The 72,089-nt window shown below is 39.1% G+C and overlaps 1 protein-coding gene across 6 annotated transcripts; it reads left to right on the top strand.

Moving 5' to 3' along the window:
• Positions 1-35,658: 35,658 nt before the first annotated feature.
• Positions 35,659-51,973, top strand: LOC107781748 (uncharacterized). 6 transcript variants are annotated; one of them, XR_001647075.2, is made up of 10 exons: positions 35,659-35,816; positions 37,828-38,035; positions 38,354-38,545; positions 39,565-39,654; positions 39,738-39,899; positions 42,884-43,051; positions 44,327-44,443; positions 44,528-44,689; positions 50,130-50,199; positions 51,318-51,973. XR_001647075.2 is itself a non-coding variant. In XM_075239784.1 (10 exons), the coding sequence occupies exons 3-10, from the start codon at positions 37,940-37,942 to the stop codon at positions 51,729-51,731; spliced, it is 1,401 nt and encodes a 466-aa protein (XP_075095885.1). In that variant the 5' UTR covers positions 35,668-35,816; positions 36,758-37,021; positions 37,828-37,939; the 3' UTR covers positions 51,732-51,973. The 6 variants fall into 6 exon arrangements, 4 of the variants coding, with proteins under 4 accessions (XP_016457981.2, XP_075095885.1, XP_075095887.1 ...); XR_012703236.1 differs by lacking the exon at positions 51,318-51,973 and adding an exon at positions 50,447-51,291; XM_075239784.1 differs by lacking the exon at positions 50,130-50,199 and adding an exon at positions 36,758-37,021 and having other exon boundaries at positions 35,668-35,816.
• Positions 51,974-72,089: the final 20,116 nt, after the last annotated feature.

The raw sequence follows: 72,089 nt of genomic DNA, 5'->3' as shown, positions 1-72,089 counted from the left end.
CTCGAGGAGCGCGACCGGCGCTCAACCGAGAGAACCCGGCCGAGCAAGCCTGTTAGAGTTTCTTCTATCCAAACTCATTCATGAATAATGAGGAGATTTATTCAATTAATCAAACACTGAAAAGTTCATTAACAACTTCCTTTTTCATTCCCATTAGCAGCCTCATTCATAATTTCCAAAATATTACGAGTTTATAGAATTAATAAAAAACATGATTTCCAAATACCAACATTTCTAGTTCAATTCCCAACATTAACCATAACCCATAACCTGTCTACGGAGCATCCAAGTACAATAGAAGAGTAATACGGAAATGCCAGCAACAAGGCCCCGGGTATACCTCAAAACACAGTACATGAGAAACAAAAGATACATGACCCCGAAATGAAGTGGGGCTCACCAAATCAGCTGAAAAGAGTGTACTGATATCACTGATCAATGTCGTCTGTTGTAGAACCACCTGCATCCATTAAAGATGCAGCGCCCCCGGCAAAAGGGACGTTAGTACCGTCAAATAGCACTAGTATGTATAGCTAAAAGTCCTCTTTCAAAATAGAATGCCCATATAAGAAAAGGCAACACATAGAAACAGCAAGTCACAATCAACAATATCCAAATATCCAGTTAAAACATAATAATTTTCAAAATACAAACTTTATATACAATTTTTGTTGGGAGATCATTAGCACCGATATACCACCGTCTTTGTTAGCACGGAGTCCGATCACACCCGATCAGCTAGGCCATCTCCCCACGAACAATGTGGTTTGACATGTGATGCGAAAGAAAGTTGTTACCAAGAGTAGTACCACCATGTGCGCAACATGGCATCCGATCTCCACCCGATCAGCTAGGCCGCCTTCCCACATATGTCGTGTGGATTGACTTTTCCAATCCACAATTGTTACCAGTTTCATCCTAATTAAGGGGAATAATATCACAACTTCTCCAATATTTCAATTTCATCCCAAATAAGGGGAATAATCACAATCCACCCCTACACCGGCACGTGTAGTTTCAGGTGTGGGCCTTATGACCAATCCTTCCTCGATCTTTGCTAATGATGCTCCCAAAAACATTGTTTTGATTAATTTGCACACAGAGGTAACATAAATATAATTGTACTCACCTAAACATCTTTCACATTGTATAAATTCTCATTAGTATTTCCAGTCATTCACAACGACAATATTTTCTTGGCTTATTTGGCCATTCACAAGATTCTTTATTCCTAGCACGATGGCCGTATTTCATAATCCACGCTTTCACCTCTTTCAATTTCAAAGATCACCATCAAATATCAATATATAGAATATTCCGAAAATCACAACTTTAAGTTCATTATAAATGAATAATTTAAGCACAATAGATTTCTTTCCGAGAAATAGAGTAAAATAATTGGCAATTAATGCGCAAGTTAAAATCATTAACAAGTAACACACCATTTATTCTTGAAATACTTTTTCCCAAAAAGGGCAATATACAATTTTCACTCACGAATATGTAAGAACGCAAAATACATTGAAAATACTCACAAAGTATAGTATTTGTTAAAACAACCACATATGACATGACTTGAGTACAAAAGCTTTTAGGCAATTCTATTTTCGAAGTCAATTTAAAACAGTTGAGTCGAGGCTCATTTCATAATCTTTATAACATATTCTCATTTCATTGGCACCACTAGCCACAACTATAACTTAAATTCCTGGCACGTTGGCCACACTCTATATCCTCAATTCACTTATTTCACTTCTAAATATCTTTATAGATTATCAACAATAAGACATTTTCAATCAAAACTTTAGGTACACATATGAGCAATTAAGAGTCTTAAGAATATTGAGATTTTCTCACACAATTTGGCATCATAACCTTCATTTGGAACAAGACTCAAAGACATAGCATTTTAATACACATATCATTCTTGAACACATTCCCAAAGGATAACATAATGTGATAGGAACATTCGGGACAAGTTTTGATTACACAATTCTCATCACTTTGCTTATTCGGGACAATCGAATTTATTGGGAACAACTCGGAACATAGGATAAGGAACTTGAGACAACCATACTTGGAACTTACGGGAACATCACGGAATTCAATTCCAAGAGAGAAAGTTTAGTCAACATACCTCAATTGAGCTTCCTTACACTCTAAAATATTTCGAAAATCTTAGCAACTTCAATCTATTTTGAAAATATAACAAATTGAATCAAAATTAGGAGGATGATCATGGTTCTAGCTCATTTGAGCATTTTATCAAACACTAGGTGTGCATTAAAGTTTCAAGGTTCTTTTATGGTGGGTTCCATCATCCCAAACCCATTATCTACCATTCTTAGCTCAACAATCTTCTTACACCCTTTGATAACACATGCATGCAAGATGGACAACTCTCATGCCCAAATATTATCTTACTAATTGCCCAATTCTAGACAAAATTCGAAATTGAGGGTTAGGGTGTAGAATCTTACCTTTAGGATGAAGACCTTGTGGGTTTTCCTTGTTAATCTTTCAAGATTTCAGCAAGACTTGATGAATAATTAGCCTAGGGTTTCCTCTCTCTCTAAAATACTCTCACTTCTCTCTAAAACATCAGATTTTTGCTCAAAAATGGTCCATTGCGTCTATTTAACGAAGTAGGGTCGGGTTATAAAAACCCAAAAATAAAGCTCCGGAATAGGATATGCGGTCGCATATGCGACAGCAGAATGGATATGCGGTCCACATATCGGCCGCACAATTAGCCTTCGGAAGTGGGAAAAATCTGTCTGGGTTTACGGTCACTATGCGACCCGCAGACCTGTTCTGCGATCGCATAATGAACCGCAGAACAGTTCTGCGGTCGCATAGTTGATCGCAGAATGGCATCCAAACCTGCCCATACCTGCCTCACTTTGCGGCCATTATGCGGCCCGTAGAGTGATTCTGCGGTTGCATAATGGACCTCAGAAATGCATTTCTCTCCCAAAAAATTTCCTTTACTCCTCAGTGCATTGTTCAACCCAAAAAGTCCGGCACACACAAAACCTTGAACCCTCAAACACGTAAGCCTACTCCGGCACCACGAAACCTTGAATTCATTTGCGAAATTTTACGAGGCTTTACACTTAAATACTTCAAAGATTTCCGGGGTGTTATAGATACGCTCCCACTTCCACTCAGGAATTTCTAACTTTTGAAGCAAACCACCAGGTCTATGATGCTCGTACTTGACTTGCTGACAATTTAGACACCGAGCTATATATGCAACTATATCCTTCTTCATTCTCCTCCACCAATAATGTTGCTGCAAATCTTGATACATTTTAGCGGCACCCGGATGAATATAATACTGGGAGTTGTGGGCCTCATCAAGAATTAATTCAGTAAGCCCATCCACATTAGGCACACAAATATGACCCTTCATCGGTAGAACTCTATCTTCCCCCACAGCAACATGCTTGGCACCACCGTGCCGCACTGTGTCCTTAAAGACAAGCAAATGAGGATCATCATATTGTCGCTCTCTGATGCGCTCACAGAAGGAAAACCGAGCGACTGTGTAAGCTAGAACCCGACTGGACTCTAAAACATCTAACCTCACAAACTGATTGGCTAAAGTTTGAACATCTGCAGCTAATGGCCTCTCACCAACCGGAATATACGCAAGGCTACCCATACTCACAACCTTTCTACTCAAAGCATCGGACACCATATTGGCCTTTCCGAAGTGATACAAAATGGTGATATAATAGTCTTTCAAAAGCTCTAACCATCTTCTCTGCCTCAAATTGAGATCTTTTTGTTTGAACATATATTGTAGACTATGATGATCAGTGAATACCTCACACGAAAAACCGTAAAGGTAGTGCCTCCAAATCTTTAGTGCATGAACAATGGCTGCCAATTCTAAGTCATGAACAGGGTAATTCTTCTCATGAACTTTCAATTGCCGCGATGCATAGGCAATCATCCTTCCATCTTGCATTAATACTGCAACAAGACCAATACGAGATGCATCACAATACACCGCATAAGATCCTGAACTTGTGGGCAATACCAACACTGGCGTCGTAGTCAAAGAAGTCTTGAGATTCTAAAAGCTCAACTCACACTCGTCTGACCATCTGAATGGGGCACCCTTCTGGGTCAATTTGGTCAGTGGGGATGCTATGGATGAAAACCCCTCCACAAACTGGCGATAATAACCTGCCAAACCTAGGAAACTCCGAATCTCTGTAGCTGAAGTAGGTATAGGCCATTTCTGAACTGCCTCAATCTTTTTAGGATCCACTTTTATGCCTTCTGCCGATACAACAAGCCCCAAAAAGGCAACTGAGTCTAACCAAAATTCACATTTTGAAAATTTGGCATATAACTGATTATTCTTCAAAGTCTGAAGCACAATCCGAAGATGTTGCTCATGCTCCTCTCGACTGCTGGAGTAAATCAAGATATCATCAATGAATATAACCACAAAAGAATCCAAATAGGGCTTGAATACCCGGTTTATCAAATCCATAAATGCTGCTGGGGCATTTGTCAGCCCAAATAACATCACTAGGAATTCGTAATGCCCATACCGAGTCCGAAAAGCTGCCTTAGGGACATCGCATGCCCTAATCTTCAACTAATGGTAACTAAACCTCAAATCGATCTTTGAAAACACCTTGGTACCCTAAAGCTGATCGAATAAGTCATCAATTCTTGGCAACGAATACTTGTTCTTGATAGTAGCCTTGTTCAACTATCGATAATCTATACACATCCGCATTGAATCATCTTTCTTCTTTAAAAATAACACTGGTGCACCCCAGGGTGAGACGCTAGGTCTAATGAATCCCTGATCAAGCAAATCTTGTAACTGCTCCTTCAATTCCTTTAGCTCCGGCGGGGCCATATGGTATGGTGGAATAGAAATGGGTTGGGTGCCCGGAGCCAAATCAATACAGAAGTCAATATCTCTATCGGGTGGCATCCCCGGCAAATCTGCAGGAAATACATCTAGAAACTCACAGACAACTGGGACTGAATCCATATGAGGAACATCCGCACTGGGATCGCAAATATAAGCCAAATAAGCTAGACACCCCTTCCGGGCCATACGCCGAGCTTTCACATAAGAGATAACCTTGCTGATAGAATGGCCAGGAGTCCCTTTCCACTCTATTCAAGGTAACCCCGGCCTGGCTAAGGTTAGCATCTTGGCGTGACAATCCAATATAGCATGATAAGGTGATAGCCAATCCATTCCCAAGATAACATCAAAATCTACCATATCAAGAATTAGAAGATCCACGCTAGTCTCACGACTCCCAATAGTAACCACACATGAACGATAGACATGATCTACAACAATAGAACCCCCACCGGCATGGACACATGCATAGAAGCACTCAAAGAATCACGAGGCACAACAAAATATGAAGCAAAGTAGGAAGACACATAGGAATAAGTAGATCCTGGATCAAATAGAACTGAAGCATCTCTATGGAAAATTGGAACAATACCTGTGATCACGGCATTGGATGACTCAGCCTCAGGCCTAGCTGGAAAAGCATAAAATCGGGGCTAGGCCCCGCCACTCTGAACTATATCTCTGGGATAGGCTCTAGCTGGCTGGCCTCCACATCTAACAGTCTGACCTCCCCCTCTAATAGTCTGACCTCCACCTCTAGCTACCTGACCCCTGTCCCTACTGGCTAGGCGAGCGGTGGAGCAACCGGTGCCGGTATGATAGCACGAGAATCCTGCTGAGATCTGTTGCTCGACAACCTAGGGCAATGCCTCCTGATGTGACCAATGTTCCCACACTCATAGCACCCATTCTATTGTCGTGGCTGCTAAAGCTGAAGCTGGCCCGAACGGGCTGGATAACCGTTGTAGTGACTCTGAAGTGGTAGTGCACTGATAGGAGCTAAATGTGCACTAAATATTGGCTGCCCAGAGTAGGGAATATAAGGACCATGACTCCATGAAGCACCGTGAGATGCCAGAAGTGCTGAATAAAATGGCCTGAGAGGATGACCCCTACCATATGTACCCCTGACTCCAGATGAAACGCCTCTGAAATTACCGGAATGACGGGGTCTCTTATCTGACACTGGCCCTCTCTCCTGAGCACAAACTAACTCAATCCGCCTAGCAATATTCACGGCTGACTGGAAGGAAATATCACTCCATGTCGCCTTGTCCATCTGAAGCCTAATAGTACAAGTGAGTCCATCAATGAATCTCCTCACTCTCTCTTTTTCGGTAGGAAGCAAGACGATGGCATGATGTCCTAAGTCCACAAACTGGTTCTCATACTGGGTAACAGTCATACTACCCTGCTGGTGATGCTCAAACTGCCTGCGGCAATCCTCTCTCGGTGTGATAGGAATAAACTTCTCCAGAAATAGCTCTAAGAATTGCTCCCAGGTAAGTTAAACTTCTCCAAAAGAATCTCTGAGAATTGCTCCCAGGTAAGTGCAGGCGAATCAACTGGTCTAGTAAATACATAATCTCTCCAACACCTCTTCGCGAAGCCAGTCATCTGAAATACAACAAAATCGACCTCGTTGCTTTCAACTATTCCAATGTTCTACATCACCTCATGGTAGCGGTCAAAATAATCATGTGGGTCCTCAGAAGGTGTACCACTGAAGTGAATTGGAAAGAGGTTAGTAAAGTTTTCCAGTCTCAATAAGACCGCAAAAGACATGGCAGGCCTATCACCGGCCTGTGTCGCGACAACTAGCTGAACTATACCAACTGGTGGGACTACCGGAGCCTGATACTGGGGAGATATCTGCTCTGGAGCGGGAGTAGTGGTAGTTTGTGCTCCTCTCCCCAGTGACGGTAGGCTATAATCTCATGTTTTAGTCGATTATTACATTCCAATTTATTGCACTTTAGTTGAGTTTGAGCTTTAACTACAAGTGTTTTGCACTAATTTTGTGTTTTATGCCTTGTAGGAGTGATTCCGAGCTACGTAGATATTATGGAATAAATTCAAGTGATTTGGAGCTTTGAAGTATGAGTAAAAGCCCAAGGAATTAAGTCGGGATCATGTTCGGGGATCAACGGATGATAGTTAAGAACGAACGAAGAATCGAGCAGTCATACTGTGTAGTGTCCAGTAAAATGCACATAACTTTTTGCTCAGAGATTCGTTTGGGCTCCAAAATATATCATTGGAAAGATATTTAAAAGGGATACAACTTAAATGTTTTAAATTTTCTCAAATTCCCAACAAAACAGGGAGAAAGGTGTGCGGAAAATGCGCGGCCACGCACTGGCCGCGCATATGGGGCAGAACAGTGTGAAAAGTGCGCGGGCACACTTCCAGGTGTGCGGCCACGCACGTCCTGTCCGGAAAAAGTATCCTATTTCGCGTAGGAGAAGGTATATTTATTTAGGCCCGACCCTACTTGGTATATATACATGGGAAAACGGTATTTTGAGGACTTTTGACATAATTTAGACCTAAGGAAGCTAAGGAGAAGAGGGAGAAGCAAGAGCACAAGGATTTCACCGTCCATCCTCACTCAAGACAATGGTTTGGATGTTTTATGTTTTTCTTTGACTTAAACTTAATTGTGATGAATTTCTCCATATCCATGGAGTAATTCTTCCTTTGGGATTGATGGATTTGGTGTTTTGAGAATTATTTGTGGATATTAACTCTAGTTTTATGTATTGAAGCGTTTTGGGTATTTTTATTATTGCATATATATTCACTTGTTTATGTAATCGAAAGAGGCATAATTTCTAATGTTTTACATTATCTTATTGGTTGAATTCATTGATTCTTGTTAGTAATCGAAAGAGGTTAGTTGAATTAATATTTAGACCTAGTTAGGAGGATAATCAAAAGAGGTTCTCCTAAGGATGAATCTATTACGAATTCTTGTATATCTTCACCAAGCTTAACTTAGTTCATATCGTAAGGTTGAGACTTAATCGAGAGAGGAGTTTCTACTGAATGTTTGAACATAATAGAGTGAATTCGAGAGACTCACTTGAACCATAGAAGTGAAGTAACTAGAGTTAATTCCCAAACAAGTATCTTACACCTATCCAATCAACCCTTATTTTATCCCATTGATATCTTCTTGCTTACTCTTCTTGCGATTGTCATTAGCCAATAGTTTAGACTTCTAGTAAATTTTAGTTTTAAATCACACAACTCTAAATTGTTGATCATCTTGGATAGCAATTAAAACTAGAAGCTACGAAAATACTGTTTAAATCCAATCCCTGTGGATATGATATTTTCTATACTATATTTGACTAGCGAGCATAATTTCGTGTTGTGTTTTTAGCTCGTCAAATTTTGGCGCAGTTACCGGGGATTGGCAATCAATAGTGTTGGAAATAGTTTGTAGTGCTAATTCAGGAATTTTTCTTTTTATTTTGTTTTTCTCTTTTTACGTTTGGTGTACCTTGACTGTGCGCATGCTACAGGTTAGATTGGTGCATGACCTGATCTTCTGGGAAGGAATTGCTACCGTACGAGCCAAAAATTGAAAAGCAACTGCGACAGCTGAGGAAAGAAATACATCTCCCCGCGAATACAGAGAAGGTTGGGCAATCCTCAACTAAAGAAATTATGGCAGAAGATGAGGATAATGTTGATTTGGATGCAAGAGAGGCAACCCAGCAAAGAGAAAAAGTTGCACGAGATGCGGAGGAGACAACTCTTCGAAATGCACAACTTGTCTTTAAGGAGGAGAGGGCTCCAAGAATTGCATAGAATCGACCTGTGGGTGCAGACCAATTCAGAAATATAGCTCCCGATGACGGGAGACCACTTGGTGATTATGCTAGACTAGTCTACAACCAAGGCTTATCGAGTGTGAGACCATATCCTGTTGCAGCTAATAATTTTGAGTTAAAGCAGGGGTTACTTCAAACCCTCCAAAATAGTTGTATCTTTAGAGAAAAGATGAACGAAGATCCAAACAATCACCTGATGGACTTCGAGGAGATTATGAACACCTTCCAATATAATGGTGTGTCACAAGATGCAGTCTACTTAAGGGCATTCCCCTTCACTCTCAAGGACGATGCAAAGCACTGGCTTCGAAGCTTGCCTAATGAATCGATTAGAACATGGGATGAGATGACCAGAAAATTTCTTGACAAATATTTCTCATCAGCTAAGATGGGCAAGTTTAGAAAGGAGATTCATAACTTTTGTCAGAACGAGACTGAAACTGTGTTTGAAGCTTGGAAGAGGTTCAAAGAAATGGTGCGTAAGTGTCAGCATAGTGGAATAGAACTCTGGATGCAACACCAGGATTTTTGGAATGGATTGACACTAACTTCACGCAGAACATTGAGCAACGCAGCTGGAGGTCCATTGATGAAAACGACTCCAGAGGAGATAGTCACTGTTCTAGATGAGTTGTATGAGGATGAAAATCAGTGGCCCTATGAAGTTGCTGAAAGAAGAAGAACGGCTGGTGTTCACCAAGTTGACGCTAACACATCTGTACAGGTATATCTTGATGCCATGGCAAAGGAAATAAGGAAGCTAACTTTAGCTTCAATACACAGTGAGCCTCCTGCAGCATGTGACATATGTGGAAGAGGACACCCTACTCATGAGTGTCAAGCCTCGATCGAGAAAGTTAATGATGTTGGTAATTACAAATTCAATGCAATGGGTCAGAAGCACCCTAGTTTTTCATGGAGTTCACCTGGGGGTACAGCAAATGCATGGAAACAAAATAACTCCAGATTTCAAGGAGCTCCTGGTTTTGTGAATCAGTAGAGGCCGCAGTTCCAGCCTTAACAGCCAATTCAGTCTAGGTTAGAAGATCTGATGAAGTCATTCATTGTCAAGATAGATGAGAGATTAGATGCTCATGGTGCAGTTATTAAAGAACTTGGGACAGGTTTGCAAAGTTTGGAGAGACAAGTGGGACAAATTGTAACTATATTATCTGAGATAATCCTAGGTACTCTGCCAACTGATACTGAAAAGAATTCCAAAGAAACGGTAAATATTGTGACCTTGAGAAGCGGACAAGCGTTGAAAGATCCCACTCCAATTCACAAAGAAGTTGCGCCTGAAAAAGAAAGTGGGAAGGAGTTGAAAATTGAAGATGATGATAAACAAACTGAGAAGAAGAAAGGCAAGAAGGGAGCTGAGAAAAAGAAAAAGAAGGAAACTTCAAGAAGGAAGAAATCCAATGAAGAGAGCAAGCACATGCATGCTTTACCTTTTCCCCAAAAGCTCTATAAAGAAAAGCTGGATAAGCAGTTTGAGAGATTTCTAGATATGCTGAGACAGGTTAATATAAATTTTCCATTCACGGAAGTTCTCTCACAAATACCAGCTTACGCAAAGTTCTTGAAGGAGATCCTTACAAATAAGAGGAAGATAGAAGAGACCTCAGTGGTCAAACTTACAGAGCATTGCAGTGCAATATTTCAAAATAAACTCCCACAAAAGTGTGGAGATCCAGGGAGTTTTACGATACCTTGCTCTTTTGGCACTCTTAACTTTGATAAATCTTTATGTGACTCTAGTGCCTCAATTAATCTAATGTCATTGTCTATTTACATGAAACTGGAGAAGGAGGTTGGAGAGATAAGGTCAGTGCCAATATCTTTGCAGCTGGCAGACCAAATGACTATAACACCCGAGGGGATAGCAGAAGATGTTTTGGTGCGGGTGGATAAGTTTGTATTTTCTGTAGATTTCGTAGTGGTGAATATGGAGGAGAACAAGGAGGTCCCCCTCATCCTAGGAAGACTATTTTTAGCAACGGGTAGAGCTATACTGGATATACATGATAGAAAACTCATGCTTAGAGTAGGTAAGGAAATAATGACTTTTGAGATGAATGTAGCAACTGGAGTGAAGCTGCAAGTGTTGAGTGGAAGCTGAAGATTTCAAAAGAGAAGGCTCCAGTGATTGAGAAAGACAAGTGTGGGGTATACCCCCAAGAAGGCTGAGAAGAAGTTGTCTGCGTGGATGTGTGCACTAGTTCGGGTGCTTGGAAGGGAGCCCGACTTCGACTCAGACCCCGACTGAAAATTCAGGAAAGTTTCCTTTACCTTATGATTTTTAATTGTGTGTCATGGGGACATGCCACAACTTAAAGTGTGGGGTAGGGGGATATTTGTATGTTGTATGTATATGTATTTTAGTTTTTGTTAATTTTAGTAGTTAGAGAAAGAAAAAATTTAAAAAAACATAAAACATTTAAATTTTTTGATTTTTCCCGACGATGTATATCATTCGACGGATTTTTTGAGGGAATTAAGTTGAAAGAAAAAGACAAAAAGATTTTCTTTTGTAGTTAGTATAATAATTCCCCCTTGGTTTTCTTTGTGCCAAGGTTCTTTTTTAAGGGTTTTGTTTGAACCGGGTGTAGTTAGATTTTTATTTTAGAAGCAGAAAAACCTTGTGCTATGATTTGAAATGGAAGCAATATCTCTTGACTTGATCATGCCTTGAGAATAGTGAGTGCCTTGGTTGTGACGCTTAGGCTCAGTTTTTAACTCTTGTATGAGTGCCTTAAATTGTATGATCTTAACTTTTCTTAACTACTTTGACTAGGTGTCTTGATGATCCAATCTTGAGTGAGTTATGTGCCATGTGTGTGTGAGGTTTGATGTATTCTGTGCATTGCGTTTGATGTCTAGAACTTTCCTCGTGTGTTTGCAAAGCAAAATAGTAATTTTGTTCAGTCTTGGAAGTGATATAGGCGTTTATTTTTGAGCCAGCTATATAGTTTACCCACCAACTTGTTATGTATCGTAGTTAACCCCGTTGAGCCTGTAATCTTGTTTCTTTGACAATCACATTAAAGCCTTACCAAATTGTTTGAATTGACAATCTATTTGAACCTTGTACCTCTCGTGAGCACTTGAAATTGTTATGAACTTTGTAAAAGTTGAAGTGTGGGGTGATTGGGTTGGCTTTTGAGTGGAACTAATGAAATAAGGAGAAGGTGCACTGAATTGAAAAAGTAAGAGCCACTTGAATTGAAAAAGAAAAAATAAAAATTTATGTAGTTGTATGATTGTGAAAAATGATCTTTGATAAGTGGTAACTCTTGATGTAATTGTGCTTAAAAAGAAGGGAGTTAATGCATATTGATGTTAAGGTGGAGTATTGTTTGATATAAGTGTGGGGTTTTGAATGTTAAATTGTATGTATTAAAGTACTTAGGGAGCTGTAGTCACTCTTATATCTAAATATATCCTACCAATCCCGCAACCTACATTACAACCAGTTAAAAGTCCTACTTGATCCTTGACTGAATGAGCTTAATTAGTAGAGTAGTACACTACGGGCAAGCCTGTGGTTCATATTTTGTGGCATATGAATGTTATTTCTAAGAGTGAGCGAATTCTTTCTATCTTGAGTTCTTAATTGTTATTAAATTCTATGGTGTGAGGAAATTACTCTCTATTGTGTGTGAGGACGCTTGATTCATGAAGGAAAGGTAATGTCGTTGACCTCTATATTAGAGTAAGTGAGCGGGTTGTGAATAATGCATGGTACTTGTGAGTCAAATCTTGAGGTGAAGATGTTACACTATTGTGCTTAATCTATTTTAAATATTCTTGGTGTGATGAGTTAGGAGAATTACTTAGTAAGATTGTGTCTATATAAAGTGTGGTTTGATTGCTCGAGGACGAGCAATGGTTTAAGTATGGGGTGTTGATGGTAGGCTATAATCTCATGTTTTAGTCGATTATTGCATTCCAATTTATTGCACTTTAGTTGAGTTTGAGCTTTAATCGCTAGTGTTTTGCACTAATTGTGTGTTTAATGTCTTGTAGGAGTGATTCCGAGCTACGTAGATGTTATGGAATGAATTCAAGTGATTTGGAGATTTGAAGTCTGAGTAAAAGCCCAAGTAATTAAGCCGGGATCGTGTTCGGGGATCAACGGATGATAGTTAAGAACGAACGAAGAATCGAGTAGGCATATTGCGCAGAGTCCAGTAGAATACACATAACTCTTCGCTCAGAGATCCGTTTGGGATCCACAATATATCATTGGAAATCTATTTAAAAGGGCTACAACTTTCATGTTTTATGTTTTTTACAAATTCCCAACAGAACAGGGTGAAAAGTGCACGGCAAGTGCGTGGCCGCGCACTGGCCGAACATATAGGGCAGAATAGTGTGAAAAGTGCGCGGGCACACTTCCAGGTGCGCGGCTGTGCACGTCCTGTCCGGAAAAAGTGTCCTATTTCGCGTAGGAGAAGGTGTATTTATTTGGTCCTGACCCTACTTGGTATATATAGACCTAAGAAAGCTAATGAGAAAAGGGAGAAGCAAGAGAACGAGGAGTTCACCATTCATCCTCACTCAAGACAAGGGTTTGGATGTTTTATGTTTTCCTTTGACTTAAACTTAATTGTGATGAATTTCTCCATATCCACGGAGTAATTCTTCCTTAGGGATTGATGGATTTAGTGTTTTGAGAATTGTTTGTAGATATTAACTCTAGTTTTATGTATTGAAGCGTTTTGGGTATTTTTATTATTGCATATATATTCACTTGTTTATGTAATCAAAAGAGGCATAATTTGTGATGTTTTGCATTATCTTATTGGTTGAATTCATTGATTCTTGTTAGTAATCGAAAGAAGCTAGTTGAATTAATGTTTAGACCTAGTTAGGAGGATAATCGAAAGAGGTTCTCCTAAGGATCAATCCACTACGAATTCTTGCATATCTTCACCAAGCTTAACTTAGTTCATATCATAAGGTTGAGACTTAATCGAGAGAGGAGTTTCTACTGAATGTTTGAACATAATAGAGTGAATTCAAGAGACTCACTTGAACCATAGAAAAGAAGTAACTAGAGTTAATTCCCAAACAAGTATCTTACACCTATCCAAGCTACCCCTTATTTTCTCCCTTTGATAGCTTCTTGCTTACTCTTGTTGCGATTGTCATTAGCCAATAGTTTAGACTTCTAGTAAATTTTAGTTTTAAATCACACAACTCTAAATTATTGATCATCTTGGATAGCAATTAAAACTAGAAGCTACGAAAATACTGTTTAAATCCAATCCTTGTGGATACGATATTTTCTATACTATATTCGACTAGCGAGCATAATTTTGTGTTGTGTTTTTAGCTCATCACCTGTGAGACGGATGGTGCCACTGGAAATGTACCATTCAGGGTCACACTCTCTATTAGGCTCACCAAACGGACTAGAGCGTCCTGAAGTACTAGAGTAGCTATGAATCCTTCCGGGACCTGAACTGGTCCAACAGGTACAGTTTGAGCTGAAACCTCCGCTTCCAAATCCACCTGAGGTTCTACAACAGTTGCTACTGCTCGAGCTCTAGACTGAGCTCTACCTATGCCTCTACCTCGGCCTCTGGCGCGACCTCGGCCTCTACCCCTGGTCATAGTTGCCACCGGGTGCTCTGGATCCTCTCCGGCGGTGAATGCAGTACGTGTTCTCGCCATCTGCGAGAGAACAAGAACATAAAGGTTCAATCATCGATTATAGAATAAAATTCGCACGACAGAATAACAAGAAGTGATATTGTTCCTAAACTTCATAGCCTCTGGAAGATAAGTACAGATGTCTCTGTACCGATCCTTCAGACTCTACTAAGCTTGCTCATGACTCGTGAGACCTAAGTAACCTAGTGCTCTGATACCAAATTGTCACGACCCGAAATTCTCACCTTCGGGACCGTGATGACACCTAACATTTCACTTGCTAGGTAACCCAACGTTAGAATAATTTTAACCATTTTTAATAATTCATTTTAATCAAATAGTAAAGAAGCCAAACAATTGGAATAATGTCTGAATTTAAAGTGAGCAAACCAAAATAATAACGATGTCGAAATACCATCCCAGAACTGGAGTCACAAGTGCACGAGCTTCTAGAATAATACAAATAAGGGTCTGAATAAAATAAAGTTTTCTGAAAGAAAGCACACAGCTAAGATAAAGTAGAAGGGGACTTCAGAGCTGCCAACGCCGTGCAACTATACCTCAAGCCTCCTCTGATAACTGAATCCGAGCAAATCTACAGTACGCCGTTGGGACCAACTCTGGTATCTGCACAAGAAGTGCAGAGTATAGTATGAGTACAACCGACCCCATGTACTCTGTAAGTGCTGAGCCAAACCTCGACGAAGTAGTGATGAGGCTAAGGCAGGTCGCTTACATTAACTTGCACGCAAAATAATAATAATAACACGAATAGAGGTAAAACAGGCAAAGCATATCCATAATCGAGGTCAATTCGTCAGTCACAATCAATTATTTCTTTTATCATTCTATTGCGGAGTGCAACCCGTTCCCACAATATAATCCTTCAATTAAATTTTGTTGCGGCGTGCAACCCGCTCCAACAATATAAACTTAAAATAAATTCGTTGCGGCGTGCAACCCGATCCAACAATATAATCTTTCAAATAAATCCCGTTGCGGCGTGCAACCCGCTCCAACAATATAAATTAACAACACTTATACGTAAGACTACTTCAATAAATGCCACAATTAATAAGAAATTATTAGGCAACAAAGTATACAATAATTATAAATTATGTAAGAAACAAATATGGACAAGTAACAATTAATGTAGAATCAGGGAGGAGATAGACAATTTAATATATGAAATGCTAATTATCAAGTAGCAATTATGGCACAAAAATCAAATAAGCACGTAGCGATTAAGGCATGAAATCAAGGCATAATAGCAGGCAATGAAAATAAGAGAATCAATTAATTTAACAAATAATTCATGAAATGGGTTAATTAATGAAATATGTAAAGACGTGGAAGCAAGCAATTTGACGACGTATAGACACTCGTCACCTCGTCTATACGTCGCTACACATGAAATTCACATAACATATAGTTAAAGGGTTCTATTCCCTCAAGTCAAGGTTAACCACGATACTTACCTTGCTTCGCAATTCAAGAGATCACTCGACCACGGCTTTTACTTTCGAATTATTCTCCAAACCAATCAAACATGGCAATTTATTTACCAACAATTCAATTTGAGCTTTAGAAATTATTCACAATTCAAAAGAGACTTAATTTAAGTCATTTTCGGAAAAGTCAACCAAAAGTCAACGTGGGGCCCACTTTTTGGAACCCAAAAAATTACGGAATTCAAATATCCATTCCGATACAAATTCAACCATACAAAAATTATCGAATTCCGACATCGTATTGCCTTTCAAATCTTTATTTTACATTTTTGGAAGAGTTTTACAAAAATCTGATTTTTCTCCCACTAAATTCACGGATTCATGATGTAAATAATTATGGAATCATGAAATATAATTAATATAAGATAAGGAACACTTACTCAGTTCGAACTTGTGAAAAACCCCTTTGAAATCGCCCAAATCCGAGACTTAAAACTCAAAAATGAGCAAAAATGGCAAATACCCGATTTTATGTATTCTGTCCAGCATTTTCGCATATGCGGACTAAATTTTTCGCATATGCGAGCTCGCTTTTGTGAGAAAAATCTCGCATCTTCGAACCAAGGCAGCCAGGCAGAGGACCACATCTACGAACCTTCACGTCGCAGATGCAACTGCGCAGAAGCGCAAGGGGAGTCGCAGAAGCGTGAAGGATCGCATCTGCGATCATGGCACCGCAGAAGCGGGCATCGCATCTGCACCCCAAACTTCGAAGTGAAGATTCTCCTTGGCCTCAAAGTCGCATAAGCAACACTGCCTCCACAGAAGCGACCACGCACATGCGGCCAAAATTACACGGGTGCAACGCACCAGAACCAGACTTGTGTTCTTGAACAATAATGGTTTGAAACTCGTCCGAAACTCACTCGAGCCCCTTGGAACCTCGTTCGAATATTCCAACAAGTATCGTAACAAAATACGGGCTTTACTTCGGATCTCATATTACGTCAAACAACGTCGAAACTATAATTCACACCTCGATTCAGACTTATGAGTTTATGAAATTTTCAATTCTATAACTCGTGCCGAAATATGTCAAATCAATCCGGAATAACCTCAAATTTTGCAGGTAAGTCCCAAATGACAAAAAGGAGATATTCTAACTTTGGAAATCTTTAACCTTTAAGTTTCTAGTTGTCGTCAAATGGCGATAATTCGAGCTAGGGATTTCCGATTTTAATTCTAGGCATATGCCCAAGTCCCAAATCACGATACGGACCCACCGGGACCGTTAAAACACTGATCCGTGTCTGTTTGCTCAAAATATTGACCGAAGTCAACTTAAGTGAGTTTTAAAGCACTATTTCACATTTTTATCAATTTTTCACATAAAGGTTTTCCGGAAAAATATACGGACTGCGCACGTAAGTCAATGAGTACTGAATGGTGCTATTCGAGGTCTCAAAGCACAAAATTAAATGTTAAATTTAAAGATGACCTATCGGGTCATCACAATTTTATTTACCTTGTAGCTAGGCTTATAAAAATCTAGACATGTATTTACAAAGCTGATTTGTGATTTATCTATATAGTGTCTATATATATTACTGTTCCGTCCATTTGCGTTGTTGTTACTGGTTTATCTAGGGTTTTAATTAAATTTTGTGGAACTATCCTTTTATTTATTATACACCTTGTACATCCGGAATCTACTAAGGCCAATGTCTCTATTTCGTAATCCTCTATTTTGATTCTGGCAAGTATTTTTATTGTACTTAATTTTTTATCTTCATTACATACCAGTGCATCATAATTTTCTATGCTCATTAATTCTTTATTATGTAGTGTTTCTATTGTATCTTCTTCACTTTTTTCCAATTTTTGTTTTCCTTTTTCTAATTTTTGTATTCTTTTTTCTAATTCATTTATTCTCATTTCTAATGTCATTACTCTTGAATAGAGGGTAGGATCATTTATCTCTTTATATTGTTCTTCTTTATTTATTTTTATTTTAAATTCTTTTTCTATGCATAAAATACATCCTTCTAAATAATATGTTTTACACTTAGCTCTTTTATCTCTACTAGGATACCATTTACATATAAAACAGTGATTGCTATCTAATCCTTTATTTTTCTCAAATTCATGATTACAATCTTCAGATATATTTACTAATGTGTTTGCCTGTATTTCTTCTAAATCTAACTTTTCTATTCCCATCTCATTTATTAGTTCTTCCTCCTCTGAGTCTAATGAGTCTATTTGGATTTTTTCTTCTATATCTACGCTTATTATTGAGCATATACTTTCGTTATCCGATATATATTCGTTTACATTTATTAGAGTCTCTTGAAAATCTTCTATTAGTTGTGAATTTCTTGTTTTGCTATTAATCCTTTTTGGGAAAGTATTTGCTAGATGTTCTATGCTTCCACAAGTGAAACATTCTAATTTATTTTTATATTTTCTTTCTGTTCTATATTTTCTAATATGTATATTTCTATCTAGGTAAGGTTTTTTAGCTGGTGATTTTCTAAGATAGTAATTCTTTCTAGTATATCCTCTATTATATTGAGGCTTATATTTTCTATATTTTTTCTTTTTATATTTATCCTTGTCATAACTTTGGGTTGTGTATACTACATTTTTACGAAAACTAATATTATTTTATTTTAGTTATTTTTGTATTTATATGTGTGTACAGTTTTCTTGCAATATTTCCATTATATGTTGTATTTTGTGTCCTATGGACCATTTTGCATTCGGATTTTGTATTACTCCTTCCCTTTTGTACCATCTTTCTTCTATTTCTCTGTCTAAAACTCCTGATAATTTATTAAATAATATTTTACCAAATTCTTGGTCAAATGCATTTCCACTGATAGTACAATAATAGAAATAATCGTTTAGGTACTTCTTTATGTGAAACCAACTACTTATACTGAGTTGTTCTAATTTTATTAATGCATTTTTCTGTAATAAAATTAATCCACTATTTGGATCTTCTCCTGTTATTAAACTGTGTATTTTATTTGTAAAATTATAAGGACTTGGTCCCATTGTTATTAAGGCTTGAAATTCTTGTGGGAATTCAGACTTATAAGCTTCCCATAGTCCTTTTGTTGATTCTCCTAAGAAAGTTTCCATATATTTATACATTGTTTCTGCATATGTATCGTGATAGATTTTTATATAATCTGCTACTACTATCCCTTACCAAAGGTCTATTACTGAGTTTGTCACGACCCAATTATCCTATAGGCCGTGATGGCGCCCAGCTACGCCGCTAGGAAAGCCAACAGTGAACTAACCACGTGATTACTCCTTTTAATAAGTTTCCAAGTAGTTAAATTCCATTAATCAAAAGGTTACGAAACAACAAATTTAAATAAATAGGACGAAAGCAGCTAAGTGCAATCATAACAATAGTAATAATCCCAAAACCATAAAGTCTACTAGTGTGTGTGCCAAGACCTGGTGTCACAAGTGTATGAGCTACTAGTAGAATATACAAAATACTATGCTATTGTCTGAAATAAAGTAGACAGAAAGCAAAATACAAAAGAAAGTCTTCGGGTGCTACAAAACGGCTCGGAAGGTAGCTCACCGCTCAGTCTCGGAGTATCGGGGGTGTACGTCGTGGTAACTACCAGATGCACCTGGCTCAAAACCTACACAATTAGTGCAGAAGTATAGTATGAGTACATAAATAACATGTACCCAGTAAGTATCAAGTCTAACCTCGAAGAAATAGTGACGAGGAGTCGACATCGACACTTTTTATGGGCTAACAATAAAATGCAGGAATTATAAATAAGCATGGATTATGTAAACAATTAATACAACTCAATAACAAGCAGTGAATAATAATTCTTTCACTAATGATAAATTTTGAGTCAATTCCTTCCATTTAAATAATTATAATCGCTCAGGCCATAAATTAATATCAAGTAAAATTAGGCTCCGACTATTATCACACCCAATTTATGCCGAGGTCGTATGGCCCGATCCAGAAATATACTATGTGCACTGCCGAGGGTCGAACAGCACGAACCATATATATATTTATTAACCTGCCGAGGCAAACGACCCACTCCCATGAGAGTAGAGGAATTTACATCGCTCGCGAAAATACTTGCGACGCGAGTGAACATAGATTTCTCAAAGTTATTATAAAATTGTTCAATTCTTCCAAAACATAAGAAATCCAAATTGGGGATTTTAAATCTAAAAATCCTTAATCTCGGTTCCATGTAAGAAAATTAACAAGCATAACCAACATAACTTAAATATATAATTTTCACTCAAACCCACAACCATTTTCGTGGTTAAATCCCATTTTTATCAAAACCTAAGTTTTCATCTAAACCCATAATTTTCGCAAATTTACATGTTAAAATCTACCCATAATCTATGAATTTTAACTCATATTGGATAGAAATTACTTACCTCCAAATAGCTAGTGAAAACCCCTCTGTAAGAGCTCCAAAAATCGCCTAAGGAATGCAATAAATGAACCCAAAATGTTTAAGTCCCGACTTAAATGAAGGTTCTGCACAACAGGTTTTTCGCTTCTGCGGTTCCTGGGCCATATCTACAGACAACTCATCGCTGATGCGGTCCTCCCTTAGCTGGCCTAAATCTGCATTTGCGGAATGAGGGCTCGCTTCTGCGCTGCCGCTCCTGTGGCAGATGAGTTGCACCTGCGCACGCCCACGCTTATGCGGTCCCTTGGCCGCTTCTGTGGTCGCGCATCTGCGGTCACCTTGCCGCATCTGCGGTTTCTGAGCTGCCTACGCTGGGATGCATTTGGGGCTGCTGGCTCGCTTCTGCGAGCTCGCACCTGCGGCTAACCCTCCGCATGTGCGATTGCACCAGAAGTTGGGTGCTTCAGCTATTCAACCAAGGCCAAATGACTTTCGCACATCGTCTCAATGGCATCCGAGGCCCCGCACAAACATACCAACAAGTTTGAAATCATGATATGGACTTGATCAAACCCTCAGAATACGAAAAACAACACCAAAACTAAGAATCATACACCAAAACCAATAGAATCAACTTATGAACTTCAAGTTCTTCCAACTTACTCCGAACGCGCCGAATTATACTTAAACTACTCAGAATGACTCCAAATTTTGCGTGCAAGTCTTAAATCACCATGCAAAACTATTTCGAGGCTCGGAATGCCAATTGGACCTCGATAACACCAAATCCTACTTCAAACCAAATTTTAAAAACTTTAAAACTTTCAATGTGCCAACTTCCAATATTAAGAGCGGAAACGCTCCCGGGTCATCCAAAACCTGATCCGAACATATTCCCAATTCCAAAATCATCATACAAACCTATTGGAACTGTCACATCCCGGTTCCGAGGTCGTTTACTGAAAATGTTGACCAATGTTAAACTTAGCCTTTTAAGGCCAAACCAAGGAACCAAGTGTTCCGATTTCAACCCGAACCCTTCCAAATCCCGAACTAACCATCCCTGCAAGTCATAAAATAGTAAAAGCACATACGGGTAGTCTAATTTAGGGGAACGGGGATCTAGGAAGCAAAATGACCGGTTGGGTCGTTACATTCTCCACCTCTTAAACAATGTTCGTCCTCGAACGGGTCTAGAATCATACCTAGAGTGTTGAATAGGTGTGGATATCTGTTCCGCATGTCTTCCTCGGCCTCCCAAGTTGCCTCCTCGACTGGTTGGCCCCTCCCCCCTCCGCTGATTTTTTACCGCAAAAATCTTCTTGGACCTCAACTGGCGAACCTGCTTGTCAACAATGGCAACTGGCTCCTCCTCATAACCCAAGCTCTCATCTAAACTGAACCGTGCTGAAGTCTAACACATGCGACCTGTCGGCATGATACTTGCGAAGCATAGACACTTGGAAAATCGGATGAACTCCCGATAGACTGGGTGACAAAGCAAGCTCATAAGCAACCTCCCCAACTCTCCTTAATACCTCAAATTGGCCTATAAACCTTGATCTCAAGTTGCCCTTCTTCCCGAACCTCATGATTCCCTTCATCGGCGAGACCTTCAAGAGAACTTTCTCACCCACCATAAATGATAAATCATGCACCTTCTAATCCGCGTAACTCGTCTACCTGGAATGTGCTGTGCGAAGTCGCTCCTGAATCAACTTTACCTTTTCCAAGGCATCCTTTACCAAATCAGTACCATATAACTTAGCCTTGCCGGGCTCAAACCATCTGATGGGAAAATGACATCGCCGACCATATAAAGCCTCAAATGGAGCTATCTCGATGTTGGACTGATAACTGTTATTGTAAGCAAACTCAGTCAAAGGCAAGAATCGATCCCACTGCCCTCCGAAGTCAATCACACATGCTATGAGCATATCCTCCAAGATCTGAATTGTCCGCTCCGACTGCCCATCGGTCTGCAGATGAAAGGCTATGCTGAGCTCCACCCGGGTCCCCAACTCACTTTGTACTGCCCTCCAAAAATGTGAAGTAAACTGAGGGCCTCTATCTGATATAATGGAGACATGCACACCATGAAATCGAACAATCTCCTGAATGTAAATTTGTGCCAACCTCTCTGAAGAATACGTGGTGACAACCGGAATGAAGTGTGCCGACTTGGTCAACCTGTCGACAATGACCCAAACTGCATCAAACTTCCGCAATGTCCGTGGCAACCCAACTACGAAGTTCATAGTAATGTGCTCCCACTTCCACTCAGGTATAGTCATCTGCTAGAGTAGGCCACCTGGCCTCTGATGCTCATACTTGACATGCTGGCAATTTAGGCACCTCGCTACATGTTCAACTATGTCCTTCTTCATCCGCCGCCACCAATAATTCTTCCTCAGGTCGCGATACATCTTCGTAGCACCTGGATGAATAGAATATCGAGAACTGTGTGCCTCCTCTAGGATCTTCTCCCTTAAGCCATCAACGTTAGGAACACATAGGCGACCCTGGAGTCGCAGAACACCATCCTCATCGATAGTAACCTCCTTGGCACCACCCTGCAGTACTGTATCTCTAAGAACCAACAAGTACGAATCATCAAACTGTCGAGCCTTGATCTGCTCGAATAGTGAAGACTGGGCGACAACGCATGCTAGAACTCGGTTGGGCTCTGAAATATCCAGCCTTACAAGTCTGTTAGCCAAGGACTGAATCTCCCAAGCTAGTGGACTCTCCTCTGCTGGAATGAATGCCAAACTACCCATGCTCTCCGCCTCTCTGCTCAAGGCATCTACAACTATATTAGCCTTGCCCGAATGATAAAGGATGGTAATATCATAATCTTTTAGTAACTCAAGCCACATGCGCTACCTCAAATTGAGATCCCTCTACTTGAACAAATGTTACAAGCTGCGATAATCGGTGTAAACCTCACAGGACACCCCATAAAGATAATGCCTCCAGATCTTAAGAGCATGAACAATTGCGGCCAACTCCAAATCATGTGTAGGGTAATTCTTCTCGTGGGGATTCAGCTGACGTAAAGCATATGCAATAACTCGCCCCTCCTGCATCAATACACAACCCAAACCAACGCGTGAAGCGTCGCAATACACAGTATACATCCCCGAACCAGAAGGCAGCACTAACATATGTGCTGAAGTCAAGGCGCTCTTGAGCTTCTCAAAGCTCGCCTCACAATCATCGGACCATCGGAACGGAGCACCCTTATGGGTCAATCTAGTAAAAGGTGTTGCAATAGATGAGAAGCCCTCCACAAACCGGCGATAATAACCTGCTAACCCCAAGAAGCTCCTGATCTCGGTCGTTGTGGTGGGACGAGGCCAACTCTGAACTGACTCGATCTTCTTAGGATCAACCTTAATACCCTCGCCTGATACAACATGTCCCAAGAATGCCACAAAAGCTAACTAGAACTTACACTTGGAGAACTTAGCATATAGCTTCTGTTCCCGCAAGGTCTGAAGTACCACTCTCAAATGTTGCTCGTGCTCCTCCATTCTACACGAGTAGATAAAAATATCATAATTGAAGACAATGACAAACGAACCAATATATGGCCTGAACACCCGGTTCATCAAATCCATAAATGTTGTCGGGGCGTTAGTCAAACTGAAGTACATCACTAGGAACTCATAATGGCCATATCTAGCTCGGAAAGCCGTCTTCGGAACATCCAAATCCCGAATCTTCAACTGATGGTACCCCGATCTCAAGTCGATCTTAGAGAACACCTTAGCACCCTGCAACTAGTCAAACAAATCATCAATACGTGGCAACGTGTACTTTTTCTTAATGGTAACTTTGTTCAATTGGTGGTAATCAATGCACATCCGCATAGTCCCATCTTTCTTCTTTACAAATAACACCGGTGCACCCCAAGGCGACACACTCGGTCTGACGAACCCCTTTGCTAGAAACTCCTCAAGTTGTTCCTTTAATTCCTTCAACTTTTTCGGAGTCATGCGGTACGGTGGAATAGATATAGGCTGGGTACCTGGAGCCAAATCAATACAGAAATTAATATCACGATCTTGGGGCATGCCTGGAAGATCGGAAGGAAACACATCGGAGAACTCCCCGACCACGGGCACTGAATCAATTGCCAGAGTCTCTGCAGTAGTATCCCAAACATAAGCTAGATAAGCCAAATACCCCTTCTCGACCATGTGTCGAGCCTTCAGAAAGGAGATAACCCGACTAGATGTACTGACAGATGAACCCTTCCACTCCAATCTAGGTAACTCTTACATCGCCAAGGTAACAGTCTTGGCATGGCAATCAAGGATGGCGTGATATGGAGACAACCAATCCATGCCCAGGAATACCTCAAAGTTAGTCATATCGAGAAACAGAAGATCCGCTCGGGTCTCATAACTACAGAAAGTAACAATGCAGGACTGATAGATCCGATCCATAACAACAGAATCGCCCACTGGTATGGACACATAAACAGGAGTACCCAAGGACTCACGAGTAACACCTAGGAAATGAGCAAACCGAGATGAAACATACGAATATGTAGACCCTGGATCAAATAGAACCGAAGCATCCCTATCAAAAAAAGAAATAATACATATGATCACGGCATCTGAGGCCACTGCATCTGGTCTGGCCAAAAAAGCATAGAATCTAGCTGGAGCGCCACCTGCCCGACCTTCACCTATCTGACCTCCACCTCTAGGATGGCCCCTACCCACCTGCCCTCAGCCTCTGGGCAGCCGAACGGCTGGTGCGACAACTGGTGCTGTAATCATAGGCTGATGACTCTACTTACTTCCTTGACCTGAAGTATGGGACAAAACCTCTTCATGTGCCCAGGATCCCCGCACTCGTAACAACCCCTCAAAATGGTGGACAGTTGGCCGGAAGTTTGACCCTTATGGCCTAAATACCCACTGGAGGAACTCTGAATAGCTGGTGGCCGGTAGGAATTCTCTGGCATGGCGCTGAAATAGGGCCACACTAGGGCACCCCGAGGAGGCGGCAGTGCTGGATATGTGGGCCTGCTACACTGACCCCTCACGAACTAACCCCTGCCCCTAGCCGGGGCACCACTAAACTCTCCGGAATATCGAAACCGCTTATCCGTCATCGCCTGCTCTCAGCTCCACTGACGAACACCCTTGATCCTCCGAGCTATGTCCACAACTAGCTCGTAAGAAGTTCGCATCTCAACCTCTTGGGCCATAATGGCCTGGCTAGCAGAGTGCAAACCTACAACAAACCTTTGCACTCTCTCTGCATCGGTCAGAATTATCATAAGTGCATGGCGAGACAACTCAGAGAATCTCGCCTCATAGTCGGTCACCGACATCTGGCCCTGCTGGAGTTGGTCGAACCAAAATCGCAACTCTTCCCTTTAAGAGGGTGGAATATATCTGTCCAATAAAAGGCGTGTGAGCTGATCCCAAGTCATGGGAGGAGAACCTGCTGGTCTGCCGAGAAGATATAACTGCCACCACCTTTGGGCCCTGCCCTCCAGCTGGAAAGTAGTAAAATCCACCCCATGGGACTCCAATATCCTCATGTTGTGCATTTTGACCCTGTACCGATCAATAAAGTCCTGGGGGTCCTCATGTTGCTTACCTCCAAAGACAGGAGGTTGTAGCCTGGTCCATCTGTCTAATAGCTTCTGCGGATCGCCGGCCGCAACTGGTCTGGGCTCAGGTAAAGCTGCTGCAATTGGCTGAGCTCCGTCCAGGGGTAGTGCGCCTGGGGTCTGATACACGGCAGTTGCATGCCCTGGAGCCTAAGCGGTAGGGGTCTATGCTCTCCCTCCTGCCTGAGATGTGGCTGGGTCTGCTGGAAATAAACCGGCATGAGTCATAGAATCCATGAACCGCAGCATATGGCCCATGACCTCCTAGAATCCAGGTGCGGACATGAAATCCACCGGGGCTGGCTCTACTACAGGCACCTCGCCATGCTCCTCAATAATAGGATCCTCTACTCGATCCACTGGTGGCATAACTGGAGCAACTCTGGGACGTCCTCGTCCTCTACCACGAGCTGGAGCCCTCCCCCGGCCTCTACCTCGGCCTCTAGCAACATGGGGAGCACCTCCTCCATGATCGGGTACATCTGCTGCGCGCGTTCTCACCATCTATGAGAGAATAAGAGAAAGATATTTAGCACAACACCAATTGCATGATAGGAGATAAAGAAAGAGTAGTTTCCTAATACCCTATAGCCTCTCGAAGATAAGTACAGACGTCTCTGCACCGATCCGCAAGACTCTATTAGGCCTGCTCATAACTTGTGAGATCTACGTGAACCTAGTGCTCTGATACCATGTTGTCACGAACCAATTCTCCTATAGACTGTGATGGCGCCCAGCTCCACCGCTAGGCAAGCCAACAGTGAACTAACCACATGATTACTCCTTTTAATAAGTTTCCAAGTAGTTCAATTCCATTAATCAAAAGGTTACGAAACAACAAATTTAAATAAATAAGAGGAAAGCAGCTAAATGCAATCATAACAATAGTAATAATCCCAAAACCATAAAGTCTACTAGTATGTGTGCCAAGACCTGGTGTCACAAGTGTATGAGCTACTAGTAGAATATACAAAACACTAAGCAACTGTCTGAAATAAAGTAGACAGAAAGCAAAATACAAAAGAAAGACTTCGGGTGCTGCAAAACGGCTCGGAAGGTAGCTCACCGCTCAGTCTCGGAGTATCAGGGGTGTGCGCCGGGGTAATTACCAGATGCACCTGCCTCAGAACCTGCACGGTTAGTGCAGAAGTGTAGCGTGAGTACATAAACAATATGTACCCAGTAAGTATCAAGTCTAACCTCAAACAAATAGTGACGAGGGGTCGACATCGACACTTACTATGGGCTAACAATAAAATGCAGGAATTATAAATAAGCATGGATTATGTAAACAATTAATACAACTCAGTAACAAGCAGTGAATAATAATTCTTTCACTAATGATAAATTCTGAGTCAATTCCTGTCATTTAAATAATTATAACCGCTCAGGCCATAAATTAATATCAAGTAAAATTAGGCTCCGACTATTATCACGCAAAATTTATGCCGAGGTCGTACGGCCCGATCCATAAATATACTGTGTGCATTGTCGAGGGTCGAACGGCACGAACCATAGATGAATCTATTAACCTGCCGAGGCGAATGGGCCATAGATTTCTCGCGAAAATACTTGCGATGCGAGTGAACATAGATTTCTCAAAGTTATTATAAAATTGTTCAATTCTTCCCAAACATAAGAAATCAAAACTGGGGATTTTAAATCTAAAAATCCTTAGTCTCGGTTCCATGTAAGAAAATTAACAAGCATAACCAACATAAGAGTGCAAACAAGGCATGATGTAAACCTAAGATTACTCGGACATCACATGTAATATAGCTACGCACGGACTCTCGTCACCTAGTACGTACGTAGCTCCCCACACAAATATTTTACAACAAAATACACCTAAGGGGATGAGTTCCCTCTTACAAGGTTAGGCAAGAGACTTACCTCGTTCTCAATCTCACTTCCAATCCTCAAATTCGTTCTAAAGCCTCAACTCGGTGGCAAACGACTTGGAACTAGTCAAATGTTATATAATTTAGTCAATACATGTTCAAAAGTTCATAATTTAACTATTAGAGTAATTATCCAACCCAAATTGGAAGGTTCCTAAAATTCACCCATGGCCCACGTGCCCGGATTTTGAAAATTTTCGAAGATAAATATTACCAATAACCTCACGAACTTAAATATATAATTTTCACTCAATCCCACAACCATTTTCGTGGTTAAATCCCATTTTTATCAAAACCTAGATTTTTCATCTAAACCCATAATTTTCACAAAATTACATGTTAAAATCTACCCCCATAATCTATATATTTAACTGACATTGGATAGAAATTACTTACCTCTAAATAGCTAGTGAAAACCCCTCTCTAAGAGCTCCAAAACTAGCCCAAGGAATGCAATAAATGAACCTAAAATGTTTAAGTCCCGACTTAAATGAAGGTTCTGTCTAGCAGGTTTTTCGCTTCTGTGGTTCCTTGGCCGCATATGCGGCTCCGCATCTGTGGACAACTCATCGTAGATGCGGTCCTACCTTAGCCGGCCTAAATCCGCATTTGCGGAATGAGGGCTCGCTTCTACGCTGCTGCTCCTGCGGCAGATGAGCCGCACCTACGCACGCCCATGCTTCTGCGATCGCCTTGTCTGCATCTGCAGTTTCTGTGCTGACTACACTGGGACGTATCTGCGGCTGCGGGCTCGCTTGTACCAGATGTTGGGTGCTTCAGCTATTCAACCAAGGCCAAATGACTTCCGCGCATCGTCCGAATGGCATTCGGGGCCCCCGAGGCCCCGCCCAAACATACCAACAAGTTTGAAATCATGAGACGGACTTGGTTGAACCCTTGGAACACGAAAAACAACACCAAAACTAAGAATCATACGCCAAAACCAAAAGAATCAACTTATGAACTTCAAGTTCTTCCAACTTACTCCGAACGCGCCGAATCATACTTAAACTACTCAGAATGACTCCAAATTGTGTGTGCAAGTCTTAATTCACCCTACGGAACTATTCCCAGGCTCAGAATCCCAATTGGACCTCGATAACACCAAATCCTACCTCAAACCAAATTTAAAAAACTTTAAAACCTTCAATGTGCCAACTTCCAATATTAAGCGCTGAAATGCTCTCGGGTCATCCAAAACCCGATCCGAACATACGCCCAAGTCCAAAATCATCATACGAACCTATTGAAACTGTCAAATCCCAGTTCCGAGGTTGTTTACTCAAAATGTTGACCAAAGTCAAACTTATCCTTTTAAGGCCAAACCAAGGAACCGAGTATTCTAATTTCAACCCGAATCCTTCCAAATCCCGAACTAACCATCCCCGCAAGTCATAACCGGTTGGGTCATTGCAGAGTTTCACATTTGTGGATCATGAGCAACTATATTTAGTATTTTGCCTTTATTACCTCCTTTTTGTAACCTAATAGGTTCCTCTATAGGCATTCTTTTTCCTGATGGTTTTATATTTTCCGTTTCTATTTCTTGTCCTATTCTATATACCCTTCTTCTAGGTACATTTCCTGTACTAGTATTTACTGTATTGTTTTGGGTTGTTCTCTGAAATGGACTAGAACTAGTTGACTCCATTAATTCTTTTTGGCTTATTAAGGAATATGTTTCGATGTCTTCATAACTATCTTGCAGTTCTTCTAGAATTTTATCAAAACTTTCTAATTTTCTTTGTGAAATATTTTTTGCTCTATATCCCCAATTATCTGTCCTTAATTCACATTTCTTGAAATGTTCTTCTGTTTCTTTCAAGGTTAAACTCTTTAGTTTACATCCTTTACATTGGAAAGTTCTATTTTTATTTTTCTTAGTGAGTTCTCGTGCTTCTTCTAAGGCTATATCTACTTCAAAGTCATTTTGTGTTATTTCTATGTTCATGAATTCAGTATTTTCTAATATACTTTCAGTTTCATCGTCTAGTTCCTTATGATTAGTATAATTATAATCTGTACTTCTCCTTTAGAGTTTGTATACATTAAATGAGATTCTGGTTTTAGTATTTTTGGTTTTGTAAATTCTTCTAAATTCCATTCTAATCTTACATATTCTTCTGGGTTAATTTTTATGGGTTTTATTAATCTTATTCATTTATTTCCCATTACTTCTACTACATCATCTACTTTAATTTTAAATTTTGTGTTACTATTGGTTGCCATTTTCCCTATGAACCCTACGCATATTAATAAATTATTTCCATTATTCATTTCTTCATATCCCTTAGTGTGTATTCCTACTTTAATATTTTTTCCAAATTCTGTCATGTTTATCATAAAGTCTGGGCTTATGTAAAATATTCCTCCATTATTTATCATATCTACTTCCGTTAAACCTATTATAAATTTCTTTAAATCTGACCATCATATACTACAACAAATACTTTAGTTCCTAAATTCTTTCTAGTTAGTCCCTTTAATCCTATTACTATTAATCCCATATACATTAGACTCCTTTTATAATTTCTTATTTGTCTTATTGATTCAGGATTAATCAAATTTAGTGTTGCAACCTTATTTCCTATGGCTGATAACTGTTCTTCTCGATAATGTCTATATAATTGTGAGCTATTTAAAAAATATCCTACATCATATAATATTTTTGGGTTGAGTAACCTTAGTTGATTTTGTTGGAAAGTCTGTATATCTTTATCTATCTATCTATCTATCTATCTATATATATATATATATATATATATATATATATATATATATATATATATATATATATATATATATATATATTATTTTCATCTAATTGTTGATTCTCTTCTTGTCTCTTTCTGGTTATAATTCGTAATAACATATTATTACCTATTCTATTGTCTCAGAAACTTACTCTGGGTCTTTCTTCGTTTGTTGTTCTTGACCTACTTGAAAAAGGTCCATTTTTGAGGTTTTCTTACTAATTTGGATCTTTCCTTTTGGGGTGTTATTTCTACCTTTTTAAATTGTTATATCAAATCTTCTACCTCTCTATTCTTTGGATTTTCTATTTCAAGTTTTACTTGTTTGTCTTTAATAATCTTATCCAACTTTTTGTTGACTTATAATAGTAATGCTATTATAGTGTTATTTTGTTTTATTACTATCTGGTCTGACTTTCCTTGAGGAATATAGTTTGTGAATCCTTCTAGATTAGGCTCTGTTTTAATGCTTTATCATATACTGGGTCTAAATCATTCATGAAAGAGAGATTTCTTTTAGTGTTTCTATTGTTTCTTTTAATGCACGCTCAGAAAATTATATTCCATTTTCTGAAGTATGAGAATTTTTGATAAATATTAATCCATTCCCTAAAGTGAATGTGATAATATTAATAAAGGCGTAAATATGAACGCGCTCTTGATGTAAATATATTATAATTCACCTCTAGAAGAGTTAATAATATTGAGAGAATATATACTCAATATTTCATATTTTAAATTTGTTCCTGAAGAAGTAACACAATTGAAATTTCCGCCTGAAGTAGAAAAATATTTTGAAGCAGTGCCTTTCTGTGCTTAACCAAAATAATGAGCTATTCAAAGTTATTTTTGAAGCACATTTTTATTCCCTGGAGTGAATGAAGAAATACCACAACTCACCTTCTGAAGAGGTAGAATAATAGAGGATATAAATATTATTTTTGTAGCATAAAGATCATTGCCACACGTATGTGTTGTACGTAAAACATCTTGGATAATTTTATTAATTATCATTCTAAGGCAAAAGCATTCTTGTAGAATGCTTTGTACTACAACCACATTGATATATTATAGTTAGTTGTTATTAACTACCCCGAAAAAAATAACAACTCATGTATATTTCCTTGAAGGATGTAATGACTATGTGGTTGCCGCTTTGATATAAAATATTCATATGTTAATGGCGTTTCTCCCTGAAGGAGATATTTGTCACAAAGTTGGTGGTAAAAATATTAAAATTTTTGATTTCTGATATTTATAAATTTAAAATTGTCTTTATATTATCTATTTGATTATGATTTTCTCTCATGTTACCAGAAATGTCTGAGCAATATTTGATAGTACAAAATGTATCAAAAATTTCTGAAGAACTAACTGTTTGTCTAGAAGACACGTGACACCAGTAGTGTCCGAATAATATTAGATTGTGGATAATAAATGAAGGCTCTTGAAGAGCTTATATACAAATATGTCATTCATATTATATGATTATGGTCAAAACATATGTTGTAGTAAACTCGAAGTTTACTGATACAAATGGCTATCATATTGAGACCACAAATGATTGGAAGATTGAAAATCTTCATGTTTCCACAATCATAGGGGGTAAAATAATATGTATGTGAGAAGTTACCCGCTTTATTCTTCAATTTGTACTATATCATGTATCACAGTAAATCAGAAGTTTACTAATGCAAAAGCAGTCACAGTAAACCAGAAGTTTTACTGAGGCAAAAGTAGCTACTGTAAACCAAAAATTTACTGATACAAAAGTAGCTGGTAAATCAGAAGTTTACTGATTCAAAAGTTTATGCCATAGTAAACCAGAAATTTACTTAGAGATAGCACATGCAATGATAAATTTGAAATTTTCATTTGCCATTTTAAATGAGCTATTTGAGAATTCAGATAAGCATATACTGATGAACTAGAAGATTCTTCAAGAATTCTCTTCTGTTGCTTGTTCTCATAATAAATTGATTATACCAGCTAAAGTTGGGACTAAAACCCCTGAATTCTGGAATATATAAAAGGTGAATATGGGCCCATTCACCTATCATGTGAACCACTTATAGATGCATATATGAGATGGTTACATGTGTGTTTATTGTCAACCTGCAGTTTGGCATTTGAAATTGCTTTTCTCAATTAAGAGTATAATTTTCAGATTATGAAATCAAGATAGTTCATCTTGATGATGCTGGTTTATATCCAAGCTAGTTTAGCATTGAATACCTCATATTAATGACTAAACTGTTGCTTATGAGAACAAAGCTTCATGTGTTGGTCTAAGATTTTCTAAATTGCATACAGCAACACTTGTATGCATCAGACCAACAAAATATGATAAGTCCTCCCCTCACAATTAGTTTTGGATCAGAAACTAAATATTTTTACTAACTAATAACTTTTGATGTGTGGTATATGATTAATTTCTCTACCACAATGCACAAAGATAGATTTCCCAAAGAAGATTGGGGATATGTGTTAGTTTTTCTAACATTTGAGGGATGGAATAAACAACTGGAAAATATGCTATATGAATCGAATTATCATTAATATGATCTTCACTTAGAAGATAATTCAAGTCAAATGCAGAAGCATTTATTGATCCAAAATTAAATATCATATATCAGCTGCAAATGCTCCAATTAAAATTAAAGTCCCTGAAGGATAAAGTTTACTGCACGCATGAAGCGTAGTAAATCAATCGGTTCCAAAGGTAACAATCCTTGAAAAATGATAGGAGCAAATGATCAAAATGATCATAATGAGGAGGAAATGATATCTAGAAGAGCCCACGACATAACATTTCATGAAACTCCAGAAGAAGTTTAGGTACCTGAAAATAAAGAAAGTGATGAGATCTCAACAAGTTATGTCGCTTAGGAACTGATACAAAATGATCGTCGGCGATATATTTGATACAATATAGTACACAATATTATAAATGATTGTGAGGATCAGACCTGTAGTCCAGACACCTGAAGACGTCATGCCATCTAAATGCAAGTCATAACCTATATGACTCATTTGATTAAGTCTATATGAAGATCCCTGAAGGATTTAAAATGCCTGAAGCATATAGTTCAAAGTATCGTGAAATGTACTCAATCAGGTTACAAAGATCTTTGTACGGTTTAAATCAATCTGGGCGCATATGATATAATCGCCTTGGTGAATATTTGTTGAAAGAGGGTTACATAAATGCTGTTATTTGTCCATGTATTTTTATAAAGAAAATGACATCAGAATTTGTTATACTTGCTGTTTGTGTTGATGACATAAATCTTGTTGGAACTCCAGAAGAGCTCCAAAAGGCAATTGAATATCTTAAGGAAGAATTTGAGATGAAAGATCTTAGAAAGACAAAACTTTGTCTTGGACTGCAAATTGAACATTTAGCAGATGATATCTTTATACATCAATTTGCCTATACAGAAAGGGTCTTAAAACGCTTTTACATGGACAAAGCGCACCCATTGAGTACACTAATGGTTGTTCGATCACTTGAAGTGAATACAGACCCGTTCCGACCTCCAGAAGAGGATGAGGAACTCCTTGGTCCTGAAACACCCTATCTCAGTGCAATTGGTGCACTTATGTATTTTGCTAATGCTACAAGGCCTGACATAGTATTTTCTGTTAATTTACTAGCAAGATATAGCTCTTCTTCTATACGGAGACATTGGAATGAGATTAAGCATATTTTGTGATTTTTAAAGGGAACTCTTGATATGAGTTTGTTTTATGCTAACAAAGGTAGTGCAGATCTTGTTGGTTATGCAGATGCAGGTTATTTATCTCATCCCCATAAAGCTCGATCTCAAACCGGGTACGTGTTTACATGTGGAGGTACTATCATATCATGGCGCTCCACAAAGCAATCAATTATTGCTACTTCTTCAAAGCATGCTGAGATAACAGCTATTCATGAATCAAGTAGGGAATGAGCATGGTTGAGATCAGTGATTCATTTTATTCAAGAAAAATGTGGTTTGGAATGTGATAAAAGATCCACAATTTTATACGAAGACAATGCTGCATGTATAGCCCAATTAAAGGGAGAATTTATAAAAGGAGATAGAACGAAGCACATTTCACCAAAATTATTCTACACACATGATCTTCAGAAAAATGGTGACATTGATGTGCAACAAATCCGTTCAAGTGACAATCCGGTAAATTTATTCACTAAATCTTTGCCAACTTCAACTTTTGAGAAGATGGTATACAAGATTGGAATGCAGAGACTCGAATATTTGAAACAAAGTTTTTATCAGGGGAGTAAAATACGCGCTATACTCTTTTTTTCTTACTAAGGTTTTGCTCACACGGGTTTCCTTATAAGGTTTTTAATGAGACAACTAGTTATGCGTATTACTAAATATGTGTACTCTTTTTCCTTCACTAGTATTTTTTCCCACAGAGTTTTTCCTAGTAAGGTTTTAATGAGGCACATTATCTTTTATTGAACATCCAAGGATGAGTGTTATAAATATATTATATTATGGATGTTCATTTAGTACTCCATTGTAAATAAGCTTCCTGAAGAAACTTATTCATATGAGACTCCGCCGTAAATATATTTATCTATTTAGTACTCTATTTAAAATAAGCCTTCTGAAAAAGTTTATCCTTTCGGTACTCCGTTATGGATAAATATTACCCCGGTAAAAAATTATCTATATCTGATACAATGAGTTTATCTTTTCGGTACTCCGTTATAGATAAATATTACCCCGGTAGAAGATTATCTATATCTGGTACAATAGCAACTTTCAAGCAACTTACATAACAGTTTGGAGTAACAGCTTACAAACAACTTAAACAACATCTTACAAGGATCTTACCGAGCAACTTGCAGTAGTAACTTACAAGGAGCTTACAGAGTAGCTTGAATTAGCAGCTTACACAACAACTTACTTTTCTTTTATGAATAAAGGAGATATAAATGAGTTTGAAGTTAAATAATATATCAATTTCTCTTTACTTATCATCGATTTATTTACTTTATAGTTTTTATTTTATAACAATGATAAAGTATTAAGTTAAACTGTCCAGAAGAGATATTTTTTCCCCCACAAAATCCAGAAGAGATTTACAAATATTAGAACAAGATTACAAATTCATCATCTTATTTCTTCTTTATTTCTCATTTCTGTCAACACCTATGCTCACGCCCATGCGAGTAGTTCCCCCTTGTATCTGAAAATGGAATGCCACTTTTGCTTCTTGTAAGTTTTTCTTCTTCCTCCTATCTTTCTTTTTTCGTTTTTTGGGGAAAGATTCTTCTAAATAGAATATGCGCTCTGAACCTTGCATTGGTTAGTTGAAGCAACATAAATGATACTCTTTTTTCTACTTTTAGATTTAGAACAGCATTGTAAGATTTGTTTCAAGAGATACTCAATTAATGAGAAAGTTGGTCTTACAGTTGAGCAAGAGAAGATAATATTCAATGGTCCATTTTGTAAAAGGTGGAATTCATGAACTAAAAGGTGGAATTTAAAGATCATATCTTTGATTTCACAGTGGCGTAGTCACTTTTTTCTTTGGGTTGATAAATTACTGACATTTCAAAACTGACAGTGGTGTAGTCACCTATGTAACATTGACTCTTCGTCTTGCTTTGACGTATCCGTGTTCAAGTGGTACCAAATGCTTACCATACATGTGATGTAGGTATTTTACGACTTGATTGTACTAATTTGAATTCTAATTATGGAAATTATTTGCATCTGTTCAGGAAACAAGTGAAGATAGTTTAGGAGAAACTTTGAAACTTCAATGTGATACCACATTTTAAATAAAACAAAAGTATACCGCTTTTGGGATCCATAGTAGCATATGTTTTCTAGTAAAAATAATGACATTGAATATCCTTAATGATCATGTATAAATATGTCTTTCAATGTGTTAATTAATAAGTGTTGAAGACATGATTATGTAAATAAAAGTGTACCATCTCTAACAACTTAATCTTTTAGATGAGATGGTCACACACTTCAACAATAAGATGAAGCCTTTGGCAAATTCATTTAAATGTCAACCATACTATTTGGTGAACATTGTAGCTCGACCAGATATGACTGTTTCATGTATGCCAAATCTATATATGATTTGGTTCTTAATAAATTTGACCACATTAACTTGCTTGACTGATTCTGTTGACTAGGCTTACCCTCTTGGTGAAGTAGTCCATTGTCATGAAGATACACTCGTGTTTTTTTTTGAAGGAGAGATTTCCTCAGTGAAACCCATTCTCTTCCCTTGAACGGCTAATGTTGAAGATCGATATATTATTCAGTTGGTACCCTCTTTCCTCACTCACGGTTATTGCTAAGAAGTATCATTGGCAGATTAAAAGAACGAGAGATTCTTGTAAATGCGTGAGGTATTAAGAAGCATTAAAGGAATGTGAAAAGAACTTGTAAATAAAGTGAGTATTGTAAATTGAACATGAAGAATTTGAATTATTTGATAACAAGAGAAACTTGATATGTTGGATGCAGATGATGATGGCCACTACTATATAGTATATACAGTCAATTAGCCTATTTATAAATACTAAAACTAGCTGCTGGGCTGCCTTTTCCATTTGGGCACCTTCTTCTAGATTTCCTCCATCATTCTTGCATATTTGGTTCATTGCATAAAATCTTAAGAAGGATAGGCGGCTTGATTGGCTGACTCCTCCATTCTAGGGGTTGTATCATCTGACCAACGGATCCTCATCCGTCCACGATTTGTGAGAAGTTAGTAGCTGACTGGTTCTTCTAACTGTAAGAGCTTCCTTGAACTTGGTCAGATGTGGTAACCCTCATATGCCATTCTAAATTGGGTTATAGCTTTCTCTTGAATTTAGTTTTTTGGATAGCCCATTTCTGGGTGTAATCTTGGCCCAACCAAGCCCATTTTAGGCCTGATCTATCGTTGTGGACAATTATTGTCCCCCAGTGGAGTAGCTTCAAGGATTTGGTTTTTGACTCGGCTGTATTAATCCTTCAGTTCATCTGTGTCAAATTTTGGCATTAACAATAGGAAAAGAAGAACAAGTCCCCAATCATAGAAGCTAGAATCCCAAATTCTTTTTCATCAAGAACCTATCAAAAAAGGCAAAAAGATAAAGCAGAACTGCAAGAAGCAGATGAAAAATCGCCCTTAATACAGTAAATAATATATTTTTTGAGTATAAACATTTTTTGGTGTTTTAAAGAGAATCTCTTACATTAATATTTTTTGCAGGCTAATGTTATGAAAGTATATAATCAACCAAAATCTGGAGAACAATAGCTGGTGATTAGGTGGAGTCTTCAACAGTCAGTGAGCTGTGTATATCCTACTCTGTAGGTGAAGAATGTCTGAAGATATGGGCTGCTTTGCAGCAGATCTTAAACCTGTGACGAAACCACCGACAGTGCAAAAAGAGAGGAGTGAAGAAGAAGAGGCTATTGTAAGTTCGTTAATCCTACCTCTGATATGTGATACTGTAGCTTTCCTTTTAGTGTCCAAAAAAACACATTGTAGCTTTTTTTTTTTGGGTCCTATTTTGACTGTGGGTATTCAAGTAGGATACCATAGGGATATCCTCTCAGATTTGTATTTAAATGAGTCTTCCTGCTGCTTTATAGCATTAGTTCTGGGCAGCGACAGATTGAAATAAAAAGCAAAAAGTTCTTCCTTCAAAACCATGTCAGAGACGTAGTTAATGGTTCTTTTTGAATATGAACCTCCTCTTGGCATCTGAAAAAAATGTCCCTAATTATCTTAGGCTAATGGTGGGAAAGGAGATAGTCAACAAAAAGATGGAGCTGAAATTACTGGTGATGTAATGGCTTCAACAGTCACTGAACAATGTTTATCTTCCCCTGAAGGTGGTGAAGATTTGTCGGCATATACACTTAAAACTCAGTCGAAACCACCAATGGTGGACAAAGAGAGAAGTGAAGAGCAAGAGACTATTGTAAGTCATTAATCCTACTTCTCAGTGTCTACACATTTTTACTTTCTCTGCCACTTTGCCAAACTGATTGTCATTTAAATAGCAGCATTTTAAGTACAGATGTTAAAAGGAGATCCAGTTTTGAATTTGTGTTTAATTGCATCCTTTTGTTTCTTTTTACGATAGTTCAGAGCAGATATAGATGCAAATAATAAATTGTTCCTTAAACTAATTACGAAACATAATTACTGGTTATGTGGTTACTTTACTAATATGAATCTGCTCATGGTACTTTCAAGTTTCAAAAGTTCTTTGTCAATGACTCTCTCTAGGCTAATGGTAAGGAAGGTTATAATCCTGCGCAGAAAGTGATGATGTTGTGGGTGGAGTCTTCAACAGCCAGTGAAATCTGGGGAGCTTTTGGGGCTCCACTTGAAACTCTGACCAAAGAACCAGTATTTAAGAAAAAGAACGAAGAAGAAGACGCTTTAGAAAATTTGCCAAACTGATTGTGGCGTTCATACTTATTTTATATGGATTCTTCATTTGCCTTGATGTGCCCATACTGAACGAGTGTAACATGGGTGTGGGTTTGTGTGAATTATTTATAGTATTCTAAAATGTGTACCTGTTGGCCTTAGCTGAGTCGATAGAACATATATTCTTGTTGCTGCTGTTATTTAAATTAGTTACAGAAATGAAAGACATTCTATTTCATATTTCTATTTATTTGCACCTTAGGGTACTTCTGATAATAGTTTTGGATTGAAACGGAAGAAAACATAGTTTAGGTGCCAATTTCCTAACCCCTTAGTTAATCTATTATTTTATCTTTGATATCCACTTGCAACATAATGATGAGATCAAATTTAATAGCTTCGCTGTCTTTTTCGTTTTCTTTCCCATTTCAGTTTGCAACATTTGTTTCGTTTGTGCATTGAAGTGAAGAACGTGTTAGCGTAAAACACCTAATAATATCTGATTTTATCATAGCCTTTGGCAATTGAATTTAGAGGTTTATTAAGGAGACTGCCTTGCAGGTGCATGCTGCAACAGATGCGAAACAAGTGATGGTTTTGGAGACTGAATTATTTGGCACAAGGGAAAGTTTTGTGATGCAGGCACTTCTTGTGAGTATACTTAAAATTCAGACCTCATGTTTAAGTCCTTGCTTTCAACAACTGTGATAGCTTAAGATTACCAACTTTTTTAGCGGGCGCCTAGATATTTTGACTTTAAAGGAAGCAGATGGGAAACATGCCAGAGGTGTGGTGAAGAAAATCATGGAGCAGCAGGTTGTAGCCCTCTTGAAAAGAAGAAACGGCCATGCTTTCGCTGTGGGCATTATGGGCATAATGGAAAATATTGCAAGAAGGTCTGGTAACAATTGTTTCACCAGTTTCATTCTCTGACAAACTTTAATATATGTTATGTCGACACTTGGAGCATACCTTTTCCCTGGGCTGTCTTTTAGTTATTTCTCCTGTTCCCCGCCCATGTTAGATGAACGTGAGTTTGCACCTGTATTAAACTGGTATGGTCAACTTGGTGCAGTTCTGATGTGTATTGAAGGATCCAAATGATATGCACATATCTATGTTCTACCCATTACGTCAAGGAACTGAAGAGCTTGGTTGACAGGGCTTGGTTCTCTTTGCACCCTTGAAGAAGTAACTTAGAAAAACTTGTTATAGGCGTCTAACCATAGTGGCAAAATCCGAAATGATATGTTAAATATGTCCAATTATATCTGAGTTCTCTTTCTCTCTCTCTCTCTCTCTCTCTCTCTCACACACACACACACACACACACAAAAACTTTGTTCTATTGAGTTCTCTTTAGGTTATTTCTTCTCTCTGTCTTTTATTTTGTTGTTTCTCTAACGATTTTTAATGATATTTCCATCTGTTGCCTAAGTTTAACATCCATTTGATCTCCTTCTCTCACCTTTCTAGTTTCTTGTGAGATGTTTTAAATTTGAGTTATCTTTTTGCTCATGCTCTTAATACCTCTTGGAAGTTGGTGTTCTTTTGAGAATTAGCTAGTTAAGCATGTAATCATCATTGGGGGTTGATTTGATAAAAAGACCTTGGGCCTAACTCAACGCTAAAAGCTAGTTCATAAGGTGAGGATTGCCTAAAATCATATTAGGAGTCCAGAAAATCCACATCCAACTGAAGTGGGCTCAACACTCCCCTCACGCCTAGGCCTGCAAACTGGAGCGTGGACAACATAATAGGGGCCCAACATCGGTAACAATAAATAAATTGGGATGGGCGTGACTCTAATACCATGATAAATGGACTTTGGCCCTAACTCAACCCCAAAAGCTAGCTCATGAGGTGAGGATTGTCCAAGCCATTTAAGGAGACCAATTGCTCCAACCCCATCCGATGTGGGACTTACCAAAACTCCTTCGCACGCCCAGGCTTGGCATCTGGAGCGTGATTAATATATGGAGGCCCAACATCGGCAAACAATGAATTGGGGTGAATCTGGCTCTGATACCATGATAAATAGACCTTGGGCCTAACTCAACCCTAAAAGCTAGCTCATGAGGTGAGGATTGCCCAAGACCATATAAGAGTCCAGGAAATTCACATTCCACCGATGTGGGACTCAACACATCCGCTGCTCAAATCTTTTCCGTTTAGTTTATGGCTGTATTTGTGGTATACATTTTATTTCCTTGTCCAACAAAATAAATAGTTGGGGGTATTTGTGATGGTTTCTGCATGTACAGTCTCATGCTAAATTTGGGGGTAATGGGAATTTTTTTTTTTTTTGCTTAAATGCTTCCTGTTCAACAGAAAATATTTTGATAACAAAATTTTTGGTACTGTGGTAGTTTTACATAGACTAACAAACATTGAAATATCACAAAGTTACCCTGTATGGCTACTTCATAAGCGTAGCATGAAGTATCCTGAGATTATGCAGGTTCATTTATGATTAGTATTCCTCTAACGTATTCAATCTTCTCTAAGTTTACCAAAGTTAATACAGATGAAAAGAAGAAAAAGAACAAGAAATAGAAGAAGATAAAGAAAAAAGATAGTGCCGACTAAGTTTGATTAGGACGCCAATTGGTCAATTCTTCCTATGATTCTACTATAGTAGAACTTGGACATAAAACAACATAAATATAGCCCTCTGATCGGGAATAGAGTAAGAAGATAAGAAGATACACTCAATTGCACCAATATAGCTTATGTGTATTATGGCAAAGATTAAGAAAGCACATGTAAGTGTGTAACCAATAACTATAAAAGAAGTCTGTGATGATATAAAGGATAGCTCATTACACAATTCGTAATGTAGCTTCTTCTTGTACTTATTTTGAAGCACTCTCTTGTTGCCGAAGTTAATGTATTTATCTTTAACAATAAAAAAAGAATAGTTGGGATGGAAGATAGAGTAAGGATGTTAACCACTTGGTTTAGGGAGAGAAGCCTATTAATCAGATCACAGACGCTTGGTGCCATATAACCCGGAAAAGCTTTAATACATTTGACGCATATGACATATATAGATTCATTTACTTTAACAGATTAGATACCTTGATATGAACATAGATTCATATAAATTTGATCAATTAGATATCTTTAAATGAATCCACATTGTTTGAGCCATCTCAACTAACGTCTAGTCGTGGTTTCAGTGATTTTATGAAAGGTCAAGATGATCAATGAAGAAAATCTTATCATTTGTTGAAAAATTAATGAAACTCCTTCTTGCACTAGAAGTATTATACCTTTGATTCAGTTCCAATTTCATGCTCATTTATAGGCATTTCATATCATGGATATCAACAAAGAAGAAGTATTACATAAATAATAGTTGCGATGATAACAATAATAAATGAAAAATGAATAAATGATTTTCGTCAAGGGAGACTGCTCATAACATCTTATCACTAAGAAAAATATTTTACTTGTAATTGAAACCAAATCCAAGTTCGTTCAACTTAGAAAAATGTGATTCCACTGATGACTTCTTAGTAGTCTTACTATTTCAGGACCCATAGATTCTGTATGGATTAAGAATTTATTTTTCTTTGACCAAGGTTGTTTTCTAAGTTTGTTGATTTAAGTAAAGAAAGCATGTTCTTAGCAAATAAGGTTTTCGGTTAGATAGCAGATCATGAACTCGTGCTTGTTCCACAATTTGAAGCAATCTGGCAATATTTGGCTCAATTATTTACTTCATCTTCTTCCTTACTGTTATTTTTTGAGGCTTTACCTTTCCTTACCTTTATTATGCTATCTTCCCTTTTTTCCCCTTTCTTTTACTTTTCTTCTAGGGGGAGGGGGTGGCAAGGAACTGATATTAAGATGAAGTCCATATTTTTGTTTCCAGATCAGAGGTTGCTTCACTTGCAAGAGAAGAGGCCATTTAGCCCGAGACTGTCCTGATACTAAAATACAGATACTACAACATCAATCTTGTGAATTTTGTTTAAAATGCGGTGACACAGGACATGACATGTTCACTTGTAAAGATTGTTACTCCTCTAGTGATCTTGAGGTATGTGAGGTTTATCAACTTTATTCTGGTATTAGCATACATCGTCATTTAGTAGGCAATTATTGTAGTTTATACTATGGTGTCTATTGCGTCATTACTTTTGGAAACTATTATCTTGGACTTTAAAACAAATAATAGTGATTCCATACATTGCTGTTGTGCATATGCTTTTCTTGAGCCGAGGGTCTATTGGAGTCTGCCTCTCTACTCCACAAGGTAGGGGTAAGATCTGCGTACACACTACCCTCTTCAGACCCAAGTACCCAACTATGTGGGATTACGCTAGGTATGTTGTTGTTGTTGTTGTAATGGTCATACCATAATCCGTAATTTACTGACGGCAATCTTTTAAGCTCTTACTTAGACTATTACATTAATGTTCGATTATGCAATTATTGATGTGGATTTGTTAATATTCTGTAGCATTTATGAGAAAATCCTCTTAAGTACACTTACCATTTCTAAAAAAAGAAAAATCCTCTTAAATATGCTTTCTGTAATTTTATGTTGTTGACTGTGTGAACTAAAACAGCTTTTTGGTCAGTTATTTTTTGTAATAACTATGGTGTTTGGGTGACGTTGTGCGTGCCTCGACAATTTACTGTGTACCTGCAACTTCTCACCAGGACACGTACTCGGTAACTCCCGCCGACCAAGGACTGAGCAGAATATAGTTTTATTCCCCACAAATGAGAAGTCGCCAAGCTAAGCCCCTCCCACACAAGGGCGACTGGTTGGGGAAAGAAGCCGAAAGCAATAGCCTATTTCGAGATTGGTAGGAACCCAATTCTGAACATGAACCATATAAGAAATATCTATTAAACTGATAACAAGAGTTACATTACCATTTTTCGAAAGAGAAATCCTTCCAGTAATATTGGCCATTTACCTCACTTGCCTCACATTTCATCAAGTTGTCATGTTAGAGACATAACCATTGAATAAATAAATACAAGTCATGCTATCCCAGGTGATGCCTAGTTTAGTGTAGCACCTAGATTCTGCCTTCTCCTTACTGAGTGCCTAATCATACTCAGAGAAGAGTTTGATCCCGGCTCACAAGGAACACGGGAAAAAATACTCAAGTTTTTTGTTTCTCTTTTGGGATTTGAGCCTCAGTCTCTTATGATTTTCAATCCATCTTTATTGGTCGCTACGCCATAGCCTTGGGTGCAACATTCTAGTCCTTTATTTTGATTACTTTTCTGAAAGTAGTATATTGTAAGAAATATTCATGCTAAACTAATGGTGAATTTGATGGTTCAACCTGGATAGAAAATTCAATGCTGGGTTTGCAAAGCTTTTGGCCATCTTTGCTGCATTGATTACAAAGATTATAGACCAAGACAAGCATCTTGCTACAACTGTGGAAACCTTGGTCATTTAGGTTCAGTAAGTCATATCTGCTACTTTCTACAACTTCTATCAGTCAATGCTCATAGCATATTGATTTTATTTTATCCTCTGTCCGTGCAGGATTGCTTAAATCTATGTTGGAACATTCGCCCAGCTTCTCTTAGCTGCAACACAGGTGAGACTGGTCCTTCCAGTGAAGGCAATAATGCAGTAGATCATACATTGCAAGAAGGAAAGGATGGAGATATATATCTTTTATGTGAAGACAGCAAATCTGCGAAGGTATGGCTCTGTAGATCAAGAAGCTATTGAGTTTGTTTGCATTCAGAGGATGCCTCTCTTTCTTTGTGTTTATGTTTGTGTACCATTTCTGGAAATAGTAGAGGGCTTTGCCATGTGATATCTTCTCCCCAACATATAGTTGATTTCCTTGGGGATTTATGTCATTCTTCTCTAGTAGTCTCACAATGGGATTGTTCAAGTCATGCTTGATGAAAATCCTGTAGCCTCAGAAATCATGGTTCAAAAGTTTCAAACATGAATGTGACATAGGACACCTTCCAGATAGGTTGTCTGAATATATCAATACAGAGTGATGTGTGCATTTTCCTTCAGAGGCTGCACATAAATGTTGGAATTTAAAGAAAACTTGCAGATATTTACGAAAGTACAAATAAATTATTGAAGTGATAGTTGTATTAATAAGATTAAGTATTAGTCCAATAAAATTCAGTACTTCCTCTGTCCCATTAAATTGACCTGGTTTGACTTTAAGCGTAAAATGTTAAAAAAAGGACGAGTGTGTACCATCTTGGTACCATTTTAATAAAAGATTTTACTTATAAAAAAAAAACAAAAAAAGGAAGGATGATTGTATTGCCTCTGATAAAGAAACACTGTGAGTGACAGTTTGAGATGTAAATGGATGGAGTAGATAGTTGAAAAGAAGTAACATTAAGGTTGAAGTAATATAAGGTGGTATTTAGTTTATAGTATTTTGAATTGTTGAAAGGAGAAAGTTTGGCATTTACCCCTCTTTCTGCTCTTCCAAGTCCAGGATCTTCTTCAGCAAATGGTGAGTCTGCTTACTCTGCCACCCCTGTAATCTTTAACCCCTGTGCCAGAAGTGATGTGTAATGCTAACCTAGGCAACTTTCAATAATGATGGATTGGTGTTTGAATAAAACTTATAGATAAATTTGGGGGTACTTTTGTTTGAATTATCGTGTGATCTTCGAGACAATAATCTGCTTCCATGTGACTACTGAGAGTAAGCATTATTGTCCTTCTTTAAGTAGGAGAAAAGAAAGTTACGGTGTACCAAGTGTGGTTACAGTTGATTCAGGTGCAACTCCAATGAAGTCATAGAGTAACTTCAGCCCAGTATGTGGTGATGTTAGGGATTATCTGCAGATTTTAAGAAGAAGAAAAGGCTTCTTGTATTTCTGTGTATTTCTTACCTCCCTAAGCAAAAGTATTTATACACTAGGTCCTATGACTATTTTAGGAAGGAAGTAAAATTACAATCAATCAGAATAAAATCAAATCTCAATCAGAATCAAATCTTTCTCAATCAGAATCAAAATTTTCCTAATAATTAAGCCAATCAACACTCCCCCTCAAGTTGGTGCAAAGATGTCGCACATGCCCAACTTGCAAACTAGTGTATGAAAAGTCTGTTTGTTGAGATCCTTGGTAAACACATCAGCTAACTATTTTTGCGATGACACATGAAACAAACTCAATACACCAGTTGCAATTTTTTTTTGATGTAGTGTCGATCAATTTCCACATGCTTTGTTCGGTCATGCTGGATTGGATTATGAGCTATACTGATGGCATTCTTATTGTCACAATACAAGGAAAGTTTTTCCTTTTCACACAGTCTCAATTCCTCTAGTAGTTTTTGTAGCCTAAGCAGTTCGCAAACACCTTGGGCCATAGCTCTATATTCTGCCTCCGCACTTGATCTAGCAACTACACTTTGCTTCTTGCTTCTCCAAGTAACCAAGTTTCCTCCTACGAGCGTACAATAACTGATGTAGATCTTCTGTTATCCAGAGATCCAACCCAATCCGCGTCTGTAAAGGCTTCTATTTGGAGGTGATCATGTTTGGAGAAAAGTAGACCTTTCCCTGGAGCAGACTTCAGATACCGCAAAATGTGAAAGACAACTTGCATATGAGGATCTCGGGGATCATGCATGAACTGACTCACCAGGCTAACTGAATAGGCTATGTCTGGTCTAGTGTGAGAGAGATAAATGGGTCTTCCAACCAACCTTTGATATCTCTCCTTATCAACTGACTCTCCAACTCAGCTTTGTAGCTTGTGATTGCTTTCAACTGGCGATTCTATGGGTGTACAACCTGTCACAGAGGCGGATCTAGGATATCTAGAACATGAGTGCACCATAAAAGAAAGGAGGGGAAAAAAGTATAAAGTGAGAATTGATCCTTGTTTCTTTGAGTAAATAATTAAGTATTGAACCAAGTGCACCATTCAACCTTTATGGAGCATGGGTGCAAATACATAATATTGGACGAATTCTAGAAAATATATACATAAAATACCTAGTTTGGCGAAAGGATCATGGGTTCACCCGCCCCATAATTGAGGCTATAGATCCGCCCCTGACCTGTTATACCAGTTTCTTTCAAGAGATCCAGAATATACTTCCTCTGAGAAATAAAGATTCCTCTTTTTGATCTAGCAACCTAATTCCCAAGAAGTACTGCAATTTTCCTAGATCCTTGATCTCAAATTCATGTGCCAACAACTTCTTCAATCGGGTCATCTTTTCTTTGTCATCTCCTGTCATTACTATGTCATCAACATAAACTATGAGAAGAATGAGTTTACCCGTATGATGTCTTATGAAGAGGGTGTGATCAACATTGCTTTGTTGGTAACCAAAGGAGATCATTGCTTTGCATAATCTGTCAATTTGACAAGCTCTGGGAGATTGCTTCAGTCCGTACAATGCTTTCTTCCATATGCATACCTTTCCTTGACTTTGTGCAGTATCAAATCCAGGAGGAATCTCCATATACACCTTTTCTTCTAAGTCTCCATGAAGAAATGCATTCTTCACATCAAACTGTTGCAAGTCCCAATCAAGATTAGCTGCACAAGACAAAAGAATTCTAATAGTGTTTATCTTAGCTAGGAGGGGAAATGGCTCTTGATAGTCCACTCCATAAGTCTGAGTAAATCCCTTAGCCACCAATCTTGCTTTGAATCTTTGAATCGAGCCATCAGCTTTGTGCTTCTTAGCGAAGACCCATTTGCAGCTAACCAACTTCTTGTCTGATGGTGAAGTGACAAATTCTCAAGTCTCATTTTTTGACAAGGCCTTCAATCATAGCTTGCTTCCATTTAGGATCTGCAAAAGCTTCCCTCCAATTTTGGGGAATAGACACAGAAGAAATAGACAAGGCAAAGGCTCTATAGAAGGGAGGCAAAGAATTATAGGAGACAAAATTAGATACAGGGTGTTTGGTGGTGCAAGATCTGACTCCTTTTCTGTGAACAATAGGTTCATCTAACTCATTGGGAAATGTAGATAACTCACTAGTAGAAGAAGGTTCAATTTCGGCAGATTGCATGATGGCTTCTTGTGCTCCATTTCTCATTGAGTAAGTTTTCAAATCAGGCCTATCCAGATGCCCAATAGTCTCCCTTGAATTCTTTCTCCAATTTCAATTTCCCCTATGACAATGTCATCAAGAGGTCCAGTAATGGAACTAGGTAGAATCACCTCTTCCTCCTTACTGCTCTCTCCTTGAAGATGTGATGAGGTAATACTGAAATAGAGCTCAGATTCTCGAAAAGTAACGTTCATGCTAACAAAAGATCTCCTAGAGGGAGAATGATAACATTTGTAACCTTTATGTGTCGGAGAATACCTAATGAAAACACACTTTATAGCTCTAGGATCAAGTTTCCTAGAATTTCTAGTGTGGACAATACAAACACACCTAAACACCTTTTGAGGAATAATATTTTCATTCTTACCCTTTAAAGCTTCCAGAGGACTTTGAAAATTGAGGGTTTTAAGTGGCATTCTGTTGATAAGATATGCAGCCACTAGAATAGCATCCCCCAATAAGGTTTTGGTAGATGCATGGTGAACATAAGGGATCTTGCTACTTCTAACAAATGCCTATTTTTTCTTTCAGCTACCCCATTTTATGCACTAGTGTAAGGACAACTAGTCTGATGGACTATCCCATTGGACTCCAAATAAGCACTAAATCTTTTATTCATGTATTCGCTGCCATTGTCAGTTCTCAAGATTTTTATTTTGGCATCAAACTGAGTACAAATCATCTTATGAAATGACTGAAAACAAGAGAAAACTTCACTTTCGGCTTTTAACAAATATACCCAAGTCATCCTAGTGCAACAATCAATAAAAGTAACAAACCATCGATTATCAAATAAAGAAACAGTTTGGGCAGGACTCCATACATCAGAATGAATAGTCATAAACGGAGTTGTGCTTCTATTATCACTCATAGGATAAAAGTTTCTAGTATGCTTGACATATTCACACGCATCACAGAACAAAGATTCAAATTGAGCCCTTGAAAACAAATCGGGATATAACTTCTTCAAAACAAAGAATGATGGTTGTCTTAACCGTCTATGCTGCTGTATTATTTCTTGGTTGACATTACTTTCCCAAAAAAGGCTTGACCAGAGTTTTGAATTCCATCTAATATATACAAGTCATCATGCAATCTACCACTGCCAATCCTTTTCCCTATTTGAAGATCCTGAAAAATTCAATGATCGGGAGAGAACTCGATTTTACAGTTTAGAGCTTTCGTGATGGCAACAACAACAACCCAGTGGGATCCCACAAGTGGAGTCTGGAGTTTAGAGCTTTCGTGATGGCACTAACAGATAAAAGATTGACATGGAACTCAGGGACATGGAAGACAGATGATAGTTTAATATTAGGAGTACAAACGACAAAACCTGTTCCAGAGATAGGTGTTAAAGAACCATTGGCTATTTTAACATTATCTCCTTTGAGACACGGAGAATAGTTTTGAATGCCTTTAGAAGAGCCTGTCATGTGTCTATTTGCACCAGAATCAACAATCCAAGAATTAAGGTGAGCAGCAAAGGCAGTACCTGATTGCACATAATTGGATGTGGCAACATTAGTGGAGTCAAGTTTGGCCAGGAGGCGATGGAGAAGCTGAATTTCATCCGAAGACAAGATTTCTCCTGAAACCGTCTCCTTAAATGTCTCCATATTTTCTGTCCACTCAGAAGGAAATCTGAAGAAAATTGCTCAAAAATGATTTGTCTCGCCGGAAACCAAATCTGTCTCGATGGAACCGGAAGGAATTTGTGTTGCAGACAGCCACCAAGAGAGAAAAAGCTCACCTCTTTGGTAGAAACGGAACCCTAGTGCTGCGAGGGAGATAACTCACCTAAAAAAGACACCAATGACTCTGATACCATGTAGATTTTAAGAAGAAGAAAATGCTTCTTGTATTTCTGTGTATTTCTTACATCCTAAGCAAAGGTATTTATACACTAGGTCCTATCTTTAGAGTGCTTCTATAAGGTGCAAGCTTTTGGTTCACACTTTAGCTAGCTTCATTAATTATTACAATCGTCTGCAATATCATATGTCATGGGACGTCATCTTGCATACTATTTGTTAGCTCACCTATAATTAACAAATACGGGTTCAATGCAGATCCTGGTGTAAACTCTTGTTTATGAACACACTTTTGTATGTCCTACCATTGTGCTCACACTTGTGACAGGTATTTCATGCATGTCTTTTATCACATTTACATAATGTGATTTTTTTTCCAACATCGCTCAAAATTCTTTTTGGCACTTCGTCATATGCTTTCTCCTGGCCAATTAAATTTTATGTCAAGACCCTTCATCCTCATAAATTTCCATCAATTTTCTCAGCAAGATGCATGTTGGCACTCATCATCCTAAAGAGTGAAGTTTTGCCTCTCTGAGGCAACCGTAGCTTTAATCTATTCAACTGATTTTTAGGACATCAGGTTCAAGAAAAATTACCAGAATTAGGAAGTTGATAGTAAGGTGCATCTGATCAGAAAATTTGAGAAGAAGAAGCTCACTACTTAGCCATATGAGATGAGATCTGACAAAAGGAGAACCTTTACTTCTGAGGCTTGCTATATTAGACTCTCTAACCTGGCAGTAATGTCACACAGTGGTCTTGGCAAATTCTTTGAAAGAACAACGCATATCTTGAAAGGGCATGTTTTGCTTAGATTGCTATGCATGAAGCTCTTCTGATACACCAAAAGACACCCTATTAATCTGGAACAAGAAAGCACCAAAGAGAGGTTAGACACCCAGAACAAAGTTCCAGCTTGTGTTTGGGCAGTATGGAAAGAAAGGAACATGAAACACAATGAAGGTAGATTTAGGGCTTTACACTGCTGGAAATACATATGTTTACAATTATCAGCTTTGGTGTAATTTAAAGCCTTGAGCCCATAAATGATATACATGCTATGATGGATTTACTTAGCTCCACGCATAGCTAAAAGGGAGAGTGATCCTTTCTAGCCTTTTTTTTTTTTCATATACAACCAGCGCCACTTTGTGATTTGATATGAATAAATATCTTACTTATAAAAAAGGAGAGAGAAAAAAAAAAAGATTAGAAATCAGTGCCTTTCCTTTGCATGTGTCCCAAGAGGGATGGAGGGGAAAATGACTTGCTAAATTGTAGTGTAAACATGTACATTATATGGATTTGAATAAATGCTAGGTGATTTCTTTTCATCTATCCAAGCTTTGGTGTACAGAGTTAGAGTTACCTAGTACCTTGCTTAGTTGGCTTAATGCTTGAGTGGAATCTTATTGGTTTTGAAAATGCATGACATGACACCAGGAGAGCAGTGACGTCTTAGGCTCTGAAGTTGCTCCCAAGAAGATCCACAGATCAAGATGGAGGAAGCGCAAGCGAAGGCAAAAGAAAACTCTAACAATAGCTGAGGATGGAAGATCGGAAATGGCAGACAGTGCCATGCAACAACAATGCCAGTCTTCGGAAGACCCAAAATCAAATGTGTTGGTGAAACCGGCAGCAACATTCAGGAACCATTATGGTGTTTACTTTGGAGGACAGAGTAGTATGCAGTGTCAGTCATCTAAGCTACCTAGATCAGACGTTTGGGTGAATCCTACCGCAACTTTAGCGAATCATAATGGTGGATGCTATACTCCACCCGGCCTTCTAAACCAATGTCCACAACAAATTTCCATTCAGGATAGCAGAATTGAGAATTCAAATACTTTGCAATAAGCTCTGTACTAGACGTACCAAACATCAAGACTTTAGATTTTAACTCAAACAGTTGACGGCCCTGAAGGGCTCTGTTTACTTTCTGATCAATTGCCGGCAGTAAATGGAATCATAGGAATCCCATTATGCTTATTTGTAAACCCTTTTCTTATGATAGGACAATAAAGAAAGATGATTTAGTCAGTTTACTGTACACGGTTGATATTTTATCGCTGTTTTCTATAGAAAGTTCCTTAAGAATTTACTGCAAAACACCCTTAATGAACTCAGCTCAAATGTACCCAGCACATGGGTCGCCCTTTTTTAATCCTTTTGTTCTTTCTTTCTTGTTGAATTTTTTTCAAACGATGTAATAAAATATATAGTACAGTACTAGGGAAATATCAGTCAAGTTTCAAGTAATAGAACAGCTTAAAACTTGCCTCTTCAGTGTGCGATGTCATCACTTAAGATCTGCTAATGACTCTTATATTGAAGGGTGTTGCTGACGTCTATGAGGTGCTTACGTATCTTGAATTCCAAATTTTTTCCAACCAAATCTCATCCCTAAATTACTATATTCTGGTTTAATCTTGGGTAACAAAATTATGGCACGTTTGGTAGGAAGGAATATATTTCAATTTTTCCATGTTTGGTTGGTTTAAATATTTGGAAAAATATTTTTCTTCAATTGGTAGAGGAACATTTTTCAAAACTCTTTTTCAAGGGGGGTATGTCACACCCCATACCCCCTTTTTCATAGGGGGTATGTCACACCCTATACCCCACCCCCACATACCACCTCACCCATCCCACCCCGAAACCCCCACCCACCCACCCCCTTCCCGCCTCCCACCCCACACCCCACCCAACTCCCTGCCTGCACCCCCTCCCCCATCCCACCCCCTCGGTCCCCCCCACCTCCATTCCCATCCCATAGTGTTTGTCTAAATTATATATTTTCTAAAAAAATATTTTTCAGAAAAAAACAGTCCACTCATCAACCAAACATGGGAAATATGTGATAAAATCACTCATTTTCCAAAAAAAATATTTTCAAGTTCATACCAAACACACCCTCTATCTACCTATCAAAAGAAAATGTTTAATGATTATAGAAAACGATGGAAAAGATGGACAAATAGTCACTTTTCAGACTGCTAATCAAGAATTCATCATTGTATTAAAACTATTCAAACTTAAGTGCTTTTTTAGTACAGAAAATAAATTTGAACAAAAATATCTGAAGCTAAAACACGAAAAATTCTAGCATAACGTGCTGGACTTCGAAGCTTTTATATGTGAAACTCCAGCACAGTGTGTTAGAGTCAAAACATTCTTGGAGTTCAAAATGGGGAGGGGGGGGGAGGGGGGCATAAGCATAGAAAACCTCTCCAAATTAAAATTAAAACTGCTAAACAAGTTCTTAATTTAATACCAAAAAATACTAAAGTCAGCTAATAAGTAAAAAAAAAACAAACCCTAAAAATGGATTTTTTTAATTGTTAACCCTAATTTTTATTCTCTCTTCATCTTCTATGCGATAAAGGAAAAAATAATCAATTTGTAAACTACAAAGAAAAATGTAACGATCCGATCGGTCGTTTTGGGTTGGTTATTTTTGTTTCGGGAAGGTTTTGGGTTGATTTGGACCCTTTGGTTCTTGGTTTAGAAACTTAAGTTGGAAATGTTGACCAAAGTTTGACTTTTGTGAAAACGACCTCGGAACAGTATTTTGATGACTCTGATAGGTTCGTATCGTGATTTTGGACTTGGGCGTATGCCTTGAATTTGAATTCGGAGGTCCCTAGGTTGATTTGACTTGTTTTACCGAAAGTTGGCCTTTTGAGGTTTAGAAGTTTCTCTAAGTTTGATCGTGGGTTGACTTTGTGACTATCGGGGTTCGGAATTTGGTTTTGGGACTTGGAATATGTCCTTTTTGCTATTTGAAACTTGTCTGCAAAATTTGGTGTCATTTGGAGTTAGTTTGATAGGATTCAGACGCTTGGTTGTCATTCTAGAGGTTCTTGAGTATTCTTTTGAAATTCATGCGTTTTGATGTCCGATTCATGGTTCTAGGTGTTATTTTGGTATTTTGATTGCGTGAGCGAGTTCATATGATGTTTTTAGACTTGTGTGGATATTTGGTTTGTAGCCTCGAGGGCTCGAGTGAGTTTCAGACGTGTTTCAGATTGGAGTGAATTCATTTTTGGGTTGTCGGTGCTGTAGTTATCGCAATCGCAAGCACCAGCCTCACAATTGCGAAGTGAGCAGTAGGGGAGCAGGTATCGCAATTGCGAAGTGTGGGCTAGTCTGGTTAGTTTCGCATTTGCGATAGGAGCAGGCTTCGCAATTGTGAAGCCAGTGTCGCATTTGCGACTTCCTCTTAGGCTGTCAGGAGCCGCAATTGCGAGACTTTCTTCGCAATTGCGAACTCAGTGTCGCAATTGCGACATCTGCAACTGAACAAAGGGCTGGAAAGACGGGATTTCATCTCATTTTAGAACCCTAGGCTTGGTAGGAGGCGATTTGGAGAGGAAATTTTCACCTACAATAATTGGGTAAGTAGATTTGATCAATTTCCAACTATATTTCATGATTATATATGAGATTTAACATCAAATTTATGAGAATCAAAGAGAAATTGTGGGGACTTTTATCTAAGTTTTGAAAAATAAAAATTTGGGATTTGAGAGTCAAATTGGACTCGGATTTGAAAATAAAATACTTATATAGACTCGTGGGGTTATGGGTAGTCAAGATCTACCCTTGGACTCAGGTTTTGACTGGGCGGGCCCGGGGTTGACTTTTGGAGAATTTTGTAAAGATCATAGCTTTATTGATTAAAATTGGTTTCTCTTGCATTGTTTGATGATATTAAGTCATTTTTGGTTAGATTTGAGCCGTGCGAAGGCGAATTATAAGGGAAAAACTATTTTGAGTGTTGATTTGGCCTAGTTGAGGTAAGTATCTTGTCTAACTTTATGTGTGGGAACTACCCCTTAGGATTTGGATTGTTTGAACTATTCGAATTATGTGAAAGACGTGTACATGAGGTGACGAGTGTGTACACGGGCTTATATGTGGTATTTGACCGGCTTAGACCCTTAGATTTCATATAAACACCTAATTGAAGTTATTATTATTTGTTATATTTTTCGTTGTTAATTATATTCTCACATGCTTTAATTGAACTTGTCATTGCATGTTCTAGTTTCCATCATCAAGTTACTCTTATGTGCATTTATTTGTAATAGTTGTTACATTTTGTTTCTTCTATTGTTGAGTTATTCTCATGCATTTAGACTTAGTCGCTAATTCATGCGGTTGCATCGGATTCTGTTATCACAGGTATTGTTCCAGTCTGTCATAGGGATGCATCAGTCTTATTTGATCTGGATTTCACTTATTCATATGTGTCATCTTACTTTGCTCCGTATTTGGATATATCAGTGATTCTTTGAGTGCTCCCATATATGTGTCCACGTTTGTGGGAGATTCTATTATTGTGGATTGTGTTTATCGGTCGTGTTTAGTCACTATTGGTGGTTATGAAATCGGAGTTGATCTATTGCTACTTGGTATGGTTTACTTTGACGTGATCTTGGGCATGGATTGGCTGTCACCATATCACGCTATTCTAGACTGTCACGCCAAAACCGTGACATTGGCTATGCCAGGTTTGCCGCTGTTGGAGTGGAGGGGTACACTGGATTATATTACTAGCAGAGTTGTGTCCTTTCTAAAGGCATAATGGATGGTTGAGAAGGGGTGTAAAGCATATCTAGCCTTTGTGAGGGACATTAGTGCTGGTACTCCTACTGTTGAGTCAGTTCCGATAGTGAGAGATTTCTCCGATGTATTCCTAGTAGACCTACCGGTCATGCCGCCCGATAGGGATATCGATTTTGGTATTGACCTAGTACCGGGCACTCAGCCTATTTCTATTCCACCATATTGTATGGCACCAATGGAGTTGAAGGAGTTAAATGAACAACTTCTGGAGTTGCTTGATAAGGGTTTCATCCGGCCGAGTGTTTCACCTTGGGGTGCTCCGGTTCTATTTGTGAAGAAGAAGGATTGTTATATGCGGATGTGTATTGATTATAGACAGTTGAACAAAGTTACAGTGAAGAGCAGGTACCCATTACTGAGCATTGATGACTTGTTTGATCAGCTTCAAGGTGCTAGAGTGTTTTCGAAGATTGATTTGAGGTCTTGGTATCATCAGCTGAAGATTCGGGATCCGGATATCCCAAAGATTGCTTTCAGGACTCGGCATGGTCACTACGAGTTTCTAGTGATATCATTTGGGCTGACCAACACCCCAACAACATTTATGCACCCGATGAACACTGTATTTCGGCCGTATCTTGATTCTTTCGTCATCATGTTTATTGACATCTTAGTATATTCTCGCAGCCTGGAGGATCATGAGCAGCACTTGAGAATCATGGTCTAGACCTTGAGGGATAAGAATTTATATACAAAATTCTCCAAATATGAGTTCTGGCTTGCTTTAGTGGCATTTTTGGGTCATGTGGTGTCTAGTGAGGGGATCAAGGTAAATCCGAAGAAGATTGAGGCAGTTAAGAGTTGGCCTAGACTGTCTTCAGCTACTGAGATTTGGAGTTTCCTTGGTGGACCGGATATTATCGGTTTCGTAGAGGGTTTCTCATCCATTGCTGCACCTTTGACTAGATTGACCCAGAAAGATGCTCCTTTAAGATTTTCCAACGAGTGTGAGGTGAGCTTTCAAAGCTCAAGACTGCATTGACTACGACCCCAGTGTTGGTGTTGCCTACAAGTTTGGGGTCTTACACTATATATTGTGATGCATCACGTATTGGGCTTGGCACGATATTGATGCAAGATGGTAGGGTGATTGCCTACGCATCTCGGTAGTTGAAGATTCATGAGAAGAATTACCCTGTTCATGACTTAGAATTGGTAGCTATTGTTCACGCATTGAAGATTGGAGGCACTATCTGTATGGTGCTCCATGTGAGGTTTATACCGACCATCGGAGTCTCCAGCATCTGTTTAAGAAGAAGGACCTTAATTTGCGGTAGTGGAGATGGTTACAGTTGCTGAAAGACTATGATATCACCATACTATATCATCCGAAAAGGCCAATGTGGTGGTCGATGCCTTGAGTAGAAAGGCTGAGAGTATGGACAATTTGGCATATTTACTAGCAGCAGAGAGGCCACTAGCCATGGACGTTCAGGCTTTGGCCAATCAGTTTGTGAGGCGGGATGTTTCGGAGCCTAGCCGGGTTCTTGCTTGCGTAGTTTCTCAATCTTCTTTGTATGAGCGCATCAGAGCATGTTAGTATGACGACCCTTATTTGCTTGTCCTTAAGGACACAGTGCAGCACGGCGATGCCAATGAGGTTTCTATTGGAGATGACTAGGTGTTTCGGATGCAGGGCCGGATATGTGCGTCCAATGTAGATGGGTTGCGTGAGTTGATCCTTGAGGAGGCCCACAGTTCGCAGTATTCCATTCATCCGAGTGTTGCCAAGATGTATCAGGATTTGAGGCAGCGTTATTGGTGGAGAAGAATGATGAAAGATATAGTATGGCTCGGTTCTTGAACTGTCAGCAGGTGAAGTACGAGCATCAGAGGCCGAGCAGTTTGCTTCAGATACTTGAGATTCCCGAGTGAAGTGGGAGCATGTTACCATAGATTTAGTTGTTGGGCTTCCATGGACTTTGAAGAAATTTGACGCAATGTGGGTTATTGTGGATAGATTGACCAAGTCTCTGCACTTCATTCCGGTTGTGACTACCTATTCTTCAGAGCAGCTGCCCCAGATCTATATCCGTGAGATTGTTCACCATCATGGTGTGTCGGTGTCCATTATCTCCGAACTAGGCACACAGTTCACATCATATTTTTGGAGAGCTGTGCATCGTGAGTTAGGACACGAGTTCAGTTGTGTAAGGACCCGTAAAAATTTAAACTAAAAACTCGGGGTTTCATGGTGCCGAGATAGATCCCTGTATTATATTAGTAGGTTCGGACTTTTTGGATTGAACAGTACCCTACGGACTGAGAGGAAAATGTTTCGCAGAAGAACGCATTTCTGCAACCTATTATACGACCGCATAATCACTCTGCGGACCGCATAATGGCCATAGAGTGAAGCAGTAAGTTTGGCCAACTTGAGGTCAGTTTTGCGGTCGATTATGCGACCGCATAATCGATATGCGGACTGCATATCGATCGCATAATCCCTCTTGAGTTTTTGCGGAGGTAGTTCTGCGGTGCATTATGCGACCGCATAACGAGTATGCGGACCGCATACTGGTCGCATACCTGGGCCGTAAGTTCAGGCCCCTGAGGGCCATTTCTGCGGTCACTTTGCGGACCGCATAACCATTATGCGGTCGCATATGCGACCGCAGACCTGTGTCGGGCACCCATTTTTTCTTAATTTAAAACCCGACCCCCATTCCGTTAAAACACCCATTTAGCCCATTTTGAAGCTCATTTATCATATTTCTAGTGTGAGAGAGAGAGGGTTCTAGAGGGAGGGCCTAATTCCCACCAATTAATCTTCAACCATCACTCAAAGCTTGGAAATATTCAAGTAGAGTACCAAATTCTTCATCCAAAAAGGTAAGACTTCATCACCCTAGCTCTTAATTTCAAATATAGCTATAATGGGGTATTAATAAGATGGTCCATGGGTGTGAAAGTTGTTTATTTTGCATGCATGTGATAAAGAGTGTGGGAAAAATAAGAAGTGAACTAGAACCATGAACGTTTTCCTAATTTTGGGTTCAATTTGTATATTGCTAAAATAGATTGAGGTTGCTAAGGGTTCCGAAAAATTGTAGAGTCTATAGAAGCGCAATTGAGGTATGTTGGCTAAACTTTCTCTCTTGGAATTGAATTCCATAATGTTTCAGTAAGTTTCAAAGTGTGGGTTACGTATTAAAATGTTATGGCTTTGAGTCGTGTTTCAATGAAAGATAGAATTGTCTAAAAGCTTTTGTACTAAATTCATGCCCATTAGTGGTTGCTTTAACTAATGCTTTGATTTATAAATATATCCAGGGTGATTCGAGTTCTATATACTCATGTGTTGAAATTGTACATTGTCATTTCTGGGGGGAGAGTATTGCAAGAGTAAATGGTGTATTGACTGTTTATGATTTTTCATGTGTGTTTCTATTGTTGGTTGGTATGCTTCATTCTTTGGGAAGAAACCATTTGTGTTTGAAGTTTCCATTTCAAATGGATTTGAAGTATATGATTTTTAAAATATCCTATATGTTGATACTTGATGGTGATCTTTGAAATTGAAAGAGGTGAAAGTGTGGAATATGAAATACGGCCATTGTGCCAGGAATAAAGAATCTTGTGAATGGCCTAATGAGCCAAGGAAATATCATCGTTGTGAATGACTAGAAATACTAATGAGAATTCATACAATGTGAAAGATGTTGAGGTGATTACAATTGTATTTATGATATTTCTGTTTGCAAATCAAATCAAAACTATTTTTGGGAGCATCATTAGCAATACCGAGGAAGGGTGGGTCATAAGGCCCACATCTGAAACTACACGTGACGGTGTAGGGGTGGATTGTGATATTATTCCCCTTAATTGGGATGAAACTAGAACCTTTGTGGATTGGAAAAGTCAACCCGCACGGCATATGTGGGAAGGCGGCCTAGCTGATCGGGTGGAGATCAGACGCCATATTGCGCATATGGTGGTACTACTCTTGGTAACAACTTTCTTTCGCATCACATGTCCAACCACATTGTTCGTGGGGAGATGGCCTAGCCGATCGGGCGTGATCGGACTCCGTGCTAACAAAGACAGTGGTATATTGGTGCTAATGATCTCCCAACCAAAATTATATATGAAGTTTGTATTTTGAGAATTCTTATGTTTTAACTAGACGTTTGGATATTATTGATTGTGACTTGCTGTTCCTGTGTGTTGCCTTTTCTTATATGGGCATTCTATTTTGAAAGAGGATTTTTAGCCATACATACTAGTGCTATTCGACAGTACTAACGTCCCTTTTTCCGGGGGCGCTGCATCTTTAATGGATGCAGGTGGTTCTTCAGCAGGCGGCATTGATCAGTGATAGCAGTACACTCTATTCAGCTGATTTGGTGAGCCCAACTTCATTTCGGGGTCATGTATCTTTTGTTTCTCATGTACAGTATTTTGAGGTATAGCCGGGGCCTTGTTGCCGGCATTTTCATATTACTCTTCTATTGTATTTAGAGGCTCCGTAGACAGGTTGTGAGTTATGGTTGATGTTGGGAATTGAACTAGAAATATTGGTACTTGGATTTTTTTCATTAATTCTATAAACTCGTAATGTTTTGAAAATTATGAATGAAGCTACTAATGGGAATGAAAAGGAAGTTGTTAATAAAATCTTTTCAGTGATTGATTAATGGAGTACATCTCCTCTTTATTCATGGATGAGTTTGGGTAGAAGTAAGTCTAATAGGCTTGCTCGGCCGGGTTCTCTCGGTTGAGCGCCGGTCGCGCTCCCTGAGTTTGGGACGTGACAAGTTGAGTCCAACATTTCACCCCTAGACGGACGGGTAGTCCGAGCGCACCATTCAGATCTTGGAGGATATGCTACATGCCTGTGTTATGGATTTCAGGGGTTCATAGGATCCGTTTCTACCGTTTGTAGAGTTTTCCTATAACAACAGTTACCAATTGAGTATTTAAATGACTCCTTATACGAGGCCTTATATGGGAGACAATGTCGTTCTCCAGTTGGTTGGTTTGAGACGGGATAGGCTAGGTTGTTGGGCACTGATTTGGTTTGGGATGCCTTGGAGAAAGTCAAGTTGATTCAGGATCGGCTTCATACAACTCAGTCTAAACAGAAGAGTTATGATGATCGGAGGGCTCGTGATGTAGCATTTATGGTGGGAGAGAAGGTTTTGCTTCGGGTTTTACCCATCAAGAGTGTGATGAGGTTCGGGAAGAAGGGCAAGTTGAGACCTAGGTATATTGGTCCTTTTGAGATCCTTAAGAGAGTTGGCAAGGTGGCCTACAGACTTGCATTGCCACCTAGCTTATTGGCAGTTCACCTGGTGTTCCATGTTTCCATGATCCATAAGTATTATGGTGATCCATCACAAGTATTATATTTCAGCTCAATTCGATTGGACAAGGATTTAACTTACGATGAGGAGCCAGTGGCTATCTTGGATAGGCAGGTCCGGAAGTTGAGGTCAAAGAGCACTGCTTTAGTAGAGGTTTAATGGAGGGGTCATGCGGTCGAGGAGGTGACCTGGGAGACCGAGCACGACATGTGGAGATGTTATCCTTACCTTTTTAGTACTTCAGGTATGTCTCTATGCACGTTTGAGGACAAACATTTGTTTTAAGAGGGGGAGAATATAACGACCCGACTAGTCATTTTGTGTACTTGAGCCCCATTTCCCCTTTTGATGCTTCACACATGTGTATTTGTGGTTTTACGACTTGCAGGGTTGTTAATTTCGTTCCGGGAAGGTTTTGGGTTGATTTGGAGCCTTTGGTTCTTGGTTTAGAAGGTTAAGTTGGAAATGTTGACCGAAGTTTGACTTTTATGAAAATAACCCCGAAACGGTATTTTGATGGCTCTGATAGGTTCATATCGTTATTTTGAACTTAGGCGTATGCCCGGAATTTGAATTCGGGGATCCCTAGGTTAATTTGACTTGTTTTGCTGAAAGTTGACAATTTGAGGTTTAGAAGTTTTCCTAGGTTTGACCGTAGGTTGACTTGTGGCTATCAGGTTCAGAATTTGGTTTTGGGAATTGGAATAGGCTCTTTTTACTATTTGGAAGTCTGCAAAATTTGGTGTAATTTGGAGTTGGTTTGATAGGATTCGGACGCTTGGTTGCAATTCTAGAGGTTCTTGAGTTTTCCTTTGAAATTCACACATTTTGATGTCCGATTCATGATTGTAGGTGTTATTTTTGTGTTTTGATCACGCGAGCGAGTTCATATGATATTTTTAAATGTGTGTGAATATTTGGTTTGGAGCCCCGAAGGCTCGGGTGTGTTTCGGACGTGTTTCGAATTGGATTGAACTCATTTTTTGGTTGGGATACCTTTCCTTGTTGAGTTGTTTCTCATCCCTTTTGTTGCTATTGAGATTATTGTACACATTGTGATTGAGCCTTGGGCTATATTATATGTTGTGGTATCACCAGTATTGTTGAATTTGGCAATGTTGTGACATATGTGCACGTGTGGTGCGAGTTGATTATTGTGTTGTGATATGATGCACATGCAGCGATATAAGGGTAGGGGTTGATGTGCATGCAGCGAGATAAGATGGGATTTATACGTGTGTCGCTAGTAAGGGAATTACTTGAAGCCACACAGTGAGATAAGGGGACTAAAGCGCGTGTAGCTTTTTCGAAAAAAAAACATTTTAAAACTAAATGCAAGGCTCACATAGCGATATAAGGAAGATTGTGATTGTAAATTGTGAAATGTGGATATGAGGTGTGGTGCCTCAGTTGTGATTCTTGTTGTATACTCTATGTTGAAAAGGCTTGTTGATTTAACGGCTGTTGTTACTCTTTAATTTGTTTTACTTGTATTTGACTGAATTGGATTATTTGTTGTTCTTATCATATGCTCATTCTTGTTGTCCTTTATTGCTTTATTATCCGTTGTTAGTCTCACCTCATTGTACTGCTTTGTTGTCATTTACTTCATGCTTCCGTTTTTGGATTATATCATATTCTGTTCAGGTTTCTTTTATCTAGCTGGCATCGACCTAGCCTCGTCACTACTCTACCGAGGTTAGGCTTGATACTTACTAGGTATAGTTGTAGTGTACTCATGCTATGCTTTTGCATATTTTTGTGCAGATCCAGGTACATCTGTTCGTGCCGGACGCCAGTGATTTGATCAATTACTTTGGAGACTTCAAGGTATACCTGCTTGACGCTCGCAGGTCTGCTTTCGGCTGTATTACTGTATATTTCCAGTTCAAAACAGTATTGTATTTAGAGACTCTAAGTGTATTTCTGTTAGAGCTTATGACTCAGTTTCACCCGATTTTGGGAATATTGTGATTGTTATTCGGTATTGATGCTATCATGAGACTTATCAGCTTTATTTAATTTTCTTAGTCATTATTTCTGTCGAATTCTCTTGTATGTTAGGCTTACCTTGTCTTAGAGACTATGTACCATCACGACTACCTCAGGTGGGATTTTGGGGCCGTGACACAAAAACATACACTACTAAACAAAAGCTATTTTTCGACTGAAAAATTCTTACCGAAATAAGGCAATCGGAATTTCTGACCGCTTCGGTCGGAAATATAAATAAAATTATATTTTCATTTATTTAATAATTTTTGCCTCCAAATTTGGACCATTTCCGTCGATCAATTACGCGGAAAATGTCGAGAAAATATAATTCGAGGATTCCGACCGAATCGGTCGCAAAAATTTAAAAATTAAAATAAATTTTCCGGCGATTTGGTCGGAAATGCTAAAAAATTTAGGTTTGACTGGTCAAGAGATTTGCGACCGAATAAATCGCAAACCTCTTTTTATAAAGCCCCTACCCGTTTTTTCTTCTTTCTTCTTTCTTCTCTATTTTTTTCCTCTCCTCCGCAATAAGTGTGATTTTTAACCAATTATTAATACCTTCTTGCTTTAGTTTTAGTCCGAAACTGTTGATTTTTGTTCTCAAAACTAATAAAATTGTGTAAATTATAGGAATGTTGGAGAATCGGACCTCAACGAAGGAATCTAACTCAAAAAGGAGTGTTCCAGCTCATAAGGCAAGAAGGAATGCATCAGGCCAAAAGTGCGGTCCGCAAAAGTAATTCTGCAGCTGCAGGAGAAAGTGCGGACCGCAGAAGGAAAAGTGCAGCCGCAAAAGCTGAAGTGCAGCCGCAGACCAAATTGTGTGGCTACAGAAATCCTCTACCTGCAGAATAAGAAAAGTGCGGACCACACTTGGAATTGTGCAGCCGCAGAACCTCCTGAATGTCATTTTTGTCAGCGAATTTTGGGCCACTATAAATAGACGGAAAACACATTTTTAGGGCAAGGTTTATAGTGTTTTGTGCTGTAGCCGTTATAGTTTACTACTTTTGGTAATTTGTGACCATTTTGTGTGAAAACACATTAGTTTTATCAATTTAATCTTGTATTATGGCTTTAATTAGTTCTTCTTCTTTGTTTTCTTCAATTTATTATGAGTAGCTAAATTTTTTCTAGGGTTGTAACCCAACCCTAGAGTGTAAACCTTAAGGATAATTAATCTAATGCTTGTTTATGATTGGGTATTTATTATTTAGCCTTGTTGATGCATTATTTATAAAATTAATGGTTGCAAACATTGATTCATACCTTTTTCACTTGGTTCTTACTTGAGAAAGAGAGACTTAGTCTAGGAAAACTTGGCTAACAAAAAATTAGGCTAGTTAAGGTTTTGGTTAGCCTAATTAAAGGGTTTGAACTAGAGATAGAGAAAACCCGCTCATATCATTTATTTGAATTGATAGCCGATTGGGCTTGAAAAAGCCAATCTGGGCAAAATCGCTCTATAACCGAGAGGTATTAAGTGGGTAATTTAGAGTTGAGAGTTATAATATACCATGACCACTAAAACAAGCATTAACATAATTTATCCATTAGGCTAACACCTAGGTGAAGGTTACATCCCTAGGCATTTTACCTATTTGATAAAAATAACAAAAATAATTACTCGTTTTCTAGTCTCTTTTCCTTAGTTGATCATTGCTAGTGTCAATTTTAGAAGTAGATAACAAAACCCCGTTGTTTGGAAGTGTAATTGAGCTATTTCACCTACGCTCATCAAGTGTACACCCTAACACCCATATTTAACTTCATGTGGAAATCAACCCCGACTCTTGTTGGGTACTATTCTTCCAATGACCATTTCTACTCGTTATTGAGTGTGGATTGGGCGTGGATCAATTTTTGGCACCTTTGCCGGGGAATTTTAACGGTGTTAGCTATATACTTGAGTGTATTTTTAGAATATCTTCTTTCCCTTCCGTGTTACTAACTTGTTGAAGAAATCATAGGTACAAACATGGTGAACAATGAGCTCAGAAATATGCCATTGGGGGACTTGGACGGCGAGGAGGAACAACTCGATGAGGTACCTCAAGTGCCACAACCTAATCGGCGAGGCCGGGTGCCACAAGACAACGTGCCCGTACCACCCCCACCTCCACCACCTCAACCACAAGCAGCACAACATCGAATATTTCCCAACAAAGGTTATGCTAGTGCAATAGTCCACCCTCGTGTTAGGGCGGGTACTTTCAAATCACCAATGTGATGCTCACTTTGCTTGAGCAACGAGGCTTTTTCACCGGTGCGCCAAGTTAAAATGCCTATAAGAAATTGAAGGGCTTTGTGGATACATGTTGGGGGAGCAAGCAAACTAATGTTTCCGAGGACGCTTTGAGGCTAAGGCTTTTTCCCTTCTCTCTACGGGGTAAAGTTTTAGATTGGTTGGAAAGTTTGCCGAATCATTCAATACACACTTGGGATGAGTTGGTGGCGAAGTTTATTGCTAAGATTTTCTCTTACGGGCACATGGCTACTCTTCGGGATGAGATATTGGCGTTCAAGCAAGAGCCTAATGAATCCTTGCATGAGATTTGGGAGAGATATCAAACAATGGTGAAAGAGTGCCCAAATAATGATATGACCGATAACATGATTCAACAAACTTTCTACCGTGGTATCAATACTATGAACCAATGTATGGTCAATCAATTGGCCGGTGGAAACTTTATGACAACGCCGTATGCAGAGGCGTGCAAAATTCTTGATGAGATGGCGAAAACGTCATCGGCTTGGCAATCCCGAGCTAATATTCCACAAGGTGATCCCAACATGATACACCTCCACAAAGAGTTGCAAGATCATGAGCAAGCCATTGCCGAATTGACAACAACCATGACTCAACTAGCAAAGGACCAACTTTAATCAAGTGCAAGATCCTAAGCAAGTTCATGCCATGGAGGGAGTTAATATTTTGGTGAACAAGAAGAGGACCAAGGGTCCACAAATGCAAACTCGAGTGTAGAATTATGTGCAAGATGATGATGGTTTTGATCAAGATGATTCCTATCATGAGCAAGAAGAGAAAGTTCAATATGTGAACAATTTTCAAGGGTAAAGAAATAACTTTCAAGGCTCAAATCAACAACAATGGCGACCACAAAATAACCAAGGCAATTGGAGTTCTAACAATCAAGAAAATTGGCATAATAACAATAATCAAGGAAATTGGAGTGGAAACAACCAAGGAAATTGGGGAGGCAACAATCAAGGTGGTTGGGGAAACAATCAAGGCAACCTGGGGTCGGGTTTTCAAAGGCCCCTAATGTATCAACAACCGAGCAACCCACCTCCTTATCCTTTCCATGGTTCAAGTTCTTCAAATAATGAGATGGTTCGTATTGAGAACATGTTTAAGCAAATGATGGAAAAGAATGCCGATTTGGATGCCCAACTTGCCTCACACAACACATCAATCCGTAATCTATAAGTTCAAATGGGGCAAATCTTTCAAGCTCTAAATTCTCGTCCTAAGGGTGCACTAGCAAGTGACATGGTAGTGAACCCAAAGGGTGGTAACAATATGGGGCATGCTATGGCGGTTATCACAAGAAGTGGAAGAGTCAGGAATGCACCCACCTCAAGTGAAAGCCGACTTGTAGACGATGACCAAGTGGTACAAGAAGAAGAGATTCCAAATAATGTTGTTCAAGCAAATGATGAGGTTTGTATTGAAATTGATGATAGTGTTGAAGAGACTCAAGAGGAGGTGAACCCGTCTAGTAAATACATCATTGACATACCGGAACCGGTAGTGCAAAAGGATAGGGCACCATTGCCTAGGTCTCCACCTCCTCACCCTCAAAGACTTGCCAAGAAAAATGGTGAGAATCAATTCAAGAAGTTCATTCAAATGATGAAGAGTCTTTCAATCAATGTGCCATTGGTAGAAGCTTTGGAACAAATGTCCGGTTATGCAAAGTTTATGAAAGACCTTGTGACAAAGAAGTGGTCAATGGATTTTGAAACTATCAAAGTCACTCATCAAGTGAGTGCAATTGTTCATTCCATGGCTTCTAAGTTAGAGGATCCCGGTGCTTTCATGATTCCTTGTACAATTGGGAGTGCCGAGTTTGCTAAAGCTCTTTGTGATCTTGGGGCAAGTATCAATTTGATGCCCTATTCGGTTTTCAAAACTTTGGGAATTGGGTAACCAAGACCCACTTCTATGAGGTTGAAAATGGCCGATCGTACCATGAAGAGGCCGTTGGGTGTGATTGAAGATGTTTTGGTCTGGGTTGATAAGTTCATTCTTCCAGCGGACTTTGTTATTCTAGACTATGAAGTTGATTATGAAGTGCCTATCATTCTTTGGAGACCTTTCCTTGCTACGGGTAAGGCTCTTTGTGATGTGGAAGCCGGAGAACTCACTTTTCGGGTTGGTGATGAACAAGTGGTACTCTATGTGTGTAAGTCTATGCGGCAACCAAATAGCAATGAGGTGTGTTCTTTTGTGGATTTGGTGACTGATGTTATTGTTGATGATACAAGTGCTACAATCAATGTTGGTGATATGTTGGAAGCCGTTTTGGTCAATTTTGATGATGACGAGATGGATGGTTTCATGGAATGTGTGAATTCTTTGCAAGGAATGAGATCGTACAACTATGCACCCCAGAAATTATCTTTGGATATTGAGAATAAGAAGACTCCTCCTATAAAGCCTTCTATTGAGGAGCCACCTACTTTGGAGTTGAAGCCATTGCCTCCACACCTTCGGGTATGCATTTCTTGGCCCTTGTTCTACTTTACCGGTTATTCTTTCCTCTTGTTTGACTAACGTGCAGCTTGATTCCACATTGGCAGTGTTACAAAAGAGGAAGAAGGCCATTGGGTGGAATTTGGCGGATATTCGGGGTATGAGCCCCGCCTTTTGCATGCATAAGATCAAGTTGGAGGATGGTGCTAAACCGTCCATTGAACATTAAAGAAGACTCAATGAGGCTATGCAGGAAGTTGTCAAGAAGGAGATTATAAAGTGGTTGGATGCCGGGGTTGTCTACCCCATCTCCGATAGTTCATGGACTTCTCCGGTTCAATGTGTCCCAAAGAAGGGGGGCATGACAGTGGTTACCAATGATAAGAATGAGTTGATTCCTACAAGAACAGTGACCGGTTGGAGGGTTTGTATGGATTATCGCAAGCTCAACAAAGTTATAAGGTAGGATCACTTTCCACTTACTTTCTTAGATCAAATGCTAGATAGATTGGCAGGCCGTGCTTTCTATTGTTTTCTTGATGGGTACTCGGACTACAACCAAATTCTCATTGCTCCGGAAGATCAAGAGAAAACAACCTTTACATATCCCTATTGTACTTTTGCTTTCAAGAGGATGCCATTTGGTTTGTGCAATGCACCGACGACTTTTCAATAGTGTATGATGGCAATTTTTACGGACATGGTGGAAGACTACCTTAAAGTTTTCATGGATGACTTCTCGGTGGTTGGGGATTCTTTTGATGATTGTCTTGCAAATTTGGACAAAGTTTTGGTTAGATGTGAAGAGACCAACTTGGTGCTCAATTGGGAGAATTATCATTTCATGGTTGAGGAAGGTATTGTCCTTGGCCATAAAATCTCAAAGGATGGAAATGAAGTTGACAAGGTGAAGATTGAGGTGATTTCTATGCTTCCACCCCCAACTTCGGTGAAGGGTGTGCAGAGTTTTCTAGGCCATGCGGGTTTCTATCGATGTTGTATTAAAGATTTCTCTAAAGTGGTGAACCCGTTGTGTAAGCTCCTTGAGAAGGATGTCAAGTTCCATTTCAATGATGATTGTATGAGGGCTTTTGAACTATTGAAGCTCAAGTTGACAACTACTCCTATCATTACCGCTTCAAATTGGAGTTTGCCTTTTGAACTCATGTGTGATACAAGTGACCTAGCGGTTGAGGCTGTTTTGGGGAAACGTATTAACAAAGTATTTCATCTGGTTTACTATGCTATTAAGGCCATGAATAGTGCCCAAGCCAATTATACCGTTACGGAAAAAGATCTCCTTGCTATTTTGTTTGTAATTGAGAAGTTGTGCCTGTACTTAATGGGTGCCAAAGTTATTGTCCACACGGATCATGCGGCGCTTCGCTATCTTATGAGAAAAAAGATTCTAAAGCCCAGTTAATGAGATGGGTGCTCTTGTTACAAGAATTTGATATTGATATTCGAGATAGGAAAGGTAGTGAAAACCAAGTGAAGGACCACTTGTCTCGTTTGGAGGAGGAGGGGAGGCCACATGATGGCCTTGAAATCAATGACTCCTTCCCCGATGAGCAACCTTTGGCAATTTCAGTAAAAGAGGTGTCGTGGTTTGAAAACTTGGCAAATTTTCTTGTGAGTGGAATCATTCTGGATGAGTTCTCTTCAAACCAAAGGAATAAGCTCCAGAGAGATTTTCAAGACTATTATTGGGATGAACCATACCTTTTCGGGATTTGTACAGATGGGGTGATTAGAAGGTGTGTACCGGATGAAGAGCAAGGTGATATTCTTGGTGCTTGTTATTCTTCGCCATATGGTGGTCTTCATGGTGGAGAAAGAACGGCGGCCAAAGTTCTTAGTTATGGTTTCTATTGGCCTACTCTTTATAAGGATGCAAGTGACTTAGTGAAAACATGTGATGAATGTCAACGGGCCAGTAGAATTTCAAAGAAAAATGAGATGCCTCTCACAACCATCTTGGAGATTGATATTTTTGATGTTTGGGGCATTGACTTTATGGGCCCTTTTGTGAGTACTTGTGGAAACACTTACATCTTGGTCATGGTGGATTATGTGTCCAAATGGGTTGAGGCCATCGCCTTACCCAACAATGAGGCGAGAAGTGTAGTGGCTTTCTTGAAGAAGAATATTTTTACAAGATTTGGTAATCCACGTGCAATAATAAGCGATGGGGGTCACACTTTTGCAACAAGGCTTTTGACACTTTACTTAGCAAGTATGGTGTTACTCACAAGATCACGACTCCCTATCATCCACAAGCTAGTGGGCAAGTGGAAGTCTCCAACCGGGAGATAAAGAGTATCTTGTCTAAAATGGTAAATGCTAATTGGACAGATTGGTCCAAGAAGCTTGATGATGCTTTATGGGCTTATCGAACGACTTACAAAACACCTATCGGAATGTCTCCATACCAGTTAGTATTCGGGAAATCTTGTCATCTTCCGATGGAACTAGATCACAAGGCAATGTGGGCTTTAAAGAAATTGAATCTTGCTTGGGATATAGCCGTTAACTTGCGGGTTGCACACTTGAATGCATTGGATGAGTTCCGGTACCATGCATATGAGAGTTCGTCCTTATACAAAGAAAAGATGAAATATCTTCATGACAAATATATTTGGAACAAAGAGTTCAAAGTGGGTGATCTTGTATTGTTGTTTAACTCAAGATTGAGGATGTTTCTCGGGAAGCTAAAATTCAAGTGGAATGGTCAATTTGAAATTGCTGGTGTGACACGTTTCGGTGCATTGGATTTGAAGAACAAGAACAATGAAGTGTTCTGAGTCAATGGTCACCAGGTGAAGCACTACTTGGGCAAGGTTGTAGATAGCCACGTGGTGGCGGTCATTTACTTTACCTGAAGATGCTTTGACATTGCGTCGTGCCGCAATGTTAAATCAGGCACTTCTTGGGAGGCAACCCAAGTTCTTTTCCTTTTTCTTTTGTATTCTTGGGAGGCAACCCAAGTTCTTTTCCTTTTTCTTTTGTAGTTAGGTGTTGTTTGTTGTTCTAACTTGATTTGAAGTGTGCTACAGGTTTGAGTGTTACATGCAAGTAGGGTGGACATAAAAATGGCTAAGTGTTAAAGGAAATGTGGACCGCACATTCTAATTTTGCCGCCGTAAAATTAAGTGTGCCACAACAGATGAGCTTGTGCGGCCGCATATTTTACATATGGACCGCACTTCTGGAAGCTTGGCAAAGTGTTAAATTGCAAACTCTCTGAAGTTTAAGAGTTTCAGTGCGGGGCTATTCTACGGCCGCAAGAGGAATTGTACGACCGCACTCAAAATTATGCAGACAACACAAATGATACCAAGGTGAAGGAGTGCGGACCACACTTGGATTTGTGAGGCCACACTCGGTCTTTTCCCCTTTCCTTCACTCTAAGTATAAATAGGAATTTTGGACTCATTTTACACTTTTTACTCTCCTGAGATTCACTGTTGCTCTAGAGCTTATCTAAGGACCCTTTCACTGTCAAACACACACCCATTTGCACTTATAAGATCTTGCACACTCACATCATCTGGTATGCTTCACTTTATGTTAATCTTTTGTGTGATTTGAGTTTTGCATTGTTTTGCTCTCTTTTAGGCCATCTGTTATTTTAGTTCATCCATGTGTCCATGTGGGGTAGATCGGTGATGGGTAGTTGTTAATACATGCTAGAATGGGTTGGGTTAGTTAAATTTTATGTGTATACCATGTTGCCATATAGATTTGAACAAGTATTTGCAAAATCTAAGTAAAAACATAGATCGCTCATTAATTGTTTGAAATCTGCGGCCGCACTTATAATTGTGTGGTCCGCAGTTGGTTGATTTTGGTAACTGGTAGCAGACATATGCTTCTGCGGCCGTACTTTATTGTGCGGACCCGCAAAATTTTGAAAATGGCCGCCCTTAGGTCCGCACTGTCTATCAGATATTTGTCTCTTGAGAAAACAGATGTGCGAACCACACTTAAAATTCCGCAAACTGTAGATGAATTCTGCGGCCGCACTTTTCCAGGCATCTGAGCCTCTAAACTTGTCAGAAGTGTGTCCGCACATGAAAATGTGCAGTCTGCACTCCCATTCTACGGCCGAACATAAGAAAAGTGCGAACCGCATATCCCATATTCTGCATGTATGACATTCTGATGAAACCCTACTGTGTCCACACTGTTCTCCCTTGCTTACATAAGTCCTAACTGTGTTGAATGATGACGTGCAACTAACAATCCTCTTTATTTTGATACAAATAATGGTTCGATCACGAGGCTACGACGAGACTGCCAAAAGTAGAGGAGACTCTTGTAGGGGTCGAGGCAGAGGTGCCTTTCCCCCGAGTGTGCTCAAAACTATTCGGAAGAAGACCACAACAGGAAAAGGGAGGGGTGCAAACCTCTTCGAGTCTAGTTCTTATGCCCCGTCTAGGGAGGCTTCCGAGGGAAACTCCGTGTCTATTCCGGAGGAGCAGGCAGCTGCACAGTACAGGCCACAAGGGCGACCCGAGCCCCTGGATGTGGCTTCATCATCTCACAACACTTCCGAGA

The sequence above is a fragment of the Nicotiana tabacum genome, chromosome 19 (genome assembly GCF_000715075.1).
Source record: "Nicotiana tabacum cultivar K326 chromosome 19, ASM71507v2, whole genome shotgun sequence".
Classification (NCBI taxonomy): domain Eukaryota; kingdom Viridiplantae; phylum Streptophyta; class Magnoliopsida; order Solanales; family Solanaceae; genus Nicotiana; species Nicotiana tabacum.
The sequence above is the reverse complement of the archived record's forward strand: the minus strand, read 5'-3'. Positions and strand labels throughout refer to the sequence as shown.

Excerpts from the sequence above, each read along its gene's own strand:
- LOC107781748 (XM_016602495.2), top strand. The coding sequence starts at position 37,940 with ATGTCTGAAGATATGGGCTGCTTTGCAGCAGATCTTAAACCTGTGACG. Across the intron at positions 38,546-39,564 it reads GTGAAGAGCAAGAGACTATT|GTGCATGCTGCAACAGATGC; the intron begins GTAAGTCATTAA and ends ACTGCCTTGCAG. Across the intron at positions 39,900-42,883 it reads ATGGAAAATATTGCAAGAAG|ATCAGAGGTTGCTTCACTTG; the intron begins GTCTGGTAACAA and ends TTTTGTTTCCAG.